The sequence below is a fragment of the Pinus tabuliformis genome, chromosome 3_2 (assembly GCF_031772625.1).
Source record: "Pinus tabuliformis cultivar Carrire ecotype Pingquan chromosome 3_2, CPIR1, whole genome shotgun sequence".
Taxonomy (NCBI): domain Eukaryota; kingdom Viridiplantae; phylum Streptophyta; class Pinopsida; order Pinales; family Pinaceae; genus Pinus; species Pinus tabuliformis.
Genome location: NC_142302.1, coordinates 109,424,422 through 109,496,510, shown reverse-complemented (window position 1 = coordinate 109,496,510; position 72,089 = coordinate 109,424,422). Strand labels below are relative to the sequence as shown.

General features: G+C 38.6%; 2 protein-coding genes across 2 annotated transcripts; both read right to left on the bottom strand.

Annotated features, from left to right (window-relative positions):
• Nucleotides 1-47,453: 47,453 nt before the first annotated feature.
• Nucleotides 47,454-50,345, bottom strand: LOC149180074 (uncharacterized). Its single transcript, XM_089413758.1, has one exon. The coding sequence runs from the start codon at nt 50,343-50,345 to the stop codon at nt 47,454-47,456; it is 2,892 nt and encodes a 963-aa protein (XP_089269884.1).
• Nucleotides 50,346-50,427: 82 nt separating this feature from the next.
• On the bottom strand, nt 50,428-51,429 carry LOC149180073 (uncharacterized). Its single transcript, XM_089413757.1, has one exon. The coding sequence runs from the start codon at nt 51,427-51,429 to the stop codon at nt 50,428-50,430; it is 1,002 nt and encodes a 333-aa protein (XP_089269883.1).
• Between the last annotated feature and the right edge of the window lie 20,660 nt (nt 51,430-72,089).

The window sequence follows — 72,089 nt, the reverse complement described above, 5'->3', positions numbered from 1 at the left end:
GTTATTTAGTTAACAGATCATCCTCAGTAGCAATTGATTGTGCAATTCCTGAAGAAGTCTGGACAGGTCAGTCTTGTGACTATTCTCATTTGAGGATATTTGGCTGTGATGCTTATTCTCTGATTCCGAAAAATCAGCGTTCAAAGTTAGATCCAAAGTCGAAATGTTATGTCTTTGTTGGGTATGACTATGCAGTGAAAGGATATAGGTTGTGGGATCCTACATTGCGGAAGATAGTTATTAGTAGAGATGTAACATTTGATGAATCATCTTTGTTAAAATCAAATGTTGAAAGAATTGAACAGGAACAGGTATCGCCGAGTCAACGAGTTCAGTTGGAGGCCAGATCTTTCGGTGGCAGTCGAAAGGAAGGAGAGACTTCTGGAGACAAAGGTGTTGAAGACACAAAGGAAGCCGTTGAAGCTTCTGAACCAGAGCAAGTTTCTGAACCAGTTCAGCAACCAGTCGCTCTAAGAAGGTCTACAAGGGAAAGGAAAACTCCCAAAAGGTATGAAGATTCTGCTGCTTCATCTTTTGCTTTGGTTACTGAAGATGGGGAACCGTCTTGTTATCAGGAAGCGATAGATGATACAGATAGCGAGAAATGGAAAAAGGCTATGGAAGAAGAAATGGACTCCTTAGCCAAGAACAATACCTGGGATCTTGTAGAGCTTCCTGAAGGGAGAAGTGTTGTTGGATGTAAATGGGTCTTCAAGCTGAAACGGAAAGTTGATGGTAGTATTGAGAGATATAAGGCGAGGCTGGTAGCAAAAGGGTATTCTCAGGTTGAAGGTATAGACTTTCATGAGATTTTTTCTCCAGTTGTAAAACTTGTTTCTATACGTACTGTGTTGGCACTAACTGCGTTGCTTAATCTTGAGTTAGAACAGTTAGATGTTAAAACAACTTTTCTACATGGTGATTTGAACGAAGAGATATATATGGAACAACCAGAAGGTTTTGTACGAGGTCGCAGCAGAAGATTAGTTTGCAAGCTCAGGAAATCATTGTATGGTCTGAGGCAGTCTCCCAGACAATGGTACAAGAAGTTTGATTCCTTCATGGTGAGCCAGAACTTTATAAGAAGTGAGTATGATCATTGTGTGTACTTCAAAAGTTTCAATGGCATATTCATTATCTTAGCTTTGTATGTTGACGATATGCTTATTGCAAGCAAAAGCATGGAAGAGATCAACAGGTTAAAGGCTCAACTCTCTAGGGCGTTTGATATGAAGGATCTTGGAGCAGCAAAACATATCTTGGGCATGGAGATACACAGAGACAGGAAAAATGGTAAGCTTTGGTTATCACAGCAGAAGTATGTGGAGAAGGTACTTGAAAAGTTCTCTATGAATAATGTGAAACCTGTTAATGTTCCTTTAGCTTCCCATTTTAAGCTTTCTTCGGTTTTGAGTCCTAGAGCTGATGAAGAAAAGCAGTATATGTCTCATGTACCATATGCAAATGCGGTAGGCAACTTAATGTATGCGATGGTATCTACAAGACCTGACATTTCACATGCAGTTGGAGTTGTCAGCAGGTTCATGGCAAATCCAGGTAAAGAACATTGGCAAGCAGTGAAATGGGTGCTTCGATATCTAAGAGGCACAAGAGATCATTGCATCGTCTTTGATGGTAGTGAAGGATCAGTCTGCGGATATGTAGATGCTGACTATGCAGGTGATTTGGACAAAAGAAGATCTACTACAGGTTACGTCTTTACTCTTGCAGGTGGAGCAATTAGTTGGATGTCAAAGCTTCAAGACACGGTTGCATTGTCCACTACCGAAGCTGAATATATAGCTGCTTCAGATGCCAGTAAAGAAGCAATCTGGTTAAAGGGTTTGCTCGATGAAATCGGAAGGACGCAGGAGAAAGTGAGTGTACTTTGTGACAGTCAAAGTGCTATTCACTTGGCCACAAACCCTGCCTATCACAGCAGAACCAAGCACATTGATGTGAGATATCATTTTCTGAGACATGTGATCGATGGTGGAAAAGTAGCTCTTAAAAAGGTCCACACACGAGAAAATTGTGCAGACATATTCACAAAGCCAGTTACAGTAGAGAAGTTGCGGTGGTGTTTAGCTTCTCTTGGCTTGCAGGAAAGATGATGAATGGGAAAGTTGTTGTCAAGGTGGAGTTTGTTAGTTTGACAACGAACTTCAACCGTAGTTTAGTTTTTAGTTATGTACAGTTTTCTTTGTAACGAATAGTTTTTGGTTATGTAACGGTAAATACATGAATATATCGAATGTCATGTAGAGGATATTGATCATCGAATAAAACAGATTCACATATTCAGTTTATCTTTCTTGGTCTTTGGTCTCTCTCATTCTGTTTCTTGCTGTTCTTTCTTTCTTCCTCTGCACTTAATTCAATAGTGATGGTGTTGCCAGTAGTAGTTAGCTTTCGTGCAAACATACAATCAAATAATTGTTAGGTTGGGGATGAGTAACTCCAATTCTTCATTGATTTTCATTAGCTTGAATCATTTTTTTATACACTGGGAACTGCGTCACCACATTTGCCGATTTTCAAGCAAAAAAAGTCGAAATTCGCAGAATTTGAAGGAGAGAGGAATTAATTTGAAACAAATTCGAGAAACTCAAATTTCTGGGAGAATTTGGACTCCGTGCATGATGAAATTCAGAGTATTCAGTTGTGGCGTTAAATTCGGCAAAGATGGTAGTATTAGACGTGCGGTTTTTTTTTTGGGTTTCTCATGGTTTTCTGCAATCTGTGTGGTTTTATATTTAAGTGATGGAATTTAGTTGTGTGACGAATAGGATTAAATACATTTGGTTACAGAGTTACATACAAAGTTTGGTTACAAACTTACATATATTTTTTTTTCCATTTTCATTTATTATATATATTAATATATTTTCATTTTTTATTATCCAGAAAAATATGTTGAAAATTGTAACTAGGTTTGATTTTCATAATGACCTATTTGTAATCATGACATTGTATACTTAGTATAAAGAAAGAAAAAGAGAAAAAATATATTTTATGTAAAGCATGGGTTTCATGCTCAAGTTTAGGTTAAAGCATGTTTGTCTAGGACAAGAAGAATTTATGTCATGTATTAAAGTCCCATTTGGACTCATTGTAACAAATGAAAATATGTATTTTGTCAAGGAAAAACCATTTATTCCTCCTAGACCAAGTCGGCCCCAATCAAGGACAAGTCAGCGTAAGGGAGGGATACTCGACCCCTCAAGAAAGCTATAAATACAAGGAGCTCAACATCATTTGAGACAATCACTCATCACAAGTTTGATCTGCAATAACGAAGGAGAAGAAGAGTTGGAACGACAAAAAAAGGAAGAAAAGAAGGGAAAATTTCTTGGGATCATCTCTCTCTCTCTCCACACGTGTGAAGTTAGGGTTTTGTGGCTAGCAGTTGCAAGAGGCCAGAATTGCAGGGCTGAAATTCTAAAGTGCAATTGCAGGGCCGAAAATCTGGGACGAAGTTGCAGTGGGTCGAAGTTTGGAAGCTACTTTGAAGAAGACTTTGTGGGGGAGGATCTTGGGCTTTGGTATTTGGGTCTTGGAAGTCTTATTGTAAGAGTATTTTATTAGAAGAGAAGCATTCTTTATGGGCTTTCCCCTTGGAGGGGTTTTGCTCTGGCTTGGAGCCTATATCTCGTGTCATTTGTCATGTTGTGATCTTCATTGTTTTGATAATTGCTTTATGAACAAGATCTAATAAAGTAATAAAAGGCAAACATGCATCACAGGTAATTATCAAGTTAAGGAAAATAATCTATAATAGATAAGTCTCTTGACTTTCCAACAAAATGTCTTGTTACCTTTTTTTTATATGGTGTTTATATTCCTAATCACAACATATTTACTATTACACAAAATCTTGGAGGATTATGTGTCAATCTTTCTCACCCCATTGAGTCCAACCATTATTCTAATTTTTTCATACTTCTCTCCCAAGTGTTTCATTTAATATGTCAACAATTTGCTCATTTGTGTAATTCTCTCTTAAATGAATAGTTTTGGCTTCTACATGATATTGAATCAAATGGTACATTGTGTTGATGTGTTTCGTCCGATCGTGGAATTTGATTGCAAAAGTATTGTCAATGAGAAAAAGAGTAGAGTTAACTTGTTTTTCTTGCAAATATTAAAGTATTTTCTTGCCCCACGCAATCTCTTTTATTGCTTTTGCAGATGTCACATACTCTACCTCTGTTGTGGAATTTGCTAGAATTGATTGTTTGTGTGACCTCCAGGAGATAGTTTCTCATCCAAGACTCATGAAATATTTTGAATTTGACATTCCATTTTTCTAAATCCTTGTCAATATCTGAATCTGAATATCTAATCAAGATGAAGTCATCCATCTTGGAATACTTGAGTCCAAAATCTTGAGTTCCCTCAAAGTATTTCAAAAGTATTCTTGCAATGGACCAATGTCTTTCATAAGGTTTTTGCACAAACCTAGAAAGAATCCCAACAACAAATGAAATATATGTTCTAGTGGTGGTAACATAGATAAAACTTTCCACAAGTTGTTTGTACTTGGTTGCATCCTCAAATTCATTACTTTCTTTTAATGTGAGCCTTCAAATTATGTTCCATTGGAGTAGGAAAAGGATTACATCCAGTTATGCCAAACTTGTTCAACAATTATCTAGTCTACTACTTTTGGGAGTTGAATATGTATTTTAGATGTTGAGTCACTTCAATACCCAAGTAGTAGTGAAGGAGTTCCAAATTTGTCATCCCAAAGCCATACTTCAACTCTTTCTTTATGGATGCAATATAGCTTTCATCATTTTTGTCATCAACAAATCATTTACAAACACCGCAATATATACAATGATCTTGCCAACTTTCTTGACAAATAGAGTTGCATTTTTAAGATTAAAGCTTCCTGAGATTCAATTTCAAAAGATGTTCAATTAATTTTTTGTACTAGACTCGCAATGTTTGTTTTAGGCCATATAAGAATTGATGAGTTAACATACTTTTTGTTCTTGTTCTTTCACAACAAAACCTTCTTGTTGAGACATGACATTCTATTTCTAGTCTCCATTCAAGCAAGCATTCTTCAAATCCATTTGATGAACTTTCCATCCATATTGCGCTACCAAGGCAAAGAGAGTATGTATGGTGGCTCATTTCGCTATGGGGAGTAAAAGGCTCCTCTTAATCAATGCCTTGTTTTTGTGCAAATCATTTCCCCACGATCCTTGTCTCTAGAATTCTTTCTTCCACGTCCTCTTTTACTACCACTTCCTCTAGAAGAATCATGTGAACGATTCTACCCTTTTTGAGCAAGGCATATGGTCTCTCTCGTGCATTGAGCCATTGTCTTCCTCTCTTCAAAGGTGTTCTCTTGTTTTGCAACTTTTTCCACCCAAGGGTTAAATGTAATAGGCTTAACTTAGTCACTAGCTTGCAAGGTGTGAAGTAGTTAGAGTATTGTAGAGTAGAAGGCCCTGATAAAGGATGTAAGAGAAAGGTTTGTCTTTAGTCCACTAGATTCTAAGTCATGCATAATGGCTTTTATTTTAAAATTTAACGCCATGGGATCATCAGCCTTCAACTCTAAGTTGAAGAGCTTGACCAACAACTGTACATGTTCTAATTCCAAGTGTGAGTCACACACATCCTTTAACTTCCTTAAAGCACCATAAGCATGTGTAATGGAATCAATATGACAACTCACGTCATCACTTACTAATGCAACAATTAGGGCATAAACTTTATTGTCTTTGTTCTTCCATATCACTAGCTCATTATCTGATGTAGGCTTATTAGGTCCATTGTCTTTCACTTCTTTGTCAATGTCGACTTTTCCTTCAAGGTCCCATCCCACACATCATGGAAGATGAGTATGTTTGATTTTTTTGAACTGTTATCGATAGTTCTTGCCAATTAGCACTATGTTTATACTGGGGATGAAAGAATACATTTTCAAATAGAGCTTTGAGCGGGGACTTGGATAAGCAAAACTTCTACAACAATTTAGTGAAAAATATATAGCCAAATGGTATGGACCCTTGCTATAGTTTTAAACTACTATCAACACCATTTTACCTACATGTTGGTTATCTTAGCATATCTTTAATCAAAGGTATACCTAACAAACATTATAGATATTTGAAAAAAAATGTGATTCAAATGCAAACTTTTAAAAAATGTGATATGGGTGTTTCATTGGCTAGATATATTCAATGCCAAATGTGAATTCCAATGAGAGATTGGCATTACTAAGAAAGTAAACACCTCAAAATGATTAGGTCAGAAATGTGGTTGAAATACTTGGCAATGGATTGGTTCACATGTCCAATTCTTGAAGGCTTTTGAGAGGGAACACTCTAGGTCCCTTAAGTTTCAGAATAAAAGTTATGAATGACTACTATAGTCGTTGTCATTTGTAAATTCAAATATAGAGTTCTACAACATTGACAGCTTTGAGATGAGAATTTGCAATGCCACCTCAATGTGCATCATTAGGGTATTTTCTGCCCCCCCTTAACTAATTGTGGCCCTTTCATGTATTTGCAATTGCTTGCAAGAGAAATTAAACATCAATACCAAAGTTGATGCAAATGATATTTCAAAGAAGAAAGAAAAAGATATACTAGTTACACTAACTAGGGCATGCAAACACTTGTGTGACTTTGGGGTTGTTTATGAATATGAATCCAAAGCAAATGACCACATTGATAATATGTACCATTTGACATGTTGAAGACATGAACAAAGTACAATAGCTCCAACTTGTATGGATATTGTTACTAAAACTTTGGTTGTTCCCTTAATAATGGAAAATAATTTTATTAGTCCCTCGTGAAAACCCCAACTAGTGTTGTAGGGTTGCTATTCAAATTCATTTTTCACGTTTGTATCAATTGTATTGGTACAAGGGCATATCAAGTCAACTACATATGAGTCAAAGTTGTTTGCCACGTCACATAATAAGTGGACCTCCAAGATAAAACAAACACCTTTTAGACAAGCCCATATCAAATGAAGAATGTTTTTTTTGAAGCCAAATGTTTGTGGTCCAACAAGACCATGTGAAGAGAACCATGCAATGGACATGTTGTTGAGCAATAAAATAAAATGCATGGAGATAGGCATGATGTGCAAAAGAATAAAAATGTATGAGACAAGTTTGATGAGTGGAGAATGACATATAAAGAGATAGAGAGGCAAGTCCAAGCATGAATAACGGAGTTATTAGAACTTGATACCATCGGGGATGAGTAATTTCAATTCTTAATTGATTTTTATTAGGTCAAATAATTCTTTTATACATTAGGAACAAGGCTCTTTTCCTTCATCCTATGTATGACATTTTAGATTCCTAATTACAACATATTTATAATCACACAAAATCCTAAAGGATTATGTGTCTAATAATAATGACCATTATACTTTAGCAAGTGGAGATTCAATTCATAATTTCACGGATTATGGCTATCATGGTACATTTCATAATTTCATGGATTATGGCATCAAGATAACTATTTTTTGACATGCTATAACATTCTTGATAACTTTGCATGTTGAAGGCATCTTCCCAAAACTTGAAGTGTATATGGTGTAGCTTTTCATGAACCATTCTCTCTCAATTTCTTTTATTTCATATGTTATTTGGCTCTCAATTTTTTTTAGCTCTATTTGTTGTTGTTTTTATTTGTTATTGTACATATTATGCGGGGATTATTGAAATGCCTTGAGTTCCCATTCAATAATATAAAGATTAAATATTTTCAATTATTTGTTCATTTTTTCTTCCATGTAACCAAGCACTCTATCCTCTAGCTAGTGGATAGGGCTGATATATTCTTCAGGCTTAAGGTCATTTAACAATAAAGCTTGATATCATTACAACAATATACATGATATAAGCTCAACATGTCACTTGTGGGAATTGAACCTAGGTGGGGAGGATAACAGTCATTGGTCCCAACCACCTAAGATTAACCCAACTGAGAGCTCCACTATTTATTTTATTTGGTCATTTAGACCTCTTTTTTAAAGGTCAAATTTTCTTAATTATTAATTTATTACTCTTGGGTCTACTCCTTTTCTTCTTCTTTATTTTTTTTGTAAATTCTTATTTTATTACTCTCCTTGAGTTAATTAACCTTTGACATGATCTGAAATGAATAGTTATAGCAAAATTCAATGATCCAAGATGAACAATGAGCAAAGTTCAAGAGCATGGATAAAAGAGGAGATTTGAAGCATGTGCAAAGTAGCACTCTGTAACTCAAATGTTGTCACTATAGAAATATAATTCTACGATTAATATATATATATATATATATATATATATATATATATATTTCTTGCTTTGCCCATAGTATTCCTTCGAGGCTAGCAACTCATATTAGTGACATGAAGCCATTCAATAATGAAGATAATGCGCAAATGAAAGAAAAAAATTCTTCATGGCCATTGGTTTAGAAAAAAGGATTAATGACTATTATTTATGTGGATTTGCTAATTTTATCTTGCCTTAACCTTGTGACTTTCTCATGTTGATAGATTGTAGTTTTACATACACTAATATTTACCTTATAGTCACTGCATAAAATATTTCTAGTAGATTGGAAAGAAGGGAATTAGGTGATGTATTGTAGTGCTAGAAAAGAGTCTATATCCATACCTCCAAGTCAATCTTTATAAGAAAATACATAATGGTTATAGTTGGAGAAGTATGAATTGTGGACTCCGGGGAATGCATCTTGAATTGGAAGAGACAAATCATTGGATAATGGGATGAAAGTGATCATTGGTCATGAGTATTTTGGCAAGAGAGCATGTAATCCTAGGAGAAGAAATTATATTGCTTTCCCAACATTTTGCAAAAAATGGGAATTAAATGTTTTCACCCCAAAATTTTGTTTACATAAAGGAATTGGAATCATTGTTGGAAATTCAATTGCTCTGGGGTGTTTTGAAGACAATGAAAGGAATCAATTTGGTTCCTTGTTAGAGGTGAATTGGTTGGCATCCAATTAATTGGTTATTGAAGGAAAAACATGTTGCTAGTGGGGAAACATAAATGTTATTGAAGGGAAATTGATGGTCTCTAATCAAAAGATGAAGGTTGGGGGTGGGGGTATTCGTCATCTTGGTAGATTAAATGAAGAAACCATAAACAAAATATTTTTGGCACCACAACATCTTGCAAATTAGAATAGAAGACAATGTCTAGGTAGATTACACTAATTTCTTGCAATGTATAGGAGATGGGGAATAAAATCCTAGGTTGGGGAATTCAAAAGGCATCCTAGTGTCTTTTGCATTGCATTCTAACTCTTGTTGGAGAGTTAATGGTCTCATAGAAGTTTTTGAACAAAAAGAGGAGTAACATGCAACAACTATAACATATTGCATTTGAATCTATTTTTTTTCTTCCTAATCCTGGGCTTTGCTCTCCATTATAGAAATGAAAAGGGCTTAGTTTATAAAGGGGCTCTGCAAGAGCTTACAAGCTTGTGGTGTAGATTCTAGTATTGTTACCAATCTTCTTCCTTTTTGTTGAAATAGGCACTGCTTGAGATATGGTTCCCTTGTTGTGGATTCCAACTTGTAAGGTATTTCCATTTTGGTCTTCACTAGGACTTTCACTCTTGGAACCAATTGAGTTTCAACAGATACCAAGAGCTCAAAGCCATTGTGTCTTACTACTCCATCTATTGGTTGAAAATGCTAGGAGGCCCACAACTTCCCAATGGGAATTCATCACAGTTTGCAAGACATTGAGAGGCCATATAATTTACCCTAGTTGGGATTTTGTACCCTAGCTCCAATACTTTGGGGTTAATCAATCCCCTTTTCCCATACCTTGTTCTCCTTCTAGTTTGCATGACAGTGGGATGTCAAAATGATTTTGCTTCCACCATTTTTGTTATAGTACTAAGGCGATGAACTCACTCCCTTGTATTTGGATTGGGGGTCGTAATTTTCTCTTAAATAAATTTTACATTTCACCTTTACCAAACCTTTGTCCTCAACAATCAATTTATTGGATGCCAAATAATACTCCTTTAGAGGGTCTTTGAATTTATTCCTCTTATTGTCCTCAGAATGTTAATGAGCAATTGATTTCCCAACAATGATTTTGATTCCTCTTCCACTTTGGGTTTCCTCAATGTGACCAACATTTTGGGAGGAAAAAAAAAATTCTTAGCATTCACGGAACATTGGGGAAGCAATCTAAATTATTCTCCTAAGATTTCATTTTCTCTTTCCAAAACGCTTAGATGATTGATGATAATTTCCCTTCCTCTAGCACTTTTCTTTTGAAGTTGCATGCCTCAAACTCTACTACTCGTGCTTCTCTAGTTCGATCCATTACTTTTGCAAATAAAGGTTGAATTGGAAGTTCAGGCTTTGTAGTATTGTCTTATACAATGAAAAGTTAAGGTTTGAGGTATTTCAAAATTGTCATTTGCAAATAACAGTGGGTGTAGATTTTAGAGGAAAGATGAGGGAGGGTCGTGCTATGAGAACACCATGTAAACTAGTAGTTGAGCCTCTTACCCCAATCCAAAGGTTGCTCTCTCATTTTTTCATGTTCTTGGTAATTTAATAATTGCTTGTCATCAATATGAGCCACTCACTAGGACTAGTAGTGGGAACATGGCCTTCAAAATGTTCTCACCATAATGATTTTATAAATGCCTTAGGAGATACATAACAAGGTTTTGCAACAATTCCAAAGTCATTGTTTAACCCAAGTAGATTGGGGAATATAATTTGTTTATTTGTAATTATTTTCAATTTAGATGTTATTTTATGATGCCATAAAATGGGTAAATAACTAGTGGTTTACATATGGTTCAAGTCTCTTTTATATTTATCCATGTTCTCAAACATTTGTCATTGTTCATAATGGGTATTTAAATTATTTTTCAATGGATGCATTTTGATATTAGGGTTAGACACTTGAGTCAATATTAAATTAAGAATAGTTGATCTTTTACAAAATGCCACGTTTAATTGACCACATAAACCACATAGTAGAGAATATTTATCATTTTATATTATTGGATTGGAACTCATGGAAGTGCAACTTATTCACTCATAATATTATTGATTTTTCTAGTAGCCAAGTAGACTAGAACAATTTTCTTCCAGATAACTACTTATAATGATACTTTTTTTTAAATTTCTTAGTGCATTCAAACCATCAAGCAGTTATACTCAAGAAAAATTCAACCACTAATATTAAGATCCATAGAGCAATAAAGATCACAATAAGACAATGAAAAAGAGACACAATATTGTTGAGAAATCGGTAGGCTTGCAAGTTAGATTAAACTTCTATTTCTTTGATCACTGTTTGTGAATTTTTTTGGCTTCTTATTAATTGAATTATGTTCTTTTTCATCAAACAATTATCAAACATACAAAACATGAATATCACAAGAAAAACAGTGAACACGAGATATAGGCTCCAAGCCAGAGCAAAACCCTAAAAATTTCTCTTCTTATAGAATTAGATCAAAGTGAGATATCCAAGACCCATAACCACAAAAAGACTCCAACCCTTCTAGATGCCAAGTCAAACCCTCCTTCTGCACAACAAACTCATCAACAACAAGAGACTAGCAACAAATCTTCAACAAGAGATGTGATAAGGCAGAACTTCTACAAATCTGACTTCAAAGCCTTCTTCAATTTCAGACTTCGACCCTTCTCTTTTTTGCAATTCCTCTCTACGATATTTCATAATCATTCATGTGAATTGTATGTATCAACCCACCCTCTATTTATAATGTCTAGAAGGGTCCGAATAGACATGTCCTTTAGGGCAGGGCCAACTTGATAGGCAGTTTCGACTTGGCATCTAGAGAGAATTTTCTACCCAAATTACATATTTTAAAATTCGTTTTCCAAGCTATAAATAATCCTTTGAATTTGACCAATAAAAATAATAATGAGCATAAAGAACATGCTTAAAATAAAATAACAATTTGACTTGAGCATGAAACTCATGCTTGAAAAATAATTTTTATGTTTATTTTTTTGCGTTTTATATAAAATATATAATGATACAAATTATGAAGACCGAACCTAGTTACACTTTTCAACACTCCCTCTTAACTAGGGAGGTATTCATAATTACATAACTGGTACAAGGATACTTCTCAAATTGAAATGTTCTGATAAGAAGAGTCGGATTGATAAGCCATGTTTAAGCATCTACATCATAACCAACATTGTCAATTTGCACAATAGCAAGGCTTTGACTAACAAGCTCTAACTCTCCACAAGATTAGAGCACAATGTTGGGAGGAATACACATGGACACCAACACCACAGTCTCTCAAGGCACATACTCCATCTGGATGTTCACTAGGTATGTCCTTCCAAGACTATTCTTATCTTAGATTCCCAATCCTCAAAGAATATTGATCCTCTTCGACCACTCTTATCTTGGATACCCTGTCCAATCCTCAAAGAGTGTCGATCCACAAGACTACTTCCTATCTTGGATTATCAATCCTCAAGGAGTACCAGTCTCATATGCTTATCCAATCCTTCATTCTCCCTCCTAGTGCCTTCAGTAGACTTACTGTTGTTAGTCTTGGTCTTGTACATGACACATGGAGAATATGGTGTCTATCATCACTCCCTCTCAACTAGGGAGGAGATATTTTCTCCTCAGACATGGAGGATATTTCTTACTCCCTCTCAATCAGGGAGACATCATCACAATCCTTAGTTGGTCTCATACATCATCAATACATCAACTACTTGTTCTTCCGTGGAGATATAGTTGTAGCAGCAGGGCTTCTTTCTCACATCATATCATACCTGGGCTTCAAACTTTTTGTATGTCAATCACTTTATGAAGCCAAATTCTTTCACACTCTATCTTCATGATAGGGCTTTTCAACTCCTCACAGCACCATAGCATATCAAAGTTTGAACTTTCTAGATCTTGTCAATCATCAATCAACTTGATCATCAATTGGTTCATTTGTCTTCTTCAAGGAGCCAAACTATCTCACAGCTCCTAGCACAAAGTTTTGCCTCATATTCTTCAAAGATTCATATCAACTTTACAATATCAATTATGCCTTCTTGTCCAAGCCATCAATAGCATTATCCACACAATCCATGTGTTCCATGATCAAACCAAGCATTTGTAGGTAAATCAATATTGTTTAGCAAATCTTTCCAACCTCTGCATATTTCTGCAATATGTCCTTCTAGGGAGCCAAATCATCAATATCGGAGTTATCAAATCACAATGACCTCAAGTCAAGGCATGAGATTCTTCATGTCAAATTTTGCTACTTGCTCCCTCTGAGGTCAACATGCCTTTCCATGGTCTATCTCATATTGCATCAAGGTTCAACTTTATGCTTTTCAGCTTTCAATCATCAATTTGAACCAATCATCAGGCTTCAATATCATCTTTACAACTTCCTCTTTCCATCTGAGGTAAGTGATCTTCTAGCCATCTAAAAGTCTTCTTTGATGCATACATCAAACTACTCCTTCCTTCACAGTGTTCATGTTATGCTGTGTTCTTTTAAGTCTTTCATCTACTTAGTCAAGCTTTAGATAGAACTTGCTTTGACATGTAACTCTAATTAGAAGACTTATGAAAAAACGAGGAGACAAAATATAAAGACAGTAGCATTATTGATAATCAAGAAGATGTCAAATACTTATCTATGGAGGAAGGTTGACTCCCTCTTACTCTTGACCCTTTTTCATCAAAACTTGTCTTCACATATCATGATATAATACCTATCATTCTTAAGGATTAGGTTCCTTTTCCTTTCACAACGGAAACAACCAATTAGGGTTGGTTTCTGTTTCTAGGGTTTCTCCTTGATTTCATACTTGCTAGGGTTTACAAACCTTATATGTCAAGACCTGTCACTTGCAAATTGTAGAGTTCTATAACCACACAAGAGAGTTAGTTGCAAAACCCTAGATTTTTAAGGTCTTCAAGATCTGTCACAAAAGGAATTGCAAATTCTATATAAACCCTAGAGACTTTAAAGTTTTCAAGACTTGTCATCCAAACATTGCAAAAAGCTATAAAACTCTAATGATATTATTTGACATCCATTTCATTTTTTTTTAACAAGTCCTAGTCTTCATATGCAATTAAATACTTGATCATCACATCCTTATATGTGACAGACTCTAATCTATGTTTTATGCGGATCCTTTCAAAAATGGCCATCACCGCGATCTAGAGAACTTAACACATATCATGAAATGCACATAAAAGTTGTACATATCTGGACAACCTTACCTTTTCTTCATCATGCATTCGAGTATTGTAATTCTTTAAGAATGCTGGCTGAAATCAAACTTACTTCTGCCACCAGATCTCAATATGGTCTACTTATTCACTCCAATCCTTCGTTTTTCAGTTCTTCAATAAAGCTTCAAAGTCTCAGTTTCTTTTTCATTAGGTGTCACAGTTTATAAAGCCTTGGTTTATGTCACTTCTTATACCTTTTGCCGTTCTATTTTATGAAAAGATATACTACCTGCTTCAGAGATGGTCCTTTCAATTAAAGAAAAATACGGATGAATTTGCAGAAGGATGCAGAGGGTAAAATGCAGATGAAGAGAGTAATGGATGAGGAGATAGGTGTCTCGCTTCTCAATCGTTCCAATCCCTTGCCCCTCTCCTTCTCATTTTCAGAATTGAACTGCTTTGAACAACTGTCATCAAATTATTCCCCACGCATTTCATTTCATTTCATTTCACTCAAGCTTACTACTGTGACTTTATGTGAACCTCGTGAAAACTAGGTAAATTCAGTCCCACAAAATTATGCTTCAGGAATCTCAGAAATATGTTGATCATACTGGAGAAGTATTATCAAATGCTTCATAAGTTTTGTTTCGGACTTCATGATTGATTAGATTGACCACAAATTCGGATGCCACAAATCCGTTCATAAGGATGTAGTGAGCATTGAATTCTTTATATATATATATAGCACTTGTTCTTTGCAGACTTTGTCACGTCCCTTAAATTAATATATCCAGGGTTGCCATAAAAAGGTTCCACTAAAACAAAGGTCATTATCATAGATGCCTTCAATCACATGGAGTGTGTGCCACATAAGAAATAGTGAATCACAAAATTTCATAATGCAGAGTGCGAGCAATGTATAGAGTCCATACGAGTCACCACAGAAATAGAGAACCACAGGGCCACTTTGAATGTATGCGAACCATCATAGAGAGTATACAGAATATTTGATTGAGCTAAAATGTAAATGCGAGCTTCAAAGATTGTATGCGTTAAAGAGTTATGTGGTCCAAACATCTCATGCGAGCCACTAAGTAAAGAATGTGAACTATAGCATATCGAGCCTTAGTGACAATGCGATGTCATACGAACAATTTTCCGCTAATGCCACAGACCATCGAGATCGTAGTGTATCAGTATCCGATGCTACTACCACTGTAACTGTAGAGATGTAAGTCCCATGATCTTACTTAAAAACTGTATTACGAACCATTGTCATAAAAAACGAGCTTCTGAAGAATGGTGCGAGCCACTTCAAATGTGAGTCTTAGAAGAAGCGAGATTCATAGTTGAAGCGAGCCACAAATGAATAAATACTAATACACGAAGAATTGATAGGAATTATGCGAGCCTGCGAATCTCTGAGACCTTGTGCGATATGAGCGAGCCATAAAAATAACAAGCCACTGTGTAGTGCTAGCTATTGAGAATGTAGATGTGATCGAACCATGAGCTGCTGAAATATGGCAACGAGTCAAAGTATATATCCAGGCCATAGTAATACGTGTCACCGAGCCTCAGAGTATACTCTGAGCCATGATACTGTAGTGTGAGCCCAGAAATATAAAAAGACCTGCCAAATGCCAACGGAGTGATCTTTAGGCCTCCTCCAAACTTTTAGCTCTATGTTGAAAAATCAGGAGGCTTGCAAATTAGATCAGATTTATCCTCCTTTTTTTTTTAATCTTTGTTTGTGAAATTTGTTCTTCTTATTACTTTAGTTATGTTCTTTTCAGCAAACAATTATCAAAAGTACAAAACACGAAGATCACAAGAAACACAGGAACACAAGATATAGGCTCCAATCCAGGGGAAAACCCATAAAATTTCTCTTCTTATAGAATCAGATGAAAGTGAGATATTCAAAACCCATAACCATATAAAGACTCCAACCCTTCTAGATGGCAAGTCAAAGAGTCCAACCATTCTAGATGGCGAGTCAAACCCTCCTTCTGCACAACAAACTCATTAACAGCAAAATACCAACAACAAATCTTCAACAAGAGATGTGATAACGAAGAACTTCAAACCCTTCTTCAATTTAAGACTTTGCCCTCCTCTTTTTTGCTATTCCTCTTTGCAATATTTCAGAACCTTTCATGTGAATTGTGTGTATCCAAATGAGCACAACTCACCATCTATTTACATTGTCCAGGGGTCCGAATAGTCATGTCCTTTGGGGCAGGACCCACTTGGCATCTAGAGGGAATTTTTTACCCAAATTAGATATTTTAAAATCCTTTTTCTGGGCTATAAATAAGCCTTTGACTTTGGGCAATACAAATAATAATGAGCATGAAGAGTATGCTCTAATAAAATAATAATTTGACTTGAGCATGAAACCCATGGTTGAAAAATAAATTTTCTTTTTCTTCTTTTTTTGTTTTTATATAAAATACATAATGATACAAATTATGAAGACCAAACCTAGTTACATTTTTCAACAAATATTACGCTAGGAAAACCCCACTCCAAGGGGAAAAACCTAGCAAACATTCCTTAGAGAAACCCTTCAACAATACATCAAGTTCATAGATAGATTCACCAACATAGTAGCATGACAATCAACCACCAAAGTGCTAAGTCGGCCCTCCACCAAAGCATTAGTCCTCAATAGTAGTCCACAAGAAGTTTGCCACAAGTCTATCCACAATATACCATAAGTTTGTCCATGATGCTAACAACACACCTCGGATGATGCCACATGCATTCGCATTATATTTGATAATATGAGCCTCAAACTTTGCATTAGGGTAATTTTGAGGTCTAAAATGGGCCTCCTAAGAAAAATGTACAACCAAAATAAACTTTATAAGAACTAATAGGATTGAAGATGATGATGTCAACCATGGGGGATGATTCACCATTTTGGAGTAAAAAAAATAAAAATATTAAAAAATAATAAAACTACTTTTTCAACTCGTATTTCCAACTCGTATTTTCAACTTATCTCCCTAAGGTTTTACTCAAATTTTGAGCGGGAGTAATCATTGGATGAAAAATTCAATTCCTCATCCAAGGAGTACCATCATGTTTTTTCATGTATTTCTCATTTTTCGTGTAGCAGGGTCCATCGAAAGTATGTAACATGGGTACTCCTTGGATGAGGGATCAAATTCTGCATCCAATGAGTGTTGCTACTCAAAATTTGAGTAAATTTATAGGGAGATAAGTTAAAAACACGAGTTGAAAAAATATTTTTTTCATTTTTCCCTTTAAAATTTGATGATGTAATATAATTTTATTTTATTATTTCACTATTATTTTATAATTTCCTTTGGAGGCCCATTTTAGACCTCAAATTTCCCCTAATGCATGGTTCCACAGAGTAATGTGTCCCAGACATTCGTACATATCCACAGATATATATCCTCAGACTTCGAATCATTCCATAGAGTAGTGTGCCTCAGACTTCACACTTCTTCAACTGCGACAAGCCATAGAACCACAGAAATTTTATGCCTCAATCTTTGTCTACTACTCGACTTTCCAAGTCTCCTTGAGCAAGGGAAAATCAGGGATATGTTTTGCTTATGCTTTCGGTCTCCAAAGTCTCCTCCTTTGCTTGGATCAGATGTATTTGAGAGTATGTTGTGTGTCAAATGAGGAATGCGAGTGGGCTGTATATAGCCTCCATGCCATGTGAAATGGTGCCACTTAAGCTGAGCCAACATGAGGGTTAGGAGGGCCGACTTGGCAACTTGGTAGGTTAAATAAAACTTAACAAAATTCAATTTTTCTTTTCTTACAAGAGTCACGAAGATCGTGCCCTTTCATATTTTCTTTTAACCAAAAAAATAATAATACAAATTTACTTTCATGCTTTTTCATCAAAGTAAATATTGTTCCAAGTACATAAATGATTATGAAGACCGACCATAGATACACATTTCGACAAATATATCAAAATGAAAACTGATCAAATGGAACTCACAACAAATGTGAGATAATAATAATGAAAGCATTGCTTCATATACATGTCAACAATAACAAAAGTTTTGAGAAGAATCCTTAAATATGAAACCCTATTAAGAATGTTTAAGCATGTACGAATCAAATCTCCCCTTGCTAAAAGTATAATACTCACTATTTGATTGGATGTTTTCAAGAAAGCATGTTGCCACTAACAACACCAGCACTAGACAATGCTTATGTATAGTAAGTTCGCAAGAAAGTGCATTGTCATTGACATCACCACCTTGTCAAGGCTTAGAGCATGGTTCTACATGGTTAAAGCAAGTGCATATTATGAATATTTAGACTAAAGTGAGATTCCAATGCTAAAAAAATTAAGATGACATTTACAAGCAAACAAATATACAACTTGTGTAATTAAATAATGTAATAGCAATATGAGCAATAAAGTAGGACGTTTTATAATTTCAATTGAACTTTCCTTAATTATAGCCCAAAGGAGAATGCTCACTTGTCATGCACCTAGAGTAAAAGACAAGTCTCCCTAAATTTCCATGTCACATAGGGACACATTCCCCATCCTAGGTTAACATCCATAGACCACAACCAAGTGTATGATCCCATCTTGTGCACCTAGGGATGTGTCTTCATCTTATGTTAACATCTCCTTAGGCATGGTTGCAAACCACAGAAACATTGATAGTGTGGAGATCATATTGGTATTAGAGCAGTGAACCACAATTATTCTCAATGCTTTGATCTATTTCTTTGGCTCCTAGAAAGGTCTTACTTCATTGTGCTAGGATTGAGTTCTTCTTTAACTATTAATTCATATTTGTGTGTGGTATATTAGATGACATTATGTTATGCTACAATTTTGCAAGTAATAGAAAATGAACATAATCTTATGAAAATATTATTCAAATTTTTATGCTATTGCAAACACCTATAACCCTCAATCACAAATGGACACGTGGATGACCTTGGAGAAAACCAATGGAAAAACTCCAATGAGATGCAACTATTTCATTGTTGTGACTCTTTTAGAGAATGAAAGAACATTTTGTTTTAGAAATTGTGTCTTCTCCCTTCAACAATGCCCTTATACTCGCAATAAAGTAGTGTTGTTCTATTAACAAAAAACTCAAGGAATGACACTATTGTGTGCTTGGGAAGATTGAATTCCTTTTTTCAAATAAAATGCAATTTCAATTATTATGCACAGATTCTTGGCCGCTACAACATTACATATTTGAATCTTCTCTTATTTTTCTTCTTGATCTCAGGGTTTTCTTTACATTACCAAAATGTAGAGAAGTTGGCTTGCTATGGGGACTTTCAAGAGCTTACAAGGATGTGTCATTGTTTCCAACATTGTTATCAATTATTTTCTCTATGGTTGAAGTTGTATGAGATATGGCACCATTTCCATGGATCGTAACTAGCAAGATATTTTCATTTTCAATTTTACTAGGAGTTCCACTCTTGGAACCAACAACTAATTTCCAACCCAAACCCAAACAAACAACTTCAAGCCTTGTATGTGATTCTTCTTTCCATTTCTTGAAAATGACTAGAGACCTACGATTATTTAGTTAAAGTTCCATCGTAGTATGCAAGGCATTGGGAGGCCATATGATTTTCCACACATAGAGGTTTCAGTCCTCATCTCCAATACATTGAGAAAAATCAATTCCCTTGAGTAAGGGTTTGGTCTCCTCCTAGTTTGCAAAAAGTTGGGATGCCAAGATGACTTTCCATTCATTATTTTCACTCCCATTTCCAAGACGATGGATCATTACTTCCCTTCAAAATCATTTACATTTCCCCACCATTGAAATTTTTGAGAAGCCAAAACGTTTTCCTTAAATAGGAAACTTGTTGGGTGTTGATTGATTCTCTTTTAGTTGTGATCCAAATTGATTCCTCTTGTTATATTCAAAACCTTCAAAAGCAATTGATTTTTCACCACGTTTATGGCCCCCCTTAAACTTTGGGTTTATTTAGTTTAACTAATGTTTTTGGAGGCAAAATGTTTCACTCTTAGTCTCTACGAAATGTTTGAAAAGGAATAATATTGTGTTCTATCTTTCCACAATGTTTAAATGATCAACCATTATTGTTCTCGTCCAACATTTTTGTTTCTCTCTTCTAGTTGAGGATGCATTCCTCTAACTATGTGATTCATGGTTCTCCAATTTGAACCATTACTTATTCAAACAAAATTCAACTTGGAGGTGTGCGGATGGTTTTATCTCCAACACAACAATACACTATGTGATTGCATTCATATAAGTTTGGCAATGATATTCTTTACAATGAATTAAAGGTAAGTTTTTGAGGATGTCAAAACTATCATTTGTCAAAAGGAGATAGGCATAGGATTCTAAGGCAAGAATAGGAAGGTTGTATCTTTCGAACTTAGTGTAAACAATTGTTGTTGACCCTTTTATCCAAATCCAATGTGATACCTCATTTTGTATAGACCCATTATTGTTTATTTTGAGCATGTTATAGATGTCTAGGTGACTTGATACTATTTTGGATGCACCATTAGGTGGATTATGTTTAAGACTATTTTAATGATGATACAATTACCCATTGCAATATAATGTGTTTATTGTATATGACCTATGAATATGTTGAGTCAGTGGGATGTAATTTGGTTTTATGACCTTGTGTACAGATTTATATCCTTGAATGGTGATGATTAAACAATGATACATTATGATATATGTTGAGTACAAAAGTTGACTGAAAATGACATGGCATGTGTCAAGTTCAAATTGTTATATATTTTGATATTATTGACGATTGTTGAGTGTGATGTAAGTATGCTATATAAGAACATGTACTCCTAGAGTGAGTTGGGATACATAAATATGGGGTAAGTGTAATGTCCTCTTCAAATTAATTACCCAAGTAAGGACGTAGTAGCTTATCTAACCCCGTAGGCCCTAGTCATTTCAAAAGAGGGAATTATTAGTTAATGTTTTTTTTTTTTTTCTCGGTAAAATCTAGCTAGTCTATTGTATTATATTTACAGGTAAACTTTACATGCAGTGAGACAGGCCATCCAGGCCCAGCAATGGCACCTTGGATGGCTTAGCTTGATGCAAAAAGCTCCCTCGCAGGGGAAGCATCTACAGGACTTTCCAAAATTCCTCCAAAGCTTGCTGTAGCAAAAGACCAAAAAGACCAAAATGACATGACTACACCAGAACATAGAACAGCGCTAAGCTAAACATGAACGAGACGGCCCGCGCAGGGGTTTCCATCAAAAACTGACTGTGAACCTTGTCCATCAAAGAACTTACAGTGGACCTTGTCCAAACGCGAGACCGATAGAAACAAGACAATATTAAGAACTGAAAATAAACAAACACAGTGACGAGCAGTACCCAAGTAACCGCAGAGACCGTTAGCTTAGAACAGAGCCGAGAGAGAAAGGCGTGTGCTGGAACGTGCATCTGAGGATCAGTCTTCGGGCTCTTCTTCCACGATGTGGCTCCAACCTTGGCCCTCAGGGATCCCTTCCCACATGGCCCATGGATCCTTTGCGGTGGCCTGAGGTTCCAGCTCCGGGGGATGAGAAGGGGCTTGCTGGATCGCTTTCCCAGAGGAGCCCGCCTCAATTGGTGGCTGCAATACAGGACTCTCCTCCCCATTGCCCTCTGGAGGTGGCTCAGCCATAACTGGCAGCATTCCACCTTCATTTCCCTCAGGAGCTTTAGTAAAGAGGACTGAAATATGAGCACTGATACCTGCATTATCCTTTGAGCTGCCCAAGGTGAACACAACTGAGCCGAAAGCGGGAAGCACTGGTTCCCCTTCACTTGAGCTGCCAACCTCCATAAACTGCCCGGCTTGGAGTGGTGTGGCTCTTGCCCTCCTGTGGCAATAGCAGCAACAGCAGTGATGGTGCTCATCCGCTGCAGGGTGGCGAGAGGATGCACCTCGCCCAGGACCCCTTCTGCTTGGTTGCCGCTCTCGCAGTTTTGCCATGGACTTCCCAATGCCTTCTTCTTGCTGCTGAGGTGTATAGTAATAATAAGTACAGTGCGGACCTTGCCCCAAACCGCACGCAGGCGTAACGACCACCAAACAGATTTTGCCTGAGGGAGAAATTTCACTCCTCGCCTCCAATTTACCTCGATTGCCCTTAAATTGCCGCTCCCACCTGAGGCAATTGCTTGAGTTACAGCGACGGAATGCAGTGACTGCGTATTGAGGTGGCAGAGCGCCCACCCGTTCAGAGATCCTCTGTGCCTGCACCGCCCCGTCTTCTCCATACAAATGAACTTGCATCGATCCATCTTCCCCTTGAAAACTCGCATCATTCCCTCGATGTGAGCACACATTAACTGCGACATGCATTCCCATCGTTTCACTCTGCTTGGCATTGAATGCCTAGAGCGCGGGCGACTGAACAATATACTTTGGCGGCGAAACACCATTACATTCTGTTGCTAGCACGGGGCGGCACATGCTGGGCATGTGGCTCGTCCCCGTCTGACGTGCCGTCACCCGCATCCGGGGGGAATTATTAGTTAATGTTACATAGGAAACATTAGATAATAAAAAATAAATTGGTACAAATGGAGTGAAACATGCAAGTCACTCAAATTTTAATTTAGAAGGGAAAAGGCCAAAAGAGAAACTATATAAGGAAGGAAGGAGATTCATTATGACCATGATGGATAGTTGTTATTCTTGATTTTTGATTTGATTTCTCTTGGATGGTTCTATGAACCTTGTCTCTGATTGGTTTCAGTGGTGAAATATTCCACCCTAGATAATCTTCCCATATTTTCTTGCTAAGGGACTGAAAACTGGCTAGGATCTATTTTTTTGAGGCAGCGAAGAGCTAGAGTCTATCTTTATGAGGAAGTGAAGGGCTCTATCCTACCTTTCTGAGGTAGCGAAAGGTTGGTATCTATTTTTTCTAAGGCAAGAAAGAGCTATAGTATATATTTTTTAGAAAGCAATGGGTTGGAGTCTACCATTCTAAGGCATTGGAAGGCTAGATTTATCCTTTTGAGACAACGAAAGGCCTAGAATCTATCTTTCTGAGGTAGTGAGTGGCCTAAAGGGCCACAAACAGGAGGTAATGAGGGTCTAAGGGTGAATTTAGGGTGTCAACTGACTCGGGATTGAGGCAGCAAGGGTGAATAACAATACAAGGGAGTAGTAAGGCATGTTGTTGTGTTTTTGTGGTAGCAATGGATGGCTACAGTTTTGTAAGACTAGAAACCATGTTTGTGTTGATATCCCTATTGGGAGACTATTGTTATTTGTAATTATGTTATTTGCTTGTTGAATCGTCCCTACTTTATAGTGGTTTCTTGTGGATTAATCATCTATTGCTTGAGTTCTTTACTATACTACTTGTGTCTTCAATAAAGATCACCATTGTTTTATATATTGATGAGTATTGCAACACTATTATGAAATACAATTCTTTCATGTGTTTATTGAAATCCCTAACTCAAAATTACATCCCAAGGTTAATCTCTCCAAGAGGCGCATTAAAATAATGTAAAGAGATCATGTGTCTCAACTTAAAGATCAAACATCTCAACTTAGGTGGTATAATACGCATAGGCAATTATGGTTTATTTTGGTTGTTTGGACAATGCAATGTAATGTGGTGTTCTTGGATGTGTGTAAGAAAGGTTGAACCTTGTCAACTAACCCTACACATGGGTAAGATTTATTTGAAGGGGATATAACAATTTGGAGGCTTCTCCTACTTACTAGCAACTCCCTCCATGTATACTATATTTGAAATGGACATTTCATCACACAAGAGATTGTGCAATGTCATGAGGTTAAAGGTCACATATGGGGATGAATTGAGAGGTATGAAATAAGGACATAGGGCCCTTCAATGGACCACAAATATTTCACCAACAATAAATGGGGTGGAGTAAACATCACTTCACTTTAATGTATTGGTTTGAAAATTCCTCTCCATGTGAATACGTGTATATAAAGGGGGGAGAGACCATGGATTCACCCTTGGTATTACTTGGGATTACCCTTCCCGAAATAAAAATATGCATCATGTGCATGTCAATTAGATAATATATTTATATTGATAAAAGTGCATTCTTTTAAATAGAAATGATATTCACAAGCAAACTTTTCTTGGCCTTTAACATGCAAAGAAATTGGGAAGCGAGGGAAAATATAATAAAGAGTGCATGAGAAACATCTAGATTAAATGAAATAGTCACTTTTATTTATTTAACAAAGGAATTTTTTTGTGCATGTAATATGGCACCTACTGTCCCCAGCCCTACCTAAGATTAGAAGGGGGAAGTTACTATGCTAACCTAATCCCCATGCTAACCCAATCCCCAAGATCCTGTTATGGAAATGGGGTCTATTCTTTTTTTTTGCTTTCTTTACTCCTTCGAAACTCAAAACGAGCAATCCCATTACATCCATCTCATCGAGATGAATCTAGCGATATATAAATTTTCCTCAATCGGGCTTCTAGATTGGAAAATAGAGACATTCAAATATTGGCATATCACTGAAATCCACTGGCATCCTGACCTACCACGTGGATCTCTGATTCATGGGCCTCATGGCAGTTGTCGATCCGCTAATACTTGTTAAAACCCTTTACGAGGTCCAATGTATAATTCACATAATATATATACATGTGATGACATCCCACATATAATATACAGGCATAGGCCCTTTATGGCCACGTCACCCTGGGAGTTAAATCCCAACAAGTCTCGACATTACTCCTCGTTTAAACCTTCGGGGACAATATTTCGAGCTATGTTGGAAGAAACAGATTTGTGTTTGAGCTTAGCCTTCCCTTTCACATGTAACTGAATGCATACACACCACATAATTATTTTCCACATAGAACTGACCCGCATGCCAAGTCATCTCGGGTAACAGATCATGACACTTCTATCAAGCCTTGCATCCAAATATTCTGGGGTTCGAGATCTGGGTGATGTCATCCTTTGTCACTCTTCCAATGGGTCTCACATAGCCTTCGAGCTCGCTCATTCATAGCTTCCCAACTATATGCAAGTTGGAGGGTTATCCTCGCTTTATGCGTTGGGCAACAGGTTCCATTGCCACCTCATCCATGGAATTTGATCCCACGAGTTCCTCTTGGCACTCCCTCTCGATCTTACAGGGATATTGCTCTAGGGTTCATTTGACGACCATAAACAATTTTTGTCAACGGCCCAGATTTCTCCCGCTTAGGCACTAAGTCACAACACTCGGTCATAGGTTCAAATAGGGATAAACCATTCTCTTTTGCTACCCTGTGTTTTGGACTTAAGAAGAATTCCAACCTCGCAATCAGTGACTAGTGTTTAGATGTATAAGGACCTTCACCAAGGCTACCGATGCTTAGTGTATAGATGCACAAGAATATGAACACACCCTTCCAGGGATATCCTTTCTAAACTAGGAATACATGTGTATATTTTGGCATTAACAACATTCCTTCTGAGCTTATAAATAAACTCCAACCAAAAATATAAGCCAATCATTCAGGTCATTAAACATTCAGGTCATTAAAACACCATGAGGGCATTTCAACAGAAAGGATTTGCTCGTCCTTCATGCCTAGCTAATTAGATTGAATTCAAGCTCAGAGTAAACACAGGAACTGAAACATTCCTTCAACAAAACAATAAATATTATAGAAATCTACCCATCTCTCAATACGTAGACCATTTAGACCAATTACGAGAATTAAACCATTCCTGGAAAATATTCAAGGAACGCTTCTGCACAGGAATCACTTTCCTTATTCTCAACAGATTCCAGTCATTAACACAAAGACCAAATATTCGAATAGGTCTACATAGATAAATTACCTATTTACATATATTTCAATCCCTTCATGCATAGGTAGGCTTAAGTTATTTCAATATTAGCACATCCACAAGTAATGGGCCATATCGCAAGATATTTGCACAATCATTTACATCCTTCATTTATGCAAGAACAACACTCTACAGAATTAGCATAACATTATTTCCATGCAGATAAAAAAGACATAGTAACAAACTCAAGCACAAAACATAAGAATTAACTTATCTTATAAGAGACCTGGAAACTGAGAGTGGGATTCTAACTCTCCACCCAACCATAGACAAGCTACAACCACAATCACTTGTAGTTGTCACCCCCAAGCCAAATTTCAGTGCTCGAGGTGGAGTGCTTCTGAGGAATTTCAACCAACAAAACAAATAAAACAGGGTACCACACGGCCACACTAATGTCATCCACCAGCTACCCACGTTACCATTCAACATTTTCAATCATAATCACATCCATGCCAGGATATCACAGTGCAAATATTTTTTAGCTTGCATTCAAGAGAAGGGAGCCCACATCAAGGAAGGTTCTTTAGTGGATAATTCATTGTAGGAGCATAAAAGTTTCTTTTACCAAGTAATTTATTAGTGAGATCATGCATCGGTGATTTCAACACCTGGTGGTTCATCAGCTCCCCAAGTACCTAGGTGCTTCTCTCCTAGCCAGTGGTTCATCAATCCATAAGCTTCCAGTGGTTCTTTAGCCATCAGGAAATCCACTGCTCTCCACGATGTTTTTCACCCAACAAGCTTCTTGGAAGGTTCCTCAACTAGTTCATTTTCTCCAGAGCTCGATCATTGTGTGCGTTGATAGTTTCTCTCCTAACTCTCTTACTTTGCATATGTGTGAGAGTGAGTTTCCTCATCTCCACTACATAGACGTGTTTTTGTCCTTCCCCAAAGACCAATCATTTGTCCATTTCTCCAATGCTCCATGTAGTCAAAACTTCCTTGGGCAATGTAGCCCATGTTGCCTTTAATATTTTGTCTTCTTTCTTGTTGTTGGGGTTTAAAGGACACCTGGACCTATCCTCTTATTTTAAGTTAAATTTATTGCACATTCAGTTGATTTAAACCACTCATCCAACTAGGATTTCTATTTAAAACAACCCAATCCTCAAGCAATCTCCCTCGAGCAACTGGAATTTGTGTCCCTTCTCTCAACCTTTAAATTAATTTCAATTTATTGACAAAGGGAAAAATATTAACCTGGGGATGTTACATGCCCCTACCCATTAGGGGGGAACACCGTCCTCAGCGTTCAATAACCATATACAACCAAAATATGCTTTAGACCAAGCATTATTTTATTATGGAGCTTTGTATACATAGCTATGTACAACATTTACATTATATTTACATTTGCCTTACTCAGCAAATAAGAAAGGATATGTTGATCACGTCTAGTCATCCATTTCCCACGTGACTTCCTTTGTCCCAAAGTACTTCCACTGCACTTTGAATTTCTCTATTGCTCGATTTTGGAGTGTGAGTTTCCTTTGATCCAGGATGCATAGAGGTTCTAGTTGGAACTCTCCCTCTAGTTCTATCTATAACATAAACCAATCAATCACATGATCAACATCTTGCACATATCTTTTAAGCAATGAAACATGGAAAACATCATGCACTCTAATTGATGGAGGCAAATGCAACCTATATGTGATTGGCACTATCCTTTCGATTACTTCAAATGGCCCACAAAACTATGGTTCCATCTTGGTGCAAGACCTAAATTTCAAGAAGATCATCTTGGGTCTAACTCACAAGAATACACGTTCTCCTACTTGGAACTCTTTGTCCACTCTGTCTATCTTCATAGCTCTTCTTCCTATCATGTGCCACTTTTAAATTTTTTTGTGATGGTTTTCATTTCCTGCTCCATGTATTTCAACATATCGGGCCCAATAAGAACCATATTCACTAGATCACTCTAGCTAATAGGAGTGTTACAATTCCTCCCATAAAGCGCTTCAAATGGGCTCATTCTTAGTGATTCTTGATACCCATTGTTGTATGAAAATTCCACAAGTGGAAGGTACTCTTCCCACTTCTTGGGTTGGTGCATTACATACATTCTTAGCATGTCTTCAAGAATTATGTTTGTTCTCTCTATTTTCCCATTGATCTGAGGATGGTATGTTGTGCTAAACGCTAGCTCTGTTCCCAAGCCTGCAATTAATTCACTCCAAAATATTGAATTGAATTCGGCATCCCTATCCGAGATGATTTTCTTGGGAACTCCATGCAATCTCACAATCTCCTTTATGAAAACTTGAGCCACCTCACTAGCCGAATTTGTAGATTTAACAACCATGAAATGAGTCAAGTTACTCAACTTGTCAACCACTACCATAATCGCATCTTGTTGTTTTGAGGTTCTTGGAAGCCCTGTAATGAAGTCCGTTGAAATCAATTCCCACTTCCATTATGGAATAAGAACAAGTTGCAACAAGCTAGTTGGGTACTTACACTCAGCCTTCACTTGTTGGCACTCTATGCATTTGGAGATAAAATATGCCACCTCCATTTTTAATTCAGACCAGAAATCAAATTTCTTGATGGATGTCAGTGTCTTTTGGTAACCTAGGTGGCCAAAGTACAGATTGGCATGAAAGTCCTTTAATATGAGTTTCTTCAAGTCGTTGTTATTTGGAACATAAATTCTTCTTTTGAATTTAATCAACCCTTTTTTTTAAGGCAATAGTTCTTACCCTCATTGCCTTGAGAGCCTTGTTGTAGCTTTTTCATTAATTGTTGATACTTTTCATCTTGTTGTCTAGCATTTTTTATATTTTCTTCAAGATCAATTTCGTAGGAACCTATATCTGATAGATGATGTATTTTCACTCTCATGCTAAGTGCATTAGCCACTCTATTCTCCTTGCCTTTCATATATTTGATTTCAAAGTCAAATTTGTTGAGTGTGGCCAACCATTTGGCTTGCCTTGCATTTAACTTGGGTTTTTCAAATAAATACTTCAACCCTTCATGATCAGTCATTAGAGTGAATTTTCTACTGAGATGGTAGTTTCTCCACATTTTTAGGGTGTGCATGATGGCAGCGAATTCCAGATCAGGAGTTACATAATTATGCTCATGCTCATTTAACTTTTGTGATTCATAACAAACTACTTGGCCTTCCTATATCAAGACTCCACCAAGTCCCCCATTGCAGGCATTTGTGCATAAGATGAAAACCTTTCTAGGATCCGTTATTCTTAGTACTTGTCCATTGGTCAACAATTGCTTAAGTTGATTGAAGCTTGTAGCACAATTCCATAGCAGTAATTTGAAAACCAATCATGGATAAATTGTTAATAAATCTCCTATAATATCCTGCCAATCCCATGAAGGACCTAACTTCAGCCACATTTAGGTGTTAGTCATTCATGATAGCCTTGACCCTCTCGGGATCAACTATTACTCCCTCGCTTGAGACAATGTGTGCTAAGTAATGAATATGTTACTGAAATAAATTGCACCTACTAAGATTTGCATAAATCTTATGCTCTCTTAGCACTTGTAGTTATATTGTGACATGTCCTTCATGCTCCTCCTTGGACTTCGAATAGAACAAAATGTCATCAATGAAGACTATGACAAATTTATCCAAATAGGGTCGCAACACGTTATTCATGAGGCACATAAAAGTTACAGGCGCATTGGTACGCCCAAAGCGCACTACCATGAATTGATAATGCCCATGCCTTGTTCTGAAGGTTGCTACGCACCTAATGATAGCCTAATCTTAGATAAATCTTGGAGAATATTTCTCCTCCTTTCAACTAGTCAAATAAATCATCGATTCACAACAATGGATACCTATTATTGATGGTCACTTTTGTTCAATTGTCGGTAATCAATGCACAATCTGAGTGCGCCATCCTTCTTCTTAACAAACAGAATTGGTGCTCCCCATGGAGACACATTTGTCCTTATGTATCCCTTGTCCAACATCTCCTTGAGTTCTAGCTTCAACTCAACTAATTCTACAGTGCTCATTCTATATGGAGCTTTGGATGTCAAAGCTTCTCCTTGCATTAATTTGGTGGAAAAATCAACTTTTTGATGAGGATGCAAACCAATAATTTCTTCAAGGAATACATATGAAAATTGTTTTAAAATAGGGTATTTCCATAAGGTATCACCATCATCATTCTCAGCGATGTGATTAACTTCAACGTTGTTGGATATTTGCACAACAAACAAAAGGCATCATTTTATGTGGCTTCTTTTGGCTTACATAGCTGAAATCAATCTCACCGAAGTGGCTTTTTCTTTCCACGCAACATTATATGCTTTTCATCTTCATCCAGGCATTTGATGATCTTCTCAAAGAAATCAAACTTTGTTCGGTGCACATATAACTAGTCCATGCCCAATAATACACTATATGCTCCCAATGGTAGTGCGTTGAGGATTGCAACTGTCAGCATCCCATTTAATTCGATTGGGAAAGCCTTCACCCAATACTCAACCCTTATTTTCGTCCTTGTGGCCAATTGGAATAGCCAAGACTCGTCGTGTGATTCCTTCCTTAATACGCATCTCTCAACAATAGTAGGACGGTTGTAACTAAAGTTTGAACCAGAGTCAACCAAAATTGAAATGTTTTGGTCACGGAGCATACCTCCCATCTCTATAATCATTGCTTAATGTTCAGCTTGGCGATTATCCACTACTGCGTAGATTATGGGTATAATTTGAGTTATTTCCTTAACTGTCTCTGCCTCCTGTGTGTTGTAATTTTTTGGGCCATCATGCTTGTGCCATGGAAAATATTTCCTTAGGTAATTTTCTCCACAAATCCAACACTTATATGGAACCTTCCCATAACTTTTTCCTTAATCTTGAGTAGAATGGCCTCTACTAGCAGTGTTAGACTTCCCTTGGTTTTCTTGGTTAACAGGGGTCACACTTGACCCCTTGGTTTTCTTTTGTCTTTTCTCTTTGAACTTGGAATTTCCCTTGGATTTCCAATCTAATTGATATTCAGGCCTGTGCCTACACTGTTCATAGCAATGCTTCAGGTTTTGAATTGCATCCTCTAATGTATTGGGCTCATCAAATTTGATTCTATCCTTGAAATATTGTGGCAATCCACTAACGTACCTCTAAATATTTTCTTTCTCCTCCTTAAGGTAGGGAACGTATCTTAGCATCTCTAGGAATTTGGTGGTGTACTCATCATTTTTCATTTGTTCCAATCTAAGCTCATAGAACTCCTTCACCTTGTTGTTGGATTATCTCTCTAATAGATATTTGCTTCTGAAATACTCCTCAAACTCCTTCCAAGAAAATTCCTATTCCTTTATTCCCTTTACATTTTTTAGATATTCCCACCATATATTGGCCTTTCCTTCATGTTTTTTGAATAATCGAGGATTTGGAAGAACTTCTTCATTCCTAGCAACCAGGCTTCGACATCCTTTGATTTCCTAATTTCACCATCAAAGGTAGGAGGCTTGGCCTTTTTAAACTCCTCTAGTATATATTCTCTTTCCCTTATTCTCCCATGATGATGATGATAGTGATGACGATGTGGCCTTCTATGAGTGTCCTCATACCACTGCTCATGGGTTCTTGAGTTTCCTTTTGGGGTACTTAACAGAGTGCCTCCTTTCACGATGTCTTCACTAGAAAACCAGTGCCTCTTTCTAGATATACTCACATTCACCCCATTGGTTATTTCTTCATGCCCCAATAGGCTTCGCATGTCTCTATGGTTGATCCCCAACTCATGTTGCCTCTACCTTTGCAGGTTTGATCAGATTTCTAGTATTACTGCATTGACCTCAACTTGTTTTTCTTGCACTGTGACAAGTATCTCATTTCTCAAATTGGATGCTTCTGTGATTCGTGATATAAGCCAAGGTCTTCTGGAGAAATCACATAGAAAACTTAGGGTTGACGCATTTCTAACCTCTATCTAAGTTCATCATCAGAAAAGGATGAGGAGCAAGATCAACATACCACTAATTTATACCATAGATGCAACGGTAAATTTCCGACGGACAAGAAAGAAATATAACTAAAAAGATACATTAAGGGATAAAAAGAAATTTATTTATTAGTTGTTTTTGAATATAATTTTAATTTATTTAATTTATATTTTCAATATATAGAAATTATTATAGACTCTAACAATTTCCAATAATTTATTATATAATTTATTAAGATTCAAATGTCTTATAAATTAAAATTATATTAAATATAAATAATGATTTATTAAAAATTATATCTATCTAATAAGAAAGGAAATTATATAATAATAATATTAATAGTAAAAACTAATAACATTGTATCTATCTAATAAGAAAGGAAAATTATATAGTAATAATATTATTAATAAAAACCAATAATTACAATGATAAAATAAAATTCAGAATAAAATCAAAACAACTAAAAGAAAAGAGAGATCCTAGAACCAAACACACACCAACCAAGAAAGTAGAAGGAAACAAAGGAGGGGAGAGAAACCCGGGGGGTTAAGAACAAAGAGAAGGGACCCACGAGCTGCTTAACTTCCATCCATCATCCCTATTAAGAGTCTTACTTCGTTTTTCAATCTCGATGGCTTCTCTTAATTTTCAGTGATGGAAATGATCAACCCTCGCAAGGACCTTAGAATCCTCTAAGAAAATATGGTGTTTCGTTAATTCAGCATGTTCCGCAAGAGCAAAGGAGCGAGTCCTACAGTCTCTAAGGTCCGTTGTGTGCTTCTGAATCCTCTTAGAAATGGAACGACCAGTCTCTCCAATGTAGGGGATTCCATAAGAACATGGAATTAAATAAACACCCTTCATGATTTTGGGACAAATAGGGTCTTTAATGGATCTTAAAGAGCCATGAATGGTTTTTAAAGGTCTAAAGGTGGAGCCAATCTTTTGTTTCCTCATAATCCTAGCAATCTTGTGAGTCGTCCCCTGGATAAAGGGAAGTTGGACACTAGAGGCCACCTCAACCTCATTGTCATGTTTATAGCTCCTTATTTCTACTCTCAGGACTCTCAACGTGTCAATCCAATCAGGAGAGTCTTCCCTCCTTGTTTTTCAACTAATATTTCCTCTTCATGTCCATGTTATGGTTGATCGGAGCTATACTGCACCAATTTTACTATTCTTTGCTTGATATGTTGTTTCCAGACTGTACCATCCTTTGTTGTTCATGTGGTCCTTAAAATTCATCTCTTTGAGCCTTAGCATGTTTTATGTTTGTCATACACAAACATAATTGTTAGATTTTAACAAAATTTAGTTGCATAACCAACACCATCACCTTGGATTACTAATGGAAATTTGTTGTTACAAAGTTAGCTACAATACTACACCTCAATTAGTGCATTAACATCAGTAAATCATATAAATCACCAATACTATGTAACATACCCCCTACTATACCCAACCCTAACTAAGGTTAGAAGGGTGTATTTATTATGTTGAACCAATCCCCAAGGCCTTGTTATGGAAATGGGGTCTAAATTTTTTTCCACTATCTTTTACTCCTTCAAAACTCAAAACGAACAATACCATTACATCATCTCATCGAGACGAATCCCATGATATATAATTTTTCCTAAATCGGGCTTCTGGATTGGAAAATAGAAACATTCAAATATTGACATATTAGTGAAAGCCACGTCATCCTGACCTGCCACGTGGCGCCTACATGCCTATCTGAATCATGGGCCTCATGGCAGCTATCAACCCACTCATACTTGTTTAACCCCTTTACGAGGTCCAATGTATAATGCACATAATAGATATGCATGTGATGACATCCCGCATATAATATACCAACACAAGCCCTTTATGGCCACGTCACCCCATGAGTTAAATCACGGCAGGTCTCGACACTAATCCTCATTGAAACCTCTAGGGACAATCTTCCAAGCTATGTTGATAGCACTAACTCTACATTTGGGCTTGGCCTTCCCCTCGACCGGTAATTGAATGTGTATGCACTACACAAAACTTGTCCCCACAAAACAGACCCCGCATACCAGGTCATCTTGGGTAACAAATTCTGACAGTTGTATAAATCCCTAAATCCAAATATTCTAAGGTCTGGGGTTCATGATGACATCATACTTTGTCACTCTACCCACGTAGAAGAGGTCTCAAGTAGCCTTTGAGTCCAACCATTCATGGCTTCCTAACTATATGCAAGTTGGAGGGTTATCCTCACTTTATGTGTTGGGCAACATGCCCCACTGCCACCTCATCCCAGGAATTCGACTCCAAAAGTTCCTCTTGGCACTCCCTCTAGATCTTCCAGGGATATTTCTCTGGGGTTCATCCGATGACCATAAAGAGTTATCATCAACGGCCCAAATTTCTCTCGCTTAGTCGCTAGGTCACGGCGCCCGGTCATAGGATCAAAGAGGGTTAAACCATTCCCTTCTGACACCCAGTGTTTTGGAGTTAAAAATAATTCCATCCCTGTGCTTAGCAACTATTGTTTAAATGTTTAAGGGCCTTCTCCAAGGATACTGATGCCCAATATATAGATACACAAGGGTATGAACAAGCCCTTCCATGTCTATCCCTTATAAACTTGGAATGCATGTGTATATTTTGGCATTAACATCATTCCTCCTATGCCTATAAATAAACACCAACCAAATATACATGTCAATCAATCAGGTCATTAAAACACAATGATATTATTTTAACAACAAGGATTTACTCATCCTTCATGCTTAGCTAATTAGATTGAATTCAAGCTCAGAGTAAACATAGGAATTGAAACATTCCTTCAACAAAATGATAAATATTACAGAGATATACCCATCTCTCAATACACATGCCATTTAGACCAATTTGTAGACTCAGATAATTACAAGAATTAAACCACTCCTAGAAAATATTCAAGGAACACTTATGGATAGGAATCATGTTCCTTATTATCAATAGGTTCCATTCATTAACACAGAGACCAAATATTCCAACAAGTCTACACAAATAAATTACCCATTTACAGAGATTTAAATCCCTTCATGTGCAGGCAGTCTTAAACAATTTCAATATTAGCACATCCACAAGTAATGGACCATATCACAGAATATTTACACAATCATTTACAATCTTCATGTATGTAGGAACAACACTTTGTGGCTTTAGCATAACATTATTTCCATGCAGATAATGGAGACATAGTAACAAACTCAAGCACAAAACATAAGAATGAAATTGTCTTATAAGGGACCTGGAAACTAAGACTGGGACTCTAACTCTCCACCCAACCATAGATAAGCTACAGCCATAGTCGCTTGTAACCATCAGCCCCAAGGAATATTCTAGTGCTTGAGGTGGAGTGCTTATGAGGAATTTCAACCAACATAACAACTAAAACAGGACACCACCCAGCCACACTGTCGTCATCCACCAGCTAAACATGTTATCATTTTTTATTTTGAGGCATAATCACATCCATGTCATGATATCACAATGCCGAGAGTTTTTAGCTCGCGTTTAGGAGAAGGGAGTCCACATTAAGGAAGGTTCTTCAATGGATAAGTCATTGTAGGAGCATAGAAGCCATTTTTACTAGGTAATTCATCAGTGAGAGCATACATAGGGTTGTCAACACCTGGTGTTGGCTTGTTGGGGCTTAACCCAGGTTCAAAGTTAATTAGCCAAACAAATCCCTGTACTACTGGCGCTTTTGGCAACAGTTCGCGGAGCGTGGACTGAGGTCTCACCCGAAGTAGTATGGGAGGGTGCTAGAACCAGGTTTCTGCACCCTTGAGATGTCTGAGAGGTTCGAATGTTTGTCCCTGCATGTAGGTCTCTTTGCGCACTTCCATGTTCCTCATGCCCTAATACATTGCCTTCGCGTAGCCCTAACTAGGGATTGTGGAGCTTCTGTGTTGCTAGAGTCACACTCTGCGCTTCCGAGATCTTACTTATCTTCCTATACCAGTTAATTACCTTCGCGTACTTGGATGTCTTATGTTATAATTATTTATAAAAAACATTCAAATAAGTTCACACAACATATAAACAGTATACTTGCAAATTATACCCGATCATGCATTAAAACAGGAAAAGATGCACAGAAATATGGTAAACTTTCTCTTTATTGATTCTTCCAACAGTTACAGACTCGACCTACCCTGCGCACTCAGTTGCAAGGGTCTGCACACTTAGCTGTGGACTACTAGGCCTCTGCGCACTCAGCTGCAGAGCCTTTCCCTACCCTACGACCCAAAGACACACTTTACACTTTCACTCAATCACTTAGACTTCTCATGCTCTTCTCTATTCCATCTTAGCTATTAGTTCTCTTATACACTTAGAGCCTCACTCTATTTATACAATCTCATGGTCCACGGACCATGGGTAGGTCTATCAAGTCGACATTACATTACAAAAACTAGGGCAGACAACCCTGTGATTCTATTATAATTTCGTGCCCCGCGCCCGCAATTCGCGAAGCTTTTTACAAAAGGATTCGGTAAAAACTTGGGCTTTAAGCCCCAAAACCTGCCTTGGGGGATACCATGCCCAACAAGCCCCCAACACAAACATCATGACTCACCCTCGAGTCACTCTATCGACGAGAACATCTTTGTGCGGAGTCCCTCCAACTCTGCTCGAACTGCTGCAAGGTCAATAGCACACTGAGCTTCTACCTGCTGGATCTACTGCATCCGTTGTTCCGAGAACACTGTGTCGGAAGTGATTCTCTACATCTATGCGTGTATCCCCTGCATGTGTGTGAGCTTGCCTTCAATTCCTGCTGTAATGGTGAAGGCTGCGTCGATCCAAGGCTGAACGCACGCCTTCAGGACTACTTCCTTATGTCGTGCTTTCAGCGCTTTGGCATGTTGTGTCCGCACGAGCCTCTGAGTGAGGGCCATCGTCTGCGCAATTCCTTTAACGTTGTCATACTTTTGTTGGAGTTCTCGCACCTCTATCTCTAAGCGCTGGATGTTGGGGTCCTCCTGTAGATTTGTGAGGACCTCAAATGATTCTTCCAACATGTTGGTGCAGTCTCGCACTGCACTGCCAATCTCGTCCAGTCCCGCTGTAATAGCGCTAGTGCGTTGTTCTCTGACTTCCGGAGGGGTGGACAGCTGTGCCTTTAACTGCAGCTCGGTGATCTGAAGGTTTAGCTCCAGCTGAACCTTTGTCATTTCCTCCCGCGCCTCATGCACCCCTACTGCTAACCTGTGGATGCGCGCCTCTGTTGGTGTGTCTGCTAGGATGGCCAGCTCTGGGACGCTTTTAAAATCTTCGTCTATTACTTGTACTAGCTGTCGGTTTTGCGACACCACTTCGTCACGCTACAAGCTCAACTATTCCATATTGATTTTCTACTCACTGAGGACTTGCAGGGCACGGCTCTCCCTAGCTCGTAGCTTTGCAGTTATCCCGTCCTACAGAACGTATAAGGTCTCCCACGGAAGTGCAGCCATATTGATATCGAGACCCTTCAGCATGCTAACCGTAGGCTTGTCGACCTCATTTGTTTTCACTAGTGCCCCTTCTGGCAGCACTATGGTATTCGTCACCCGAGCGCACAACATTTATTCTGCTACCGTTGTTCCGACTACGAGGCTAGTTGACAAGGTACCAGCCTGAGAAGGGCGCACCTACAACTCCTGCAGCTGCGCTCTGAGGGCCCCCAACACAATCTGGTTCTCCTGCATGAAATTTTGGAGGGCCTCGGAGGTGACATTGCGCACTGTCTCGCCAATGTCGTGCAGATCACCCTCGGTTAGGGTGATCGGGTCAATAGACAACTTCGATGCCTTGACCTTCTTGTGCAGCCCTATCCGCTCGGTTGGGTGTTGGCGCTTCAACTGTGTTGATGTGGTTTGTGGGTCCGCGCCTCCCTCTTCTTCCTCTGCTTCCTGCCCATGTGAAGGCGACATTTGGCCCTCGCGCGCCTTCGCAGCTGCCCCCTATGCTACTGCTGTTGTTGCGGCCTTTTCTTGTTCAATTTTTGTTTTTGTAGCGTCCTGCACCTCCCACGCTTCTGCTGCAGCTGCCTCCTTCCTTCTCTTTTCTGCCAACTGTGCGATGTGCAGTTTGGCCTCTTCTTTCTTTCTCTATGTCGCTGACTTCTCTATCTCTGTGATGTCTGTGGCTCGCCATTCCGGCGGCCATGTCTCTAGGACATTAAAGATAAACATCATCTGTGGCTACAAAGGGTAGATTCCTCCATTTTTTGGACGAGTCCTTACGCACTTTGATGTATATGCTATGGATGTCCGCTTTAAATTCTGCAAAAGTCTGCAGGCTGTTGTAGACAGTGGGCGACAACCGCGGCTTGTGGTTGATCCCCATTCTGAGGTTCATCTCCATGAACACCCAAAATATTTTACTGTCGCGGATCCTATTTACAACCTTTGTGGCCCAGAGCGAAGCATACTTTGTGGCTTCTGACAGATCCCTATCAATTATGGGGAATTGACTATCCTATGGAAGTTCCCCGGCCACTAGCACTATGGACAGTAGAAGTCGTGCATAGTGGAATGTTTTGCTTTGTTCCTGGGCCTCGCAGCAATTTTCTAGGGAACTCCTTGCAGAGGAACTCGGACCAGTTAAACTGGACCCCGTCCACAGACTTCTCAGCCAGTGTTACCACTAGCGCGGGAACCTCGTCTGTGCGGAACTTGCGCATAACCTTACTGGCCTGTATTTGGGTTGCCACTTTCACTGCTTTGTCATTGATGCTGGATATGGCGGAGCCCCTTTTCTTCTTTTCCAGCTTGTACTTCTTCTTCATGGCCTCCACGATGGCCAAGTCATTGCTCTTCCCCTCCGAGATGTCTGTGGGGTCCTCTCCTTTGCGCAGTAGCCGAGTAATGCAGTGAATCAAGTCTTCCGTGATGGGGATGGGCTCCTCCAGCCACAAACACCCATCATGCACCAGGCAGAGCAGCTGCCTGATGACGAAAATGGTTATTGGGGTGTGGTAGAAATGCGGCACCCAAAGCAGGTTAAGTAGCTCGGCCTTTTCCACTCCACGCAACCACTTTCGCGGCTCTAATTTTGTAACCCCCACTGCGGTGTTCTACTTGGGCTTCATGAGGTGCGAGGTCTCAAGGTGAGGGAACTTCTCGTGGTCAGTGAGGTCCCAATCTTCGAATTTTAAGCTTGGCACGTGTCCCAGGTGCGTGCCCTCAAAAATAATGTTGTCTGGGAGGAGCGGGGTCTGGAGTGAGCTCTTGGTCTCGTCAAGGTCCTTGGGCACTTTAGCCTTCCCTTTCCATGGGGGACCAAGGCGGGCAACTTTGTCGGGGGATGTACAGGCTCAGTTTCCTCCTCCATGCCTTCATCCTCGTCCTCTTCGATAATTAGGTCCTCCAAGTCTTCTTCATCTTCATCGGTCTCTATGGTGACTGCTTCCCCTTGTCCTCCATTAACAGCTTGGTGCGGAACGGGTTCCGTGGGGAAACACATATGGGAACCATCGCTTGTTTGTCCTTCTTAGGTCTTGGCATGCGCGGTGATTTCAGGATCTCTACCACAATCCCGGTGCCTTCCAGAGCATCCCCCACAGTCAGGGCCTGCGCGGCCTCTTCAACGGTCAATTGGGTTATTTCCATAACTTCCTTAGTTGCTGCCATTGTGTCTGTCCAGAAATATATTACTCGTAAACTCAGGGGCTCAATCAACACTTGGCACAAAACAAACAGAGCTCTGCTCAATCACTCAATTCGCAAATGACAAGTGTTGTTTGCTGGTCAACCCCTTGTAATTTATAGCGCTTTTTGAATTTGAATTCAACCATTCCCCCCAAATCCAGTTCGTTAATGATCCTTAGTGGCATATTTTCCCAAATCTTGCCCATAAGTTGCGTCTTAAATGCCTGTCACCCGCTCCATTTGGTCCTAAGTCGAGCATCCCCTTGTGAATAGTGACTTCAACGGTCACTTTTTGGCCAACCCACGCGGCAGCCCAGCCCCCCGTGCACGATTGCGGACATTGTGACTCTTTGCTTGTGCGCGCAACTCCAACATCGCGCAGCGCCCGGGCAGAATAGTTTATAGTCCCGCACTTCCTTTCAACTGCTTGGAGCGCTAAGACTGTACTTCCCTCAACCAGTCAAGTGGTCGCACCACCTGTGTAAAGGTTCATCCTGTCATCCATCACGTTTCCTAAGAAATACCTGCCTTTTATTGTTACGGGCGGCATCGCGCACTTTATCATTGCCAATGCGCCACTCTGGTCGACTCGCTTAGTAATGTGGGGTCCAAGCCAAGGCATTAGATTGATCAATTCACGACGATAGGCCTCAAATTTTTCCTCGTGATCGCATGCATCCTACCTTATCACCCTGGTCTTTTTACCGAGAAAATATTCCTTTATCTCATCCTCCAACTTCTTGACTTCCGCATCTACTAGAGCACTTTTCTTCCTTAATCGTACCCTTTCTTCTTCAAGTTCTTGGAGCCTAGAGTTTCCCTGTTGGATTTCTTCTTCCAAGGTTTCGCGACCCATCGTATCTACTGGTGCTATCATGCACGATCTAAGCTTTTCATGTACTATAGGTCTTAAAGTGTTTTCTTTATACTCCAGCCTTTGCGGTGCCTGCGCAGTCAGGTTCTTGCACACGGTCCTATAAGCCCATAGAACCGCTGGTACGCGTAGGTCCCAGTCAGTCTGCTTCACATTATGGACCTTGTTTAGTGCTTCGCGTACTTTGTTAAAGGCTTCTACGTGGATATCCTTCTGCGCACTTGATCTTTCCATACTTCGTGGTCCCAACTGGAGGGGTCGTTTGCGCCATTGTCTTACCCGCACCTGCTTATTGATCATGTCTCCTACCACGAGGATTGTGTGCATTTGTGCAGGTTTCGCACCATATGCATGTATCCACCCGAATAGGTGGGTGTGCGGGCCGTTTCGTCCGACCAACTTGTTTTTTAATCACATCAGAGGCTTCCCAAATCGTGTGTGCATCATTCTTCTGCAATCGCGTCAATCCTCAAAACTTCTTTGGTGCATACCCCACCATCTTGCGGGCGTAGCTCGCAGTACCCATTCCAAAGCGTCAAAACGTTGTTGTTCTGGTACTTCTCTTTCAAATTTTTTCAGGAAGTCATCCACCTCGCTTAACCCGTCATACGTAGGCAGATCTCTTACCTCTGTTTCTACGCAGCACAGTGACCTCGTCATCATGTTACAGTTGAGCGTGGTTACCTCATGTAACCGGTTCTGCCATCGTTCTATCTCCTTGTCAGAATCTGATGTGCAAGAGCTTTCACGCTCCCATGAGATTTGGCCATCTGCGATTGGATTTAACTAGTCTTTCTCCCGCGTGGTTATCTTGTAGATGCAGTCCAGATCATCGTCGTTGTCGTAGTCGCGCACTGGCTCCATGTAGCACGATCCTTCTGCAGGGTCTAAAGGTATCACTACGCATAGAGACTTTTTATCAAAGATCATCTTGCGCTTCTTCAGATTTATTACTCCATTCATGTCAGTGGCCCAATCTATTCCCAATAGCGCGGGGTAGGGATTGCTATCATCAACAATCTCTATGACTTCGAAATCTGCTAGTGCGCTTGCTCCTTCGATATCTACTATGATTCCCTGCAATCTCCCCCTAGGTAGGATCTTTTGCTGGTTCTCCATTCGCAGTTGGATAGGAGACTATTGCAACACAAGCCTGCCCATGCGCTCCCATGTCTGCTTTGGCAGAACGTTCGCATCCGATCCTAGATCCAGAATCACTTGGTCCATCTCATATTCCCCAATCTGTGCAGTCAATCTCATCTCCCTTCCTGTTCGTGTCGTGTGCTTCCCCAGTTTCCAGATTACGTGCGGTTCTCCTGGCGCGGTCCCAACGCATTTAGTTATTAGTTCTTGTAGCCCCTTTACAACCTTGATGTCGCGCAACAGCTTCATGCATGTCTCCAAGAATGTAGTGAGCATCGAGGGGTCCATTTCCAGCTCCAATCTGTCTTTACTTCCTGACGTGGAGGCATTAGTGAAGCTCCTCTTAGCTTCCATGAAAATCTCCTTAGCGCGCTCCAAATCAAATTCTGGTTCCTTCATTGGATCCTTGTGAACCCAGGCACTTTCTTCAAGCTACTTGCCTTTGTCATCCCCTATTGTAATTCCACTCCGGAGCATGATGTTTATATTAGGGTCTTCCTTGCGTGGCTCAGACCTCATCATTTGCAGGTTCTGAGTCGAGGGAGGTTGGAGTGCTCCTTTATCGTGCAACCTCGCTATCAATGTGGGACACTCCTCCATATCATGATCAAACAACGTACAATACAAGCATGATGGTCACGTTGGATTCGTAAAATCGCGGGCATAATGCCTTGGCCCTCCGCAATTGTAACATATCAGTTGTTCGCGACCTCTTCCTGGTCCCCCTCCACCTTGGCCTTGTTCGCGCCCCTGAAACCTGGTATGCGCCATTCTTGCATTTTGATTGAGGGGTCATGTTTCAGCCTAAACTATGTAGGTAGGGGTTCAATCCATCATCATATCATAACTTCTACAGGTGCGCTCGTCATGTCCCACTTACCTATAGAAATTACAGAACAACTGTTGTGAACTCTACATATACTTTTGTAATAGATGGCAGTTATCTGTAGCATGCTTTCCTCCTATCTAAAAAATCACACACCATAGCACAGGCGTCTCACATGGTCCTGCTTGTGCCTCCGGTCTTAGTGGCATTGGCCCTCCTCCTGCAAGGTAATTCGTGAACACTGGGCAGTGGTCCTTGTCGTGCCCCTAGCCCGTGAATTTTACGCACCATATCTCATCGCGGATCTCTGGGTGGGTTGTCCTGTCTTGTTTCAAACTCTGCATCTCCAGGCACAAGTTTCTCAACTGCATGAATCTACTGCACTCCCAGGTTAGGATCTTGTATCGGGGTCTCGTGCAATCTCATCCCGACTTCCAAGGCCTCAGCCTTAGTGCTTAGCCTCTATTGTGACAACAATTTCCATATATGTGGCGTTAACGATGCTACAAACCATTCACGGTGTTGCCCATCTGTCAACGTCATGTTCGCTTCGCGAACTGCGCACTTCAGTCTTTGATCCAACTCCCACGGGGTCTCGCTAGTAGCATTGTGATTTCCTTGAACCCAATGATCGACTATGCCTCCGACTTTGGCCTATTAAATTCTTTGTTTAACACCACTTGGATATCTTTGATCCCCACATTTGGATGGTCATTTGAATGCTTAATGTACCAAGTCAGCGCGCGATCCTGCAAAGCACTGACAAGCTTTGCCTTCTTTATATTGTCCTCTGTGACTCCCTGTGCTTCCCATACCGCCTTTATCACTAACCAGAACTGATATGAATCTTCACTCCCTACTCCCTTGAACACTGGTAGCTTTATCATGCTTGCCATACCGCTTCGCGGTGGTGGCGAAGGTGGTATGGGTGAAGACGGTGAAACTAGCGGTGGTATGGGTGGGGGTGGTATGCGCGGAATTTTCTGTCTTATCAGATAGATCACACTTCTTGGCAAGACCTTAGTGATCTCTTCTTCACCACCTTGCAGAGGTGAAATCAAGGGGCTAGTCTCTAGTTCTGTGCTACCTTCGTTTCTGTAGATTCTCCCACTTCGCGTAGCCCCAACCATCAATTTATTCGCATAACCCGTTTTTCACATAGTAGAATTTTAATCCAAGTGTTCAAATATTTAACGTATTTACCTCGCAATCCTTTGAGGAAGCATCGTTCTGCCTCGCTATAACTAACTAAAGTATTTACTGCGAATTTGGTGATGAATCCTCCTATGATTCGATCGAGCCAGTGATTGACAGCGTGTGCGATCTTATCTTCTAATGCTTCCAGTCTGCGCACCAATTTTGGAGTCCACACAATAGGGTTGTCGAGTTTACACCTTCCTTGGCTATCTGCTAGCTTCGTGATCCACTTGTACAACTCAGTGGGGAAGGATGCAAAGAAAATTTCGTGGATCTCTATATATAAGTAGCAGTCTAACCACTCTTCCTTTGATAGTCGTGGATTCCTGTTTTCCTGCGTCGCGAACTCGTGAATCTTCCTATCCAACCAATCTTCAATTCCTTTCTTTGTCGAATTCTAGTGATATGACATTAGACATCTCTATGCAGATCCCGGTCTCGACAACGGAATCATTTGTTGGCTTGTTGGGGCCTGACCCAGGTTCGAAGTTAATTAGCCAAACAAATCCCTATACTACTAACCCTTTCGGAAATAGTCCGCAGAGCACGGACTGAGGTCTCACCCGAAGTAGTATGGGAGGGTGCTATAACCAGGTTCCCACACCCTTGAGATGTCTGAGAGGTTCGATTGGTATCATTGTTTGTCCCTGCACGCAAGTCGCTTCGTGCACTTCCCTGTTCCTCACGCCCTGATACACTGCCTTTGCGTAGCCCTAACCAGGGATTATGGAGCTTCTGCGTTGCTAGAGCCATGCTCTGCGCTATTACCCGAGATCTTACCTATCTTCCTATACCAGTTAATTACCTTTGCGTACTTGGATGTCTTATGTTATAATTAGTTATACAAAACATTCAAATAAGTTTGCACAGCATATAAACAGTATACTTGCAAATTATACCCGATCATGCATTAAAACAGGAAAATATGCACAGAAATATGGTAAACTTTCTCTTTATTGATTCTTCCAACGGTTACAGACTTGACCTACTATGTGCACTCAGCTGCAGGGGTCCGCGCACTCAGCTGTGGACTACTAGGCCTCTACACACTCAGCTGCAGAGCCTTTCCCTACCCTATGACCCAAAGACACACTTTACACTTTCACTCAATCACTTAGACTTCTCATGCTCTTCTTTATTCCATCTTAGCTATTAGTTCTCTTATACACTTAGAGCCTCGCTCTATTTATACAATCCCATAATCCGCGGACCATGGGTAGGTCTATCCAGCCGACATTACATTACAAAAACTAGGGCAGACAACCCTGTGACTCTATTATAATTTCACGCCCCACGCCCACAATTCGCAGAGCTTTTTACAAAAGGATTCGGTCAAAACTTGGGCTTTAAGCCCCAAAACCTGCCTTGGGGGGATTCCATGCCGAACACCTGGTGGTTCATCAAATCCCCAAGTATATGGGTTCTTCTCTCCTAGTCAGTGGTTCATTAATCCACAAGCTTCCATTGGTTCTTTAGCCATCACGAAATTCATTTCTCTCCACAATGTTTTCACCCAACAAGCTTCTTGGAAGGTTCCTCGGTCGATTGATTTTCTCCAGAGCTCGATCATTGTGTGTATTGATAAATTCTCTACTAACTCTTTTACTTTGTGTATGTGTGAGATTAAGTTTCCTCCTCTCCCCTGTGTAGACGTGTTTTCGTCCTTCCCCACAGACCAATCATCTATATGTTTCTCCAATGCTCCATGCAGTCAAAACTGTCTTGTATAGCGCAACCCATGTTGCCTATAATATTTTGTGCTCTTCTTACTTGTTATTGGGATTTAAAGGACACCTAGATATGTCCTCTTCTTTTAAGTTAAATTTATTGCACATACAACACATTTAAACCACTCAGCCAATCAGGATTGTTATTTAAAATAACCCATTCCTCAAGCAACTAGAATATGAGTCCCATCTCTCAGCCTTTAAATTAATTTCAATTTATTTACTAAAGGAAAAATATTAACCAGGGGATGTTACAGTGCACACACTCATGTGAATTTAACTTAAAAAGGAAAGGAGGGAAAATTAAGTGAGAATTGGCTAAGTAATGTGCATATAGATAATTATAAATTAGAGAATTATACATGAATAACATGTGGCACTACACGTGAGCACTATAAAATAAGGGAAGAGGTGGAAATCAAAGGAATATAATGATTGGATGATGGAAATGATATTGAAATTCCATAATGTATCCATGGAAAGATGTTTAGATTTTGTCAAGTTTTGACCAAACACTTGTCCTTTGTAACACCTCATTTTTTAACCTCAATTGTTAAATGTAACTGAGTTTATGTATTGTTGTGAGTTGCAGCATGGACACTTGATTACAATTTGAATGATGTAATTATGTCTTGTTGTTAATGAAAATTTGTTGAACAACTAATTGAATGGGTGGAGCACATACATTGATCATGATGCCATGAGTGGGAATTAGTGAGGGGGGATGGTGGGAATAATTGCATGTTAAAATAACCCTTGCCAATAATTATTTTGTTGAGCTGAATTAAAGCCCATTCATTCCCAATGTCTAAGAAATTAGTTGATAAGGAAAGTGGCAGTTAAACAACCAACTCCCATAATTATGATGGGTAGTTGAAAAGGGTACAAAATTGTTAGTACTTTGAAGTATGGGCAAGTACCCACTTTAAAATTGCTACTCTGACCCATGAAATCCCATTCTAAGAAGGGTCAATTGAAGTCAATTTGCGAGCATCAAGCAAGAGAAGTGTATGAATGGATCTAGGGGTGAAATCTAAGGGAAAATTTGAATTTCTACTCTAATCCATGAAATCCCATGCTAAGATGGGCCGATTGTAGTCAATTTGCAAGCAGCAAGCAAGGGAAGTGCATGAATGGATGTAGGGGCGAAATTTGAGTCAAAACTGATGCAAGAAATGTTCTAGTTCATTGTAGAATAGTGAGGATTTGTTAAATCCATTTTTTCACCAAGAAAATCAAACAAAGGTGTCCTTAACCTAAGCTATAAAACAGAGCTACATTTTTAGATGTTTTCTTGGGAAAACGTGGAGGCATTGAGAGGGAATTTTGCTAAGGGAATGTTCGGAAAATAAAGGGATTTGTTGGTTCTTTGGAAGCTAACTAAGGAGACACCTGTGGTTTGAGAAAGCTCTAGGCTCATAGGGTTAAAGGACCAACACTGCCAATTTTTAGTTATGAAGGAAACTTACATTCATTTTGCATCCTTTGTTTCTTAATGATGGAGTTTCCTTGATGCCACCATTGTTTGGCTAGGGGGTGGCTAGTTGCAAAATTTCTAATTCACAGCTAAGCCTATGCAGTTGGATGGGAAAAGACTCACCCTTCATCAATTATGGAAACTTTTAAATATAACATGATAAGTGTCTTTTGTTTTAATATGCAATGTGATAGTTATTAAATGTCATGGAAATGATGCTTATGGAGGCGTAGATAAATTATTTCTTGGTAAGCATTGAAATTGGATGATGTATCATATACTTAGATGTATGTTTAATCTTCTTTTGTTTCAGAGAAAAAAAGCTATATGTATTATATGAGAAATATAAAGTACTGAAGATACATCCTTTTTCAGAGAAGATACAGATCAGAGCTGTGATCCCAAAAAGACATGAGCAAATAAAAACCTATGATCTAAGAGATATTACATAATGTCTATGATATCAAAACTGATATTATCTGAACTCAAAAACTCTGAATAATTGAGACTGTCTAATGAAGATGAAGCATTTAAAAGTCTGGTAAGGCAAAATCATTGATCTGATAAGAGGAATCATCAGATACTATCTCGAGGTGCCAGAATTCAGAAGAGGAAGAAAGACCCTTTTTTGAAAGAGCGTCTGCTGTAGAGTTTTCGTCCCTATTGATGTGCTGAATAGAGCAATTCACCAGGCGGGTCCAGTAGAAGTGAATCCTATCTCTCCATCCAGTCAGATGTTGTGCCAAAATGGAGTTTTTTCTGTTTACTGAATCAACCCATAGCTTGGAATCGCCAAAGATAGCCACCTGTTGAATGTCTAGGAAAATACAAAATTTTAAAAGACCTGAGAGGGCTATGGCTTCAGCCAGATTATTGGAACCCTGTTCGACGTGCCAGAAAGAAGAGAAATGATAATTTGCAGATATCTTTATGTGGAATCCACATCCACATTGGCCCTTTTGAGCTGCCCCGTCGAAAAAGGCTGACGGCTGATGAAGATGAGCGATAGAAGACCTGGCTGGGGATATGTTTAAGATCTTATCTTTCTTCTGTGGGAGCGAATCTAAATAAGCAGAGATTAAATCAAAAGCTTTAGCTAGAGAACAATTCGATTGGTTAAAGATACAGGAGTTACGCCATTTCCAGATAAACCATATGGTTATGATGCATATTCTACGCCATAGGATCTGTTTCTTGCTGCAATCAATGAACCATTCCTGAATCGAAACATGCATATCAAGTTTAAAACCATAGGCTCTTTCTAATTCCTGCCAAATGAGAAATGAATGTTTGCATTTGAGAAAAATATGAAGGTTTGATTCCTCGTCTTCCCTGCATAAAGAACATATGTTAGGACCAATCCATCCTCTTTTCAATAAGTTCTCCCAGGTCAGGTTTCGATTGTGGAAAGTGAGCCAAGAGAAAAGGATCATCTTCAGAGGACAGCCATCTTTCCAGAAAGTGAGAGGAAAAATCGAGGGACGAGAAGAGTGCTGCCCTATCAGCTTTTGATATATTCCTTTCACTGTTATGTTTTCCGACTCATTTGGGATGTTCCAGGATAAGAAATCCGAATCTCTTGTACTAGTGAGACCCCCTTTTTGTAGTCTCCGAATTATGCTAAGCCACTGCTGCTCATACTCTTTGGGAATGTTCAAAACTGATGAATCTTTCCAACGCGGAATAGGGCCATCCCAGGCAGCGATCAATTTGTCCCAGAAAAAAATACCACATCTATGGAAATGCTGAAGAAGAGAATCAGGGATATCAATATCATCTGATCCGCACTTAAAGAGATCTTTGCCAATAATGATGTTGTTGCCCTTTTGAAAACGCCATATCAGATGCTCCAGACAGATTGCCTCGATTTTCCGAAAGCTACGCCATATGGGGGATCCATATGATGCACCGATAGTGCCTCTACGATACCAGACGTGGAATTTCTTATTGGCAAGATATTTCGATTTAATCAGCTGGCTCCACGGACCGTCCCCTTGTATAGCTCTCCAGAAGGATTTGCATAGAAGGGCTCTACCAAAGATTCTCAAGCTTAATAAACCCCAACCGCCCATCGACTTAGGAAGTGAGATGCCAGAGAGTTTTATAAGGTGATATTTATGCTTTTCAGCATGACCCCCCCATATGAAATTTGCGGACAGACTGTTCATGTTGTTGATAATGCTCGCTGGAAGATGAAAAAGGTGAGCCCAATAAACAGAGAGTTGATTTAGTATGGATTGTACTAAAATAACTCTCCCAGCCAACGAAATACAACGAAATTCCCATCCAGAGATTCTCCTATAGAATCTGTCCACCAGCCAGGACCAATCGGCTCTGGAATAGCCATTCGCCTTGATTCGGAAACCCAAATATTTAATGCCATTGCTGATATGATAAGCTTTTATACCAAAAAGCTCAGATAGCCAAACTACATCTTCCAGCTTGAGATCAGAATGGAATATAGCAGATTTATCCAAATTTACCTGAAGTCCCATAGCCCTTTGAAATTTATCCAAAATCATATGAAGACGCATCCAAGTAGACCTGCAAAACATGGCAAATAATAATATGTCGTCTACAAATAAGTTATGAGACAGAGATATGTCCCTGCAAATTTTGAGAGGACGCCATGCTTTCTCATCAACAGCCTTATGGATGTTTAAGCTGAGGGAGTCAATGGCCAAAATAAATAATAATGGGGACAGAGAACATCCTTGGCGAAGCCCCCTCTCAGCACTGAAGAAGGGAGTAGGAGAGCCATTAATGATTATAGCGTAATCCACAGGATCGATACACGCCATGATCCAGTTGATCATGTTGCTCTTCAGCCCAATTCTAGCCAATAAACACCTGATATATGCCCAATCAATACAATCGTAAGCCTTTCTCAGGTCTACTTTGAGTAAGACCGCTTCTCTTTTCTTAGCGTGTATAGAAAATAATGCCTCCTGAGTAACAGCTACCGCGTCATGGATGCTCCGTCCTTTGAGAAAACCAAACTGTTCCTTTGATATTGTTTCTGATAATACACCTTTCAGCCTTTGTGCGATGATCTTTGAAATTATTTTGAAGGTGGTGTTACATAAAGAAATAGGCCGATAGTCCGAAAAGGTCTGGGCTTCCTTTTTTTTTGGGATGAGGGCTATATATGTGGAGCTCAACTGCCTGTTGATAATCCCCTTCATTCTGATCTCCTCTAACATCTTTAGAAGATCGTCCTTGATATGTTCATAGAAGTGTATACAAAATTCTATAGACCAGCCGTCTTGTCCGGGGCTCTTGTCCCTACTGAAAGATTTCATTGACGCCAATAATTCCTCCTCTGATATGGGCTGGAAAAGCTGGGCATTCTCTTCTTCATTAAACATCACCAAGTAAGCTTCAATCCCCCACAATATATCCTGAAAGCTTCTATGTTCCATCCTTTGATATTGCTTTCTGAAGTGAGATACAGCATGCTCTGCAATATCTTGTTGAGAGACGAGCCATGCTCCGTACTCGTCTTTAATTTTCCATATAGAATTTTTTAGTCTTCTGGCATTTGCATACCTCTGAAAAAAACTTAGAATTTTTATCTCCTTCTTTCATCCATACGGCTCTGCTTTTCAGGCGCCAAAAAATTTCTTCCTTTTTCAGATATTGCAGCTTCTTTTTATGGAGATCCTTGAAAAGTCGTCTCTTTTCAAAGGATAGAGAATTATAATCTGAAGTGTTTGACAATTTCTGTAATTGCTCTTGGATGTCCTGAAGTTCTCTTCTGTTTGCTCTTCTTTTCAGCTTCTGCCAATTTTTAACCACTTTCTGGATATTAATCATCTTATTCATAAAGTTTTCCTGATGAGAAACAGCTCCTCTAAATTCATATTTGCGCCAAGCTTTAACAACTATGTCATTAAATTCAGGTTCATCAAGGCATTGTCTGTTAAATTTAAAAGGGATTCCTTTTCTGATACCCAAGGACGTCCAACCCATGACAATCGGCCGATGATCAGATATGAGAGAGTTTTCAACCATCGAGAAAGGCATACCGAGGATATCAATCAGGGAGGCGTGAATAAGGAATCTGTCTAGCCGCTTTGCAATGTAAGCCTCCTCACATCTTCCATTGTCCCAGGTAGGAAGGATAGTGGATGGGAGAATGTCGATGAAGTTCCTCATAAGAAATTCATTTCGAACCATAGATGCGATAGGGTCCACTTTCTTACCCTTTCCCCATATTTCATCAGAGGAGAATGTTATATTCATATCACCTGCAACCAATAAAGAGTCTATATCAAAAACTTCGGAAGCAAAAAGGCGGTCCCAGTATTCTGATCTGTTCCGGAATGGAGCATATATGTTCAGGATGTTGATACGGCATTTAAGTCCTCTAACATGTGCAGAGATAAGAATACCAGCGAGGCAGCTGTATGCTTTTGCATTAATCCACCGAGGGTCCCAAAGTACAGCCAGACCACCGGAAAGACCTACGGCATCTATAGCAGAGATATACCAATTTGGGAGCATTTTACGAAAATATGAGATAGTAACATGAACCGGGTGCATAGTTTCCTGAATTAAAATAATTTTAGGACATATAGACAAAAAAAGATTTCTTAAGGCCAAGAATTTCATGTCTGCTCCCAGGCCTCGAATATTTACAGAAAGGATAAAATTCATTTTGAAGGAAGATCGGCCTTTCCAGCTCTAAGAGGCCTGTCAACTGTGACATCAGCGATGGGGACGTCGACCAGAGATAAATTTCTGAAGCAGCAATCAGATACTAAACCCCTACCCCGAAAATGCCTGCTGCCTCTTTTGTCCTTCTTTCTAACAGTAATATTCATAGCAGAAGAAGGGCTGATCCGAGGGGAAATAGGAGAAGACGGTTTATGAACAGTGAGAGGAGCAAGATCCAGAGATTTCTTAGATAACAAAAGGTCTAAGTCGCTTCCAATAGAATTTGTAGGCGATTTAGACAGAGAGATAACAGGAGAGGGAGCATTCAATGGGGCGGAGCCTTTTTCATCCGGAGTGGAAACAACAATGAGAGGAGACAGCTTAGTGCTATGGGACCGAGAATTAAACTTGACAGAAGAAAGAGGGATATCAGGCAGTAAAGGGACATGATGATCTCCGGAAGGTTCCGCTGGATGAATCGGAGGATGAGGTAACTCATACTCTGAGGCAGTCTCTAACTCCGGCATCGAAGGCGACACACGCAATAGAGGGTCAGGATCAATGGGTCGAAGGGAAGAAGGCTCCTGGCCTTCAATCGGGGAATTAGGACTGAGGGGGTGAGGAGAGACTTCGGGAGACAGAGGATCTTTTGGAATATTAGAAGGCCCCGATGATGTAAAAGGAAATTCGGAAAATTTAGTAAGGCGATGGTGTCTTCTACCCATAGCTCACTTTTTCGGGCAATTCAAAATGAGATGTCGAGTGTGGTGACAAGCAGCACACCGAAACGGCACACCCCAGAAATCCAGTCTCTGTCTGATCGACAAATCTCTCCAACAGATGTCGATATGCTCCGGGAAACCACCTCTGAAGGATCTTTCGATCAAAATCCAGGCGACACGTTTGTCTTTCTCAGCCCGACACCAAGGATCTACATAAACACTTCTGCCGACAGCATTACCAATCTCTGATAGAATCTCAGGAGTCCAGAAATCAAGAGGAAGACCCGGAAGTTTCAACCAAATGAGGTTGTTAGAAGGGGTATTGCTGAGAGGATTGAATCCCAGATACCATCTATGCAGCGAGAGAAAGCTACGGCCACACACCCACTGGAGATTTAAGATGGCTTCCCGATCCTCTGCGCTTAAAAAATGGAAGCAAAACCATTCTTTCAACAGCTTTGCAATAATCGGGGTATACCCGATTATGGGTTTCCAGCGAGCTTCCAGCCAGTCACGCATCTGATTATCATCCAGAACCGGGAAATACCACCTCCCAATCAAGGCCTTACCTTGGAGACTGTCAATACGCTCCGACAACTGAGAGCTGTCAATCCGAATGGCACTGGGAGGAAGAGAAGTCTTCGCCGGCTTATAATTTTTGCTTGATCGAACCCCAGATAGAGGATTGCTTTTCTGACATGTATCATCATGAGCTGTCTGAGAAGGGATCGATGGATGAACCAGCAAGTCATCCAAAGTGGAGGGCCAGTCAGAGGACGGTCTGGCATTACCGAGGCGAGATTCAGCCTGTATGGCCGCTAAGACCATAGCCTCCGTGGCTGATGAGTCAGATTTAAAGTCCGACATTTTAAAAGGGTTGATACATGGCATTCAAAAGACCAAAGGGAGACTAAAAATGGATATGGCCAGATGTCGCTATCGAAGATGGAGAAAGCTAATAAAAAGAAGGACAGGAGCAGATAGGATCAGACCAAAAAAAACAGCAGGCGGTACATATTAGTACACCTCCCACAAGGAATGCATATACTCAGCAGGGAAGTCAGGAATAAAAAAACATTCTAGTCACCCTCACAGATTAATTGCAAGATATAGGAAGGTATAGAAGGACAGATTTCCAATTCAAGCGGCGGCGAAATAGATCAAAATTACTGATTATCAGTCCTATATCTGACAGGAGTAGCTGCTGGAATTAATACAACCGATCCCAAGGTGGTAAAATTTGAATTCCAGGCGAACTGAAAAAAACCACTATACCAGAGGATTAAAACCAGAAAAATGGATCAGAGGAGACCGAAATCCGATAATCTAGGGGAGAAAGCTATGGATTAAGGGACGTGATCAAGAGAAATCAGTCTGGCAAGAGAAGCAACAGCAAAAACATATTAAACATTTGCACCACCATGGACCCAATTTACACCGGAAGTCTGAACATGGTTTAGACATGAAACAGCCACACTGAAGTCTCAAACAATTAATCCAAGACCAGCATGAACTCTCAAATTTATACATATGATAAGCCCCTAGAATTCATCTAAGAATAACTAAGAGCCTCCACAGATTGTAAAAATGGATAATAGTTAGAAGCCTGCTGTAAAGAGCCAGAAAACTGATCCTACGATGCCAATAAACCGAACATAATACATTCTAGCGCATATAAACTTAAGAAAAAACGCAGAGAAGGGATAGGAGTCACATGAAGGCGTACCTGGTAATGCCGACAGATCGAAATTGGGGTGCATATAGGCAAAGATTGAGCCTCTAGAGCCCGTCATGCAGACATGGATGAGCAGAAAGAAGGAAGAAGGGAATGGAGATTTTCAGTCAAATGGTAGTATCAGAGGAAAAATTGCAGCAGATGGCGGAAGAATGAAGTGTTCAGCAAAGAAACTAAACCAGATGGGAGCGAGGTAAATATATAGTTAAAACTGCATGCTAGGTGGGAGAAGAGGGCTCCAGGTGTGCAGGGTCATCGCAGGAGCCAGCAAGTGGAGTGAAAGATATGAACTGAATAATATGCATGTAATATGCAAGGATCAAACTCCAGGTGTCATTTTCTTACCTGAGAGGATTCAGGCGTGCCAGCAGCTGATTAACAGATGGCCTGAACTTAGAAGCAGGAACCCCAAAGGATCGTCACGCACTACCAGGACTACGAAAGGGACTCTTGGAATACCGTCCATGCCTCTATGGTCTCTAGTTTCTCTCCATTCATGTTCATGTATGTTTAATATTTAATTAAAGTTTCAGATTGTTTTTTTCATGGATATACTATCTAAATGGTGTCATGAGCCCAACTTCAAAGAGAAATTATTTTTTAAATGAAGATTAAGTCAATGGAGTCTTCACAAAACATTTGAAGATAAGAAATCATGAATTCTAGTAATGAATGGATAATCCCTGAAATTTTTTGATCTAAAGATCAAAATTGGGTCCTTGGTCTTATTGAATGGTGGTCAAGTCTTGAGGCATCTTTGGTGGAAATCATGGAGATGTTGTATAATTTGTGGGAACAAGGATAAGTGGTCCCAATTTACAATTGGGTTTTGAAATCCTTGCAAGATGAAATCATGAAGAGGAATTAGGCCTTAATTTTGGTCTCATGTAAGACTTGTTATCAATAGAGTAAACTAGTCTTTATGGCCTCAATTGTACTATTTTTATGCTTCCTAATTACTTGCTAAATTTATAAAATTATATATGTAAATTGCATACCTTAATGACATGAGAAAGATTGGAATATGTACAAGATTTGGGATTAGGAGACTTGGAGTCTTAGAGGCATTGAGAGGGAATTTTTCTAAGGGAAAGTTAGGAAAATGAAGGGATTTGTTGGTTCTTTGGAAGCTAACTAAGGAGACACATGTGGTTTGAGCAAGCTCTAGGCTCATAGGGTTAAAGGACCAACGCTGCTAATTTTTGGTTATGAAGGAAACTGACGTTCATTTTGCATCCTTTGTTTCTAAATGATGGAGTTTCCTTGATGCCACCATTGTTCGGCTAGGGGGTGGCTAGTTGAAAATTTTCTAATTCACAGCTAAGCCTATGTGGATGGATGGGAAAAGACTCACCCTTCATCGGTTATGGCAACTTTTAAATATAACATAATAAGTGTCTTTGTGTTTTGATATGCAATGTGATAGTTATTAAATGTCATGGAAATTATGCTTATGGAGGCGTAAATAAATTATTGCTTGGTAAGCATTGAAATTGGATGATGTATCATATACTTAGATGTATGTTTAATCTTCAATGAAAGTTTTAGATAATTTTGTTCATGGATAGACTATCTAAATGGTATCATGAGCCCAACTTCAAAGAGAAATTATTTTTTAAATGAAGATTAAGTCATTGCAGTCTTCACAAAACATTTGAAGATAAGAAATCATGAATTATATTAATGAATGGATAATCCTTGAAATTTTTTGATCTAAAGATAAAAATTGGGTCCTTGGTCCTATTGAATGGTGGCCAAGTCTTGAGTTATCTTTGGTGGAAATCATGGAGATGTTGTATAATTTGTGGGAACAAGGATAAGTGGTCCCAATTTACAACTGGGTTTTGAAATCCTTGCAAGATGAAATCATGAAGAGGAATTAGGCCTTAATTTTGGTCTCATGTAAGACTAGTTATTAATAGAGTAAACTGGTCTTTATGGCCTCGATTGTATTATTTGTATGCTTCCTAATTACTTGCTAAATTTATAAAAACATATATGTAAATTGCATACCCTAATGACATGAGAAAGTTTGGAATACGTACAAGATTTGGGATTAGGAGACTTGGAGGTCTTCTTTGTATTTGTGCTCTTAGGATGGATAGGGAGACTTTCCCATTTTTGGATTTGCTATGAAGAAGAGCTCATGACCATTGTAGAGACAAGAGTACCTCTGTGTGGTTATAATCATGGCAGAATATCTAGGAGTAGTTTGTTTGGAGCTAATACCAAAATCCATTAGGATTATAGTTCTGCGAGAATTACCACCAATTTTTGTGGGCTTGAGAGCCTAGGATTTTGATAAATGGAGCCCTAGTCAATTTGGGGAGCCCTTCCATGAATAAAATATAATCCTAAGGGTAGGAATTATTAACTTTCTCACTCAATTGAGGACCACGTCATGATACCTACTTGTGTAATCAGTTTTGAAAAGGGCTTTGAGCTTTGGGAGTCCTCCTGTGGCTTGAAGGGGTTGGGGGAGCACAATTGTGAGGTTCTGAAGTTGTGGATTGTCCTTAGAATTATTTCCATTTGAATCTCAAATAATATCTTTTTATATCCCATACATGCATATGAGTATTTTAATGATGAAAGAGGGAATTGATGCAATCATTCTCCATATATAACTAAACTTAGTGAAAAAGAGGGAACTAGAATTTCTCATGTAAGTTTACCCCATGTGCATTGGATTTTCCATGTTATAGACTTGGGGATGTTGTTAAATCATTTAAGGGGCTATTTGTATTTTATTAAGCTTAGTCCTAAAAAATTGGTAAGGCCTTGTTCATGCCACTAACCTTGGGATTTTGTGTTATTCTTGTAATGGGCTCTACGAGCCTTGGAATTACATCCTTCGGCATGGATGATAGGACCTAATCAGGGTTATCCATTGTGTAAGTAGCACAAAGGCCTCAATTGGCCTTGTATGTGCCTTTAGGTGGGCGACAGTAGCCTCATAGGAGGGGTCTCTTAACAGATCCATGAAGGAATGTGATTAGGTAATTGAGTATTGAGTGTGTCAAAAACAGCCTCTACTCAGTTACATAACTATAGGTATCACCTCTTCACTATTGAGATATCATGATTCATCTAGCCAAAGGAAGCCCGTGACTAATTTAATTTCCATATCTTTGAATTAGGGAAAGAAAGTTTGAATTTATTTATAGGGATTGCCATGAGGAGAGATCCATGGAGGCATGCCTTGTTGGCCGACAAAGGTTGGAGGTTGTAATGTTGTGATGGTGTTGGACATTATTGGGGAGCGACAATAGAGTCAGCATTTTATTCCCATGTTAGTGGTTTTACAACTCAATTGGGTGGTTTTTTCCAACTCCCAAAACCCTTCGAAGCGATCACGGGAACACCATGTGCCCATAAGAGGTATGGGAATGGTTTTTGGTTTCAAGGACTATGGGAGTAGGGTAAACTTGACTTGATGAAAGAGTTAAAGTTGTTGGGTTTACAGTGGTAGTTTTAGGCACATGGTTTTGGTAGCTCCTGGTAATAGATCCCATGGATTACATGTGATGAAGCTATTAAAATCTTGGTGATTCTCCGTTGTAATGTGCTTGAGTTGAGAAAAGGGCTCACTTAGTCGGGCTAGGATGTTGGTTGTATTAGTTGCTTTTAAGTCAAGGCATGGCTTCTTTGAGCCATAAGATAATAATAGATATATTTTTTGTTATTTTTTCCCTAATTTTGGTTTTCTAGGGTAAATCTTGGTGTGTATGGTTTATGTGTATTTATGAAGAAGTTGGAATCTATGAAGGGGAAGGACCAAGTAGTCTCGATGTTGACATGGCACCACCCTTAGGGTGACATATGGACCTGAGGAACCACATCATCTACCGCATGCTAGTTGTATGGAATGCTAGCATGGCAAAATTTAGAAAAATTACAAAGGGCCATATATTTGTGCCCATAACTCAAATTAATGAAATTTATATTGTTGGAAAGCTCGTGATGAGTAGAATGTGAATGTGATCTTAGAAATTAATTTGGAGTTAAGCTAAAGGGAACATTTTTTCTAACTCCCATCTCCTTAAGGTCACCTAGGAGGTTAGGTGTGTTACAAGTTGATGAAAATGTTTTGTTAACAAGTGAAATGGTAGAAACTAGAGACAAAGTATTCCTAATTTAAAATTAACCATAAATACTTAGGTGGATGTAAATTTATGGAATGGAGGATACTAATCTTAAGGCTTTTGGAGTTATGTTCCTTGCGCAGAATTGTTTTATGAAAAGTTGTTGTAATGTGTGTTGGAGCCTAAGTATATGTCATATGTATGTCAAATGAAGATGAAAATTTTTATAATAGACCTCTAATTAATAGTTGAACCGACTTCTTTAAATTAATGAATGTTTTCAATTACAATATAAAAGAAAGGATTGAAGATTGTGTTAATTTTTATAGCATGAAATCTATTTCCTTGCATTGATTTAACTAAAAACCAAAAGGGTATAGAGTGCTATCTATCTATCTATCTATCTATTTATCTACACATTATTTTGAATGGATTAAATGCTACATTAATATAAATCTATTGATATAGTAACAAAAATCTCTAGGTGTGAATTACAATAGGAAACAGAGTCCAAATGTTGAAATGATATATGCCAATGAATGCATTGTCAGTACCAAATTAATTTTACGAATTTATAATTATGTGAATAGATAATTGTGGCTTGTCGTTTCAACATTTAGAAGACAATGAAGTAAAGAAATGTCAGCGGAATGGTATAGAAAAACAAGATATATTACATATTAGAGATGAAGAATATGATGAGAGGAAACTTATATAAAACTCCTCCTATTTGGTAGAGACAATAATAAGTCTGAAGGTTGAATTTCAAAGTTGCAAGTATTATAATGAGGCTCATTATTCAGCAAGAGACGCAAAATAAATTAAATTTAGTATTGCCACATAAATTGTTTCAACTACAAAAGCATTTGCAACCAGGATTCGATGCTAGCAATGCATAGATGCATCAATCTACAATGATACAAATCCATCTAAAATTTGGAAGAATTGGCCAACAATCAGTAACACATGGAAATGTTTCTCAAGGAAAAGGCATAGGAGTTCCAAGAGGGATGTATTTAGTGAGTATTATTTTGTATATTCCTTCACTGAGAAGATGGTCACTTCAGAGAGGTTGTCTAGAAGTGAAACCAAATCATATTCCCTCGAGAACAGCAAGAAGAAATAATCCAGGAGTTTATGGCCTAAAGAGTTCAAGAAGGAAAAACCACACACATTCAGTGGTGAGATTAAGAAAGGTGAGGAATCATAAGCATGGTTGATAGGACTGAAGAAATACTTGTACACAACTACTCAATGAACATGTAGGCTAGAGTGGTCAACATTAACTTGAATCAAAAAGCTTCCATTTGGTGGGAAGACCTTAAGAATGTCAAATGAGTGAATGAAAGAAAGTTGACTTCGAAGCAATTTTAGAAGTATTTTGTTATGTACCATGTCTTGAAAATGATCAAAAATTAATGAATAAAAATCCAATTCAATAGGGAAACAAGGAAAGTTATGATCCCCTAATACTAGGGCTCCATAAATATATAAGAGACGAGGGGTATAATTATAATAAAAGAGTACAATGAAATGTTTTAGGTGACCTACTAATATGAAAAATAAAAAACCAATGAATGCTTATTATGGCCTTAATATAGGGGCCCAACAACCATAACATATCCTCCCTCTTTAAAAAAATCATTTCCCTTAAAGCTTGTAATTGAGAGTGTTTCTTCATGAAGTGCTCATCTTCCCATATAGCTTCTTCGAGAGGCATATTCTTCCACTTGATTAGGTACTCCATAATTTTTTCTATTATGATAAGATAGAGAAGGTTGATCTATAAAAAAATTGGTTCAAGAATAAACTTCCCTTCATCTAATTCTAGAAGTTTTGTTTGCACTAGAAAAGTTTGTCCCGAAGCCTTTTTTCCGGTGAGATACATGAAAAACCTTATGAATGCGAGAAGGAAAATTTAACTCGTGCTACTTGTCCAATCAATCCTATGAATAATATTGTAGGGGCCATGAAATTTTGTAGCTAATTTATGACTCTTCTTTTACTTAAGTGTACATTGCTTATGAGGGTTGTAGTGTTAGAAATACCCAATCACCCTCCTCAAATAGTCTTTCACTTTGATGTTGATATGTTTTCTACTTCATCTTGTTTCATGCCATTTGAAGGTTTTCCTTAATAATTATCAAAGTTTCTTTAGTATTCTTCATATGTGACTCTATTTTCTATGCTTTGGACTTTCCTTGCAGAAGGTATGAGATATTATGAGTTGGATATTCATAAAGAGTCTCAAATGGGATCATTTTAGTAGATGTGTGATAAGTAGTATTATAAGACCATTGTGCTTGGGGAAGCCACTTCATCCATTGAGATTGCTTATTTGATGAATAACATCATAGATAAATCTCTAAACATTTGTTAACTATTTCTATCATTTATTTTTGGATGATATTTTAAACTCATCGCTAGTGTTGTTCCACTCAGTTCATAATTATTTCCAAAGTTTCCTATGAATTTTAGATCTATTTCACTTACTATTACTTTAGAAAACCCAATGGAGTCCATGAATTTCCTTCATAAACACTTATGTCATTTGGATTGTTGTATATATACTTTGAATTCTATAAAAATGTGCATATTTTGTGAGTTTATCAATGACCATAAAAATGGCATCCTTACCTTCATATTTTGGTAACCATGCAACAAAGTCCAATGATATTTCTTCCCATCATTGATTTTGTATGTGAAATCACTAAAGTAACACTAGATATTTTGATGTCTCTCCTTTATTTATTTGGAAACCTAACATTCTCTTACAAACTTTTGAATATATTTTTTCATTCCTTCTCCAAAAATTCTTTTTTGATCCTTTGATATGTTAAGGAACCCTACATGTATCGCCATTGGATATTCATGGGACTCCCTTAATATTTGTTGCTTTAACTTTAATTTTGGGCATAAATATACTCTACCCTTGTACCTAAGTACATCTCCCTTCCATTCCTGATGTAATTGAATATAAACTTGACGCTTCCTCTATACTATAAAGAGCGTCTACTACTACATTGTCCTTCCCCTTTTTGTATATTATTTCAAAATCAAACCCTTGTGATTTTGCAAACCATTGTCATCATTCTTCTGATGACAATCTTTGCTCCAAAATGTACTTTAGGCTACCATGTTCTATGTTGAATTTAAAGTGCCTCCCAATAAGATAATGTCAGCATTTTCCAATTGCATGTAAACTTGCTTCCATTTCTTCTTCATATGTTGATTTTACCAAATCCTTTCCCTTGAATTGTTTACTTTTAAAAGCCAACGGTCTCCCTTCTTGTGTCAATATTGCTTTCAATTCCTCATTCTAATGAATAATATTGAACTATGATTTTTTTACCAAAATTAGGTTTTTTGATACTCGTATAGAAGACAACGCATCCTTTAAGATAGAGAATGCCAAAGTAAGCTCATCATTCCATACAGATGAATTTTTCTTCAAGAGAGATGTGAATGGGCATAATTTTTAACAAATTTATAATAATATTCTGTGAGTCCGAAAAAACATTCTAAGACTCATGATGTTCTTAAGAATATGGAATTTTTTAATAGCTTGGATCTTTTGATAGTGATCCTTAACTCCATTTGAAATAATGTGACCCAAATATCCGACCTCTTGTTTCCCAAAAGCACATTTGGATATTTTTACATAAAATTGATTGTTCTCAAGAATTTGTTCAACGTTTTCAACATGTTTAATGTGATCTTCCGATGATCTGCTACAGATAAGTATATCATCAAAGAAAACCAACACACATTTTCTATTATGGGGTCAATTTTTTTTGTTTATAAGGATTTGAAAAGTAGGAGGAGAATAAGTCAACCCAAAAGGCATGACCAAGAACTCATAGTGCCCTTCATGTGTTCTAGAAGTTTATTTTGGAATCTCTTTTTTCTTAATACGATCTAGTGGTATCTTGATTTAGGTCAAGTTTTGTAAAATAAGCAATTGCATAAAGATCATCTAGTAGTTCATCAATATTTTAGACTCTCGCTCTATTTTATGATCTCTCGCCCTAATTTCATACTATTAGCTAATCAAGGAAGTGATTTTCTATTTTCTAGTGTACACGTACTATGGATATTCAAATCAGTGCACATCAGTTCCCTCTCAAGGAGGGTCATTTAAGAGTATTCATGTCAAGCAATAATATACACAAGAGTTAAGAGTAATTCAAATTTGTCTCCTTTAGCTACTTAGTCTTTTTCAGTGCAATTCATTCTCTTCATTCTTGTTATACAATTGCTAGTGTAGTATTTTCTACATAACAGATATTTAGCTTGCGCTCAAAATCCAACAATGAATTGGAAATTGTCTTCCCAACACCAAAATGTCTTGCAAACTTGGAGGTGTAAGCCTCTCTTATAAGCTACAATCTTTCACCTTTAGCAACACATAGTTTGTCTAGCTTGTAGAACAACCATTCCAGAGATGATAATCAACTTCTATGTGAATTTGGCCTTAGTTTGTGCTTTTAAGGTTTATCTGATATCATTTTGAGGGTTGGAAGGTGTCCTTACATTTCTGAAATTTTATTACAACAATATTTTCACAAGAATTCATAAGGCCCTAAGCCTAGGGCTTCATGAAAAGGATTGTTTCTAACCCTCTGAAGCCCCAATTTCATTTCTAAAGTGTTTCAAGAGCATATTGTTAGCATTTGGAAATAATTTAAGCTACCCTAGGTCCTGCAAAAGGTTTCTTGTTTAATGTGTTTTCCAATTTTTACCCTAGGGAGATTGGCCCCCTATTTCATGTAAGTTTGGATCATATTGTTGTAGTTACTATTTACTTTCATTTTCACTATCGTTTGGTACTATTTTGCTCTTATTTCAGTGCCCAAGGTCATGCAACCAAGGATCTATTACCCTAGTGTGTTTCCACACTTTCGAGTTGCTTGAAAAACACTCCAAACCTTGGATGTTTGACTCAAATATGAGGATGGATTTTGACTTTCAGCAAATCCAACTTAATCACTTCATAGTGCTAATATTTTTTCCTTGTTGATGCTAAAGCCCAGTCCCCTTAGGAATGGAGAAGAACATGATAGAAATCAAATGTAGTTATTAGATTAGGGGATATAAAAGCAGTTGAATGGAGAAATTATGTTGGCAATCTATATTCCATTCTTATCAAGTTGTTGGAGGATGATGAGGACTCATTATGTTAGACGAAGAATCCATCCTCAAGTGAATTCACTGCCAAGTTGGGCTATGAGGTTCAAGGGAGCTCTCTTTCCCTGGAGAGAGGAAGTGGTGGTGAATTTTTTTGTAGAAACATTGTGACCCTCTAAAAGCAAATTCTCTATGGATTGCATTATTAAATTATTAAAGAAACTCTTAACTTGAACCAATGGGCTCAAAAGAGGATGGATAGACGCAAATAAAATGTGTGCTCCACAAATTGAATGAAGAATCCATCTCACTTGTTCATTTTTTGTCCCTATGCAACTCAAGTTTTGTCGTGGCATGCATTCTCAATCCTTCATCATTTTGGAACAAACCATGATTAGTACATTGTTTGCAAGTCTAGTCACAAGATTCTTCAATAAAGGAATATGGGGCCTTTCTTTGTTTGGTGGACCTACAATTTGTATACCTTCCAAGACAAAATTATCCTAGTGGAGGTATCGGGGAGCCTCAATGTGAAATTATGCAAGGATGGCTTCCACCTTTCATTGGTACTCATTCAATCATATCTAGAGGGAGCTTAACCAAAAGGTAGATGAATTATCAAAGGAAACTTTGAAATTGCAGCCTAGCTCTTTCGGTTTCTTAGTACTAGGATGGCCTAGAGATGGAACACATGAAGTTTCATTTCTAGTTATGATTATTTGTAGCTCATCATTTTCAATCTCTCTTTGATATATAAATTTTTCTAAGACATTTATTCAAACTTGTCAAGCATGAGATTTTGTTTATCATGGTGATGTTCTTGTTATGTCGATAAAAATGATGGATATAATGTCATAATTACAGTGGTTTTTTATACATTTGAGAGAGTGGCTATGTAGAGGTTCAATTTTGATCAATCCTAAACAGAAACATGTATATCCATATTTTTTTGTAACCAAAGGTTGGCAACTGGGTCGGTCTCATACTCACGTGACACAAGGTCGACTCCAACCGCTACCACTATATCTTTGGGGCCTACGACATGTCATTTCCGTAGACCGAGCTACTCCAGGATATTTGAACCTTGGATCTCTTAGTTTACACAATACTTCATATCATGACAATTGCCAATTGAGATGCACCCCGTGGACATGTATATCCATATTTATATAAATATAAAGTTTTTTAAATTATAAATATAAATAATAATTATATATTAAGTATAGATTAATTAATGTTATATTATTTCTCCTGTATCGGAGCTTGGAAATCCTAGTGGGAACATGCATTGCCAAAAAAACTGAGAAACCTTCCACTAGCATCAATTGGGGCATATGGATAGTGCAAAATAATGTCATATTCCAAGAGAAAGCAACAACTTCTAAAAAAGTGGCAGCTCATATCTTAGCCACATATGATTTGATCTTGGATGTTATCTCTATTCACAGACCATGAACCTAAAGAAGTGGATCGTTCCCTACCTTGGGCTTATTTTGATGGAGCCTCCCTCGTTGGAGGTGAATTTGGGGAAGGAGCAATACTATATTTAAATGAAAATCATTTCTTCAAACTAAAAGGCGGGTTGGGTAGGGGCACAAATAATTATGCCAAACTGCTTAGACTAAGCTTGTGCTACTATCTACAACTGAAAGGGATGCATGCAACTACAAATCTTTGGGGATTCCTTGGTTATTATAAATTGGTTTAATGAAGTCACCAGATGTTACATGCACACATTGATACCTATATTGGGGGATATATTTCAATTGAAAAAGTGGTTTTGAACAGATTTCTTGTTATCACAACTACAAGGAGAGGAACTCCATTGTTGATGAACTTTCCAACGCAGGCAGGGAACAAACATTGGGCAAGTGGAAGATCATGGAACAGAACAACAACGCGTTTTATGAGTACTTCCATGGGCCTTTTATAGAAGGCTTGCAAGTGGACCTTGTTTAGGGTTGAGGACCACATATCCTTTTACATATCTTTTTATGGCATGGTTTCTTATCTGAGACTTTTCTCCTAGCTGACAAGAGGCACTTTTATTTCTGATTATGTATTTATGTAAAACGTTAAAGCAACCAGACAATGACATGGATAAGGCTTTATAGGTCTTTTTTTGTTTTTATTTTTGATGAATGGTTGTATTTCTTCAAAACAATTTGTTTTGAATAAACTCCTATGCATATACATAATGTAATTTTCAAATCTCTTAACGAAAATTATGATTTTTCCTTGGGAGAAAAACTAATGTTATATTATTATAATGTTTATTATGTGTATAATACCTAAAAGGCGTGCCCCAATGGGAAAAGTGCAATTTACTATGTTTGGTTGTGCCAAATGACAAGGTGGCTGCATCCCCACAAGGGGTTTCAGAACTTCAGAAACAGAGACATGGTTGGGTTGGTTGGAAGAATGGATGGTTGAGTAGCCAATAGGACAGTTTCCCTTTAGCTGATATTGTCGTTTAACTGCACCAAATAGGATTATAAACAGCTAGGCACTAATGAGAGATACGTTGTTGGGTTGGTACGGTTAGGTGGGATGGATGGGGATGGTTGATTAACCAATAGGGGAGTTTCCCTTCAGCTTATCTTGTTTCACACTTGGATGGCTTGGCTTGTTTGGATTATGGTCCATCAAAGAAGAGAGCGTCATTGGGATAGCCAAGACCTAGATCTAAAACATTGGCCTTGATATTATAGTTTTATATGTATCTTTTACCCTTTATTACAAAATACAAAGTAATAAAATATTATAGTGATAATAAAATAATATAAAATTCTATGGCTTGTTCAAATTGTTGCTCAAACACCTTGTCTCACTAAAGATGTGATCTTATGCGTCATTTTTTCATTTTTAATCATTGTCTATACATTAATTTCAGGCATTGTCTAAACATTTATGTTTTAGATCTTTTGGTTGGAATCTAGCGAGGAAAAAAAATGGTCTAATCTTGATATTTATTGTTTAAAAGTTATTTTTTACTACATACGTGAATACATCACCCTGAAAAACCCTTGGGGCACAACTCGAACCTATCAGGCCTGTTATTTGACGTCTTGTAGGACGTATTTCATGTTCCAAGACGTATTTGATGGGCATTGAAAAAATTTCCACGTCAACTTTGACGTGTGTTATACACTTGTAACCTGTCAAAATGATGTTTAATTTCAAATTTCAACCGTCAAAATTGATAATACCTCTACAAACAAACGTAATGCCTAGAATTATGAATGGACTGAACCGGCACAGAAGAGAGTTTGTAATGCCTAGAATTATGAATGAACTGAACCGGTCCAGAAGAGAGTTCAAACTTAGTGGCGTACGGTTTTGATTTAAAAAGATAAGGGCAAAGAGATATAATTGAATTTTCCGATGATTGAAAACTTTATCTATTGAATATTTATAGAACAAAATCACTGGTTAATATTTAGACATATTTATTAAATATTTAAAATTAAAATTTATATAAACTCATATATCATTTCATTTTTATTATAATATATATATATATATATATATATTTATAAAAAATATATATAATTTTATATTAATTATTATATATATTAAATAGTTATAAAGTAAAATCAATTATTAATTTTTTTATATTGAATATCCAAATCACCACCCTCTCATGTCTACCTTTGCTTTCTATATTAGAGAAAGATTATTTAACCTTCATGGACTCTGCAACATTGTTTTTGTGCTCGTGCTCCCTTATTGTTCTTCTATTCACCTTTTCTTTGTTTAAAGCAAATTTTTCAAAATTAACATGTCTATATCAAAGAAAAGATTATTTAACCTTCATGGACTCCTGCAACATTGTTGTTGTGGTCCCTTATTGTTCTCCTATTTACCTTTCCATTGTTTAAAGCAAATTTTTCACAATTAGCGTGTTGAAATAAACCTTGATTCACTTAGCTAATTTAGGAAAAAACAAAGTACTCTAGGAAGGAGATTAATGAATTTTGAAATGTAAAAAGTAGTTGAAAAAGAGTTTTTTATAACGGGAGGTAGATATTCATAAATTTGTTTAAAACATGGAGATTAAAACAAAGTACTCTGGGAAGGAGATTAATGAATTTTGAAATGTCAAAAGTAGTTGAAAAAGAGTTTTTTATAAGGGGAGGTTGATATTCATAAATTTGTTAAAACGTGGAGATTAAAACACGGAGATTAATGAAGGTTGAAACGAAAAAAGTAGTTGAAAGACAGTTTTTTTTATGAAGAGAGGTCGACACTCACAAATTCGCTTAAAACGTAAAATGAAAGGTGTGAAAAATACTAAAACGTCATCAAATTTTCATTTGAAAGGCAACAAGAATTTGAAATTCCAGGCCTGGAACCTATAATTCCAACAAATCCCTACTGGATTCTGGGAAAATTAGACCAGAAAATCCATCGGAAAACCTCCAAAACATACAACAGATAAATTACAACTTCGAATTTGAATAATCTTTATTTTAAAAATAAATCATTTTTATATTTTTGTAACAGTAAAGAGTAGATAGATTATATTAATATGCGCCTATACGCAGCCAAAAATTGGGACAAATACAGATTGTTTAAAATGTCATTCATGGCAGCCATATTTTTAGACTGTTCATCCAAACCCCACTTCTTTGCCAAAATTACCAAATTCCACGTATCTACCTGAATCTCGCTATATAGTCGAGAGCACTGATTCAACAACAAAATACATTTATGTTTTGACATCAAAAAACAAAATCACAGCGCACTAGCTAATCCTCCATTGTCAGAGGATAATTGAGAACAATTCCAATTGTGTCATCCTCAGACCAAGCATTCTTTTCTTCCAGCTTGAGTTGGAGTTCTTCAATTTGCTTTCTCTGGGCATCCACTTCATCCTCTAATTGATGGATTTTCAGAGTGTTTTCTAATTGTCGCTCCTACATTTCGTGTGCCTCTTTCTGTTGAGACACATTTTCATCACCACCAACCTCTCCCTGACTCAACATGTTCTTTAACACATCTACCACAATCAGAAGCAGGGAATTCCGTCTGCGGAGTGCACCTCCCCCGATCCTTCATCGAGCGCCCCGTCATTCTGCCAAAACGAGGGCGGCGACAACCCTAGGAACCCGAAACCAAGAACCCCTTGTGAGAGTGACTCAAAGCCTATTCTAACAAAATTACCCAAACCAAAAGTAAAACCACCCAACCTCTCAATATCCTAGTGAAGAACACAGTGGTGGACACAGAGCCCAACGAAGATAGAGCCTCCCAAATTCCCAAAATGATAAACACAAATAGGATAAACCCAAAGCCTCTCAATTTCCCTACGAAGACCACAGCTAGTAAAAACCCATAGCCCAACAATGACCACACCGAGAGGAAAAACAAAGAGCTTCTCAAACGCCTCGCTCTTATCAAATGTTCTGAAGCCCCCCTCTGCTAACACAAGCTTACACTCCCAAGTGTTTCTACCCTCTAATCCCTCAATTGTGACAAACCCCTAGACCCCTAACAATCCCATACCCTCCCACAGGCTCTCAACACTGATTACCACCAGGATAGAGACAAACACAGACTCATGCTTATGGCAGAGGTTCGCTCTGTTATTCCTCCTTAAATAGAAATTCTCGAGCCTTCTCCAAATACAGATAATAGAATGTGCACTTACCTCTTGAATCCCAATGCTCCTCCATCTTGATCCTAAGTTCTAAAGCGACTCGCAACTTGTTTGAATTCATCATCCCCGCGCGAGCAGTGTGCACCAGGGCGCATGGATTAAATACCAGTCTTGTTCTAATTGAATTTGCTTGTTACTATCTTGAATGCAGTTGATATGAAGCTTGATCCTAGAATTGAATACCAAATCTCCCACACTTGAGCACAAGCCAGCTCCAAGTGTCGTCACATTTTGAGGACAACAAGCACGTGGCAATGGAAAAAGCACGGCATGCTGAGGAGAGCCTCCACGGGGCAAGGAGGAGAGGCGTGAGATGAAAGGGCGAATGTGACAAGGGCGGGGAGGGGAGGCAAAGGGGAAGAGGAATTAGCAGCCAAGGTGGCTAAGGTGACCAAGAGAGGTGGGTGATGTGGCAGACGAGGTGGAAGAGGGGAGGGAGGGGAAAGAAATACGAGAGGATGCAGAGGGAGTTCATGCGGTTTTCTTCTCCCACCACACTCAGAATTGTTCCCATTTGACTCCCCCTGGGCCCCTCTTCCAACTGATTATTTTCCTTTTTAAAGTAGGAATCAAAAATAACTCTCAAGAGTTGGATTATCATATAAGCAATTAGGGAATAGGAAAATGACCCGCTACCCCATTCACTTCACTGCTTTCTTCTTTCATCTGGCATGCCAAGTTGGCTTGCCTATCGACTTCCTTATTTTTCCCTCTTAGGATGTGGAAAAACTTTAATTGTCCAAAGTGAGGAAACATTCCTTGGGCTCTTCTGAGGATTTGATTCAGCTTATTGTTCTGAGTTGTCGAGTTGTGGTTCATTTGCTTTATGATCAAAAGGGAGTCCCCTAGAATATTCACATCCCTGGTTCCCTTTTTCTGAGCCAAGGTGAGACCAAGAAGCAAGCCATAAGCCTCGGCTTGATTGTTTGTCTTCTTTCCCAACCCCTAGGCGTATCTATCTTCTATGATTCCTTCGGGATTAATGAGAATCCCTCCCCCTCTTGCCACCCCAAGATTTCTTTTCGAAGCTCCATCAAATTGGAGAACCCACTTTTTCGAATTTTGCATCCAATCCACAAGCCCCTCAAGAGACATCCTAAGGACCCAGGGGGGCCAGGAGGGGGGGGTGGGGGGGGAGAGAATTTGAGGAGGGTAAGGAGAGCCGGGGGTAAACACAAGGAGAGATCCATGCAGATTCTTCATGATCCAAGTCTCTCTAAAGAGCAGCGAAGCAAGTCTCTCTAAAGATCACTTTATTCCTTGATAACCATATATGCCAGAAAATGTACTTGGGAATAGTGATCCATAGCTCCTTGAAGGTAATTTTGCCCTGAAGGGAGCCCGCATAAAATTTGCGCCAAGAGTCGAAGAACATAAGGAGATCATCAGGGCATCTGGGGGGGTGGGGGGGGGGGGGGGGGGGGGGGGGGGGGAGGGGGGGAAGAATTTGAGGAGGGTAAGGAGACCCAGGGGAAAACCCAAGGAGAGATCCATGCAGATTCTTCATGATCCAAAGAGAGATCCATAATCGATCTATGAAATTCCATACAAGATGAAAGGGCTTTAAGAGCTGTGATTCTAGCAGCGAAGCAAGTCTCTCTAAAGATCACTTTATTCCTTGATAACCATATATGCCAGAAAATGTACTTGGGAAGAGTGATCCATAGCTCCTTGAAGGTACTTTTGGCCTAAAGGGAGCCCGCATAAAATTTGGGCCAAGAGTTGAAGAACAAAAGGAGATCATCAGGCCATCTTGTTCTGAGGAAAAGTAGACCAAGGGCCACTGACCAAACTTCTTTTGAAAACTGACATTGGAGGAAGAGATGAGGGATGGTTTCCTTAGAATTTTTGCATAAGCAGCATTGGAGGAAGAGATGAGCAATGGTTTCCTTAGATTTTTTGCATAAGGGGCATTGGAGGGTCCACTGAAACCTCTTTTTTGAAGGTTCTTTGCCGTTAGAATTTTTTTATGAGCTAGTAGCCAATAGAAGAAGTTCACCTTGGGGATAGCATTCATTTTCCAAATTTTGTTCCATATTGAGGACTTTGGGGGGATTTGGGAATTGAAAAGCATATGGGAGTATCCTTCTTTGACCATGAAAATGGAGTTATTTCATCCCCATCTATCCACCTTTGTTCACTCAATGGGTGCGCATCCAGCTTTTTAATTAGAAATTCTCTTGATGGGAGCATATTTTCCAATTTCCACTCCATCCATAGTCCCTGTTGATCCCAAATTGATATTTGATCCAAATGTGTCACCCCAATGTGCATCATGAGATTCCTAGATGGATGAGAGAGGGTTTCGAACACGGGGGAAGAAAATCCAAGATAGAGTCTGACCAAATATTAGTTGAGGCTCTGTTACACGAAATTTTACATTAATTATTCAATATTACATCTGAGGATGCTCTCATGAGTTTCCAGACTGGAGAACCTTGAGTCGCCTCCATTCACACCTCTCTGTTGGTATGTTAATTTACATATTTTGCTCTCATTACATGCACCCACCAAAGATCAGGCTCCGTAGTCACGGTCCAAAAGAGCTTGGCCCCCATTACCAAATTGACAATAGTTGGGTCTCTTATGCCTAGTCTTGTTTTCTATCTTTCCTCCCTCTAGAGAAATCTTCTAATATAAATCTCGAGTTGATGCAAAACATACTTTGGGGCTTGGAGAGCAGAGAATTGATACAGAGGGATAGGTGATAGCACTGATTTCACAAGAATTGTCCTCCCTACGTTATTAAGCCAGATTCCTCCCTAATTCAAAATTTTGGATTTAATTTTGTCCATGACTTTTTGCCAAGCATAGGGAACAACTCTTTTCAGGAATATAGGGACTCCTAAGTAGTTAAAGTCATCCCAATCCCTAACAAATTTGAAGCCCAAGATATCTTCTATTTGTTTTGCTTTCTTGGGGGATATATTCCAACGGTAAATATGACTTTACTATCATTTATGGCTCCTCCCGAAGCACTAAGAACCCTGTCAAGATTCCCTTTGAATCACCTTGCGATCACTACAGAAGCCCCTCCAAGCAAAATTGTATCATCTGCGAATTGTCCATGGTTAATACTTCTAATTCCTTCTTTATATCTAATACCAAGGAGGAGATGTGAGTCCCAATCTTTCTCCAATCTTCTACTTAGCGTGTTTGCCATCATTATATAGAGA

What these genes read in the sequence shown, in the direction of transcription:
- LOC149180074 (XM_089413758.1), bottom strand. Translation starts at nt 50,345, where the DNA reads ATGGAACATAGAAGCTTTCAGGATATATTGTGGGGGATTGAAGCTTAC.
- LOC149180073 (XM_089413757.1), bottom strand. Translation starts at nt 51,429, where the DNA reads ATGCTCCCAAATTGGTATATCTCTGCTATAGATGCCGTAGGTCTTTCC.